Genomic DNA, 58,893 nt, shown 5'->3' with positions numbered 1-58,893 from the left:
TTTATCTTTCCTACTTTTAAAATTTAACCCCAGTGTTTGCTCCCAAACTAAGTAGAACTCTCTAAAATGAAAGTTCTGACACTGGAAAGTTCCACAGCGAACATGAGCACTACAGTGAACAAAGGGGCTCCTATGGTTAAGGGTCATGAACCAACCTTGTGCACAACCACACACAAACACGCATACACTTATTTTCTGTTCATCAAAGGAAAAGTAATCCTGTAACATTTCCCCCACCTTGCTTCCTATTCCAAAATAAACTGCAGATGAAGATTAAAATCTAAACACAAATACTTAATGTAGGAAAAAATGCAGGATAATATTTTTACAATTTCAGTATGCATATGCAGAAGGACTTCTTAATCAGAAAATAAAGATACAGTATAAACAAAAAGAAAGTTAAACAAAGATAAATTATAAGCAACAGGGTTCCTACAAGTGACAATGATGCTGAACATCACCAGTAATCATGAACTTGAAAAAGAAAAGACAAAATAGATCATGCTCCCCTCCCCATCAGATTGGTAAAATTTTAAATGAGTGCTGGGAAAATACATACACATAAGCATTGCTAGTGAGAAGGTAAGTTGGCATTTTAGAAAGTTGATGAGATAGTATCTATAAATTTGAAATGTATATACATAGCAAATTCACAATGGGGACAGATTCATTATACAAAAATACTTCGGCATGCCCCAAAGTATAAATATGTTAGGACAGCCATTGAATTCTATTGTTTGTAGTAAATTGTTTTAGTCCAAACACTAATTCCTCTGTAGCAAACATAGGATCTAATAAAATGGATTATGTGTGGAAATCAGTCCTCTTTAGAAACCTAAAGGACCAAGTGTATCCTGATTAAAAAGATAAAACGCTTTCTTTCTTTCTTTTTGTTTTTGTTTTTTTGTTTGTTTGTTTCGAGACAGAGGCTCGCTCTGTTGCCAGGCTGGAGTGCAGTGGTGTGATCTCAGCTCACTGCAACCTCTGCCTCCCGGGTTTAAGCGATTCTCATGCATCAGTCTCCCGTGCAGCTGGGACTACAGGCGCACGCCACCACACCCAGCTAATTTTTGTAGTTTAAGTAGAGACGGGGTTTCACCATGTTGGCCAGGATGGTCTCAATCTCTTGACCTCATGATCCACCTGCCTCAGTCTCCCAAAGTGCTTTTTGATAATTTTGAGAAATGATGGAAGCATATTAGAATGAAAACAACCTGAGGATGTGCTTTTATCTTTGTATATTCAAATATTTTTTCTCATTAAAAAGCAGAAAGTCCGGGTATGATGGTTCATGCCTGTAACCCTAACACTTTGCGGGGCCGAGATAGGAAGATCCCTTGAGGCCAGGACTTTGAGGCTAGCCTGAGCAACATAGTAGGACCCTGTCTCTATAAAAAGCTTAAGAAAAAAATTAGCGGGGCGTGGTGGAGTGCACCTGTAGTCTTAGCTATTTGGGAGGCTGAGATGGGAGGATCACTTGAGCCTAGGAGTTCAAGGCTGCACTGAGCTATGATCTAACCACTGTACTCCAGCCTGGGCTCTGAAAAAAAATATATACACACACACACACACACACACACACACACACACACGTTAGTGGGATAGCACAATGAGAAAAACTCCGCTCTTTGATCACTGAGTACATCTCTGTAGATATATATTTCCTTCACTGCAGATTTTGCCCAAGATACTTCGTCAAAGACAAAGCCAGTACACCCTCTAATAGGGTGAATATGGTTATGCCACCTACTGAGCTTGTTTTTGATACTAGTTAATATGTAACCAGATGAAACTGTCATTATCGTCACTGTCAGGACTATGGGAAGCTTAAGTGTTCTCTTTTCAAGGACAATGTGTGCTAACTGTACAATTGGTACAATTAAATAAGTTATATTCAGTTCCTGGGAAGCACTATAGCAATACAAGGAGAAAATTTGATTCTATTTATTTTTGTTAAGGCCCACCTACCTCCTAATCCTAATTTCTCTCATTTCCCAAATATTCCTTGTTTGTTCTTACTGTTATGTGTTTTCCTGTATTTTGCTCTTCTACTTTCTTTTCCATGGACTAACTTTTTCCCTTCCTTTTTTTCTGCTCTACCCCGTTACCTCAGCTTTCTAGCAGTATTTGCTAAATACTTCAAAACTGTATAGAACTTGTTCAAATTGTGCGCTCCCTTTTCTGTCAAGAACTTGCTACTCAGGTAACCCAATTGGTGATTTTTCCTGGAAACACTGATGGATGCTGTTCCTATAGCGAAACCCAGAACAGAGATGAAATAGATGTCATCCTCAGCCATTAGCATTCAAACTATAAAGATTAATTTACACTGGTATAGTAAGGATCAGAATGTCAAAGCTGTGTTACACCTAGCATCTTGTATGAAACTACCCCATGAAGGTGAGACCACAGATATTATTGCCCCACTATTGGCATGAAAGCTGAGGCTCAGAGCAGTTAACTGAGTTACCCAGGACCACACAGCTAAGTTAGAAGTAGGGCTCAGGTGTCCTGGCAACTAACTGGTCCAGTTATTTTTTCTCTCAAGCTCGTTTTCCCTCTCCTAAAGGATAGGAGGCTCTGTCGTGGCGAAAGGCGATTTTAGTAATACTTTCCTTTTTATCTGTGATTATAATGAATGTGACATCTCTCCCATTAAGGATCATTCCTCCACCCACATTCTTAATACATCTGCTGCATGCATCCTTCAGAGACCTCCCTCTGGGATCATTCCTTCTCACTCCAAAAAGCTCAACTTCTCCCCTGTCATTTGTACCTCCCACTCAGCATTTTTAGAAGCAATATTTCATTCAAATTTATTCAAGTTTATTTCCACCTAAAGAAATATTCCTTTCACCCTGGCATCTCCATCAGGTACTGCCCTGTTGTTTTTCTCCCCTTCAGACAAACTGCCAAACTGGCTCTAGTTCCTCACATTCCCCATCCCCCTCAGCAAGCTTCTGCCCCACACCGGCACTGAAACAGCTGAATCCCAATGTCCTTGTCCTTAAACCCAGCAGAAAAAAAAAATCAATCAATTATTTGATTTCACAGCGGCACTTGACATGGGTAGCCAGGAATTATCTTATCAATGACAACCTTTACAGATCATCTTTGTAATTTATCATGAGGCATCAAATGAATGCTATTAACATTAATCCCTCCTATTTTAAGTCATTAATCCAAGTAAATGCTCACTTATTTCTAGCGTCTTAGAAACCATTTAAATTATGTTACATTATGAATCAATACATTATAAAATTATACCATCATTTGTAATAATTTTTAAAAATGTGTGCTATTAACATTGATGCCTTGGTATAAAGTCATGATCATTCTGGTCTAGTAGCAATCTTCTATTGACTATTCTCTTACTAAAGCGGTCCCTTCCATGGGACTCAGAGACCTCACACTCTCCTGCCTGTGTTTCTTCCTCTCTAATTGGCCCTTCTTGCTCCACTTGGGTGCTCCTGCCCATTGCCTAGACAAGAGCATTCCCTGTAACTCTGTCTTGGGCTCTTTTTCTCTTTTCATCAACATCTTCTACCTGGGTATTATCATCCATTTCCATGGCATCAGCTTGCCCAATAAACTGATAAATCCATAGTCTCTATAAGTACAGCAGATCTCATCAAACTAGTGGCATTCAGACTGCATTAACTTTAACCAAAAATAAGGGATTTTGTACATGTTCAATAAGCAGTTCCCACTGTAACACTGTAATCACATTTTCACAATTGTGACCTAGGACACTTACAGTAAAGGATACAGATGATTGAGATAGAAATAGTGACAAAGAAAAATAAGGTTAGGATATAGATTTTAATGCTGTAACAGACCTCAAAATACAATGGCTTAACTAAGAGAATGCATTTCTCTGTCACATAAAGGTCCCAACTGGCGTAGACTTTTGATGACTCAAGGGCTCAGGCTGTGCCTGGCTTGTGGTTCTGCCTTCCTTAACACATGGCTTCCATCTGATGAGCTACAGCAGTACCTATCACTACAGTCAGCATGTCCACATTCCAGCCTGGGCAAGGAAGAAAGGGGAAGCGCAGAACTGTACCCTTCCTTTTTTAAGTCATGAACTGCAAGTTGCATGTATCACTTCCACTTGCCCTCCAGTCACCAGAACTTAGTCATATGCCATACCCAGCTTCAAGGGAGTGGGTTGAAAAAATAGAAGTCAACTAGGCAGTCTGCACCCAGCAAAGGATCGGGAGTTCTATTATTAAAGCAGAATTGGAGAAGTGGTAACAGGAAACAACCACCAGCCTCTGCTGCATGTATATGAAACAGATGTTTCCCAAATCACTATTCTCACTTATTCTGTCTGATACACTGTATTTTTTATTATATTCTCTTTCATTTTTTAAAATCCTGGTCATGACTCACAGGACATGATGTTACAACCCACTTAGATGCTAACACCATAATCTGAAAACTATTACCTATATTGTGTCTAATATTGGCCACTTGAAGTATGGCTAGCCTAAATTGATCTATGTTGTAAGTATAAAATTCACACCAGCTTGCGAAAACAAATTATGAAAAAAAAGTCTTTAAGGTATCATTAACAATTTTATATTGGCTAAATGTTGAGATGATCATGTTTTGGATATATTGGATTAAATAAAATACACTATTAAAATTAATTTAATGTTTCTCTTTATGTGGTCACTAGAAAATTTAAAATTTAAAATTACACAGGGCGATCACATTCTATTTCTAGTAGACCACACTGCTGTAAGCTCAAGATTCAAATGTCAAACTCCTGTGAATATTAATACGTGAATATCCCACAAGCACTTACTCCATCTTCCCAACCCTCAGCCCTTCTGTCCTCCTTCTGCTCCCACCAATCCGTGTTTCTTCTGTTTCACTCACCCAGCTAAAGGCAACACAATTCACTCAGTGACGAGCCAGGAAAATGGAAAGACACATTTTCCTTTATTCCTCACATTCATATATTCACTGAGCACTATAATTACCTCTTAAATATGATATAAATCTGCAAGCTCTTTTCAATACCACCACAAATTCCATAGTTCAAAATGCCATCAGCTTTCACCTATATTATTACACCAGCTCCCATCTGGTCTTCCTGCATCCTGGATCACCTCTTTCTAGCTGCCCTTTCAAATTTCAATAAGAGCAAGCTTTCCAGGAAACAAACCTGAAGTCAATCCACTGAGTACTCCTCTGAATACCTTAATATTGTTGACAAATTCCTTTCTGATTTGAAGCATCAGAAAGGAATATTTCCTCCATACCAAATAGTTTTCATTTCATGCATGTGCCGTGATTCTTCTCCCTCCCAGACCTTTGCATCTGTCATTCGTTATGCTTAGAAAGCTCTTTTCATCTCTTTGTTCTTCGAGACAACCACTACTCATACTTCAGAGCTTAATTTACATTTTGCTTTCCCTCAAAATTTTTTTAAAAGGTTCCAGGTCTGGGTTATGTGCCCTCTTATGTGCTCCCAGAGCATCCTGAACTTCTGCAATAATATGTTTGGCTACTGTATTTTATACAGTAGTTTTATATTGTATTTTATATTGTATTTTATACAGTAGTTGTTATATTGTATTTTATACAGTAGTTGTTTTCCTGTCTGTTTTTCTGTCTGTTTTTGCCCCAACAAGAATGTAAAATCTTTAAGTGCCTGTTTTCATACTTATTTGACCACCCTATCTCTAGAATATTGCATGATGTCTAGCCCTAGTAGGATCAAAAAATACTTACAAAGCAACTGAATAGCTACATGAATAGATGGATGAATAAATGCATGGGTGGATGGATGGATTAATGAAATCATTTATATGACTTAAAGTTTGCAGAGGAGTATCACATTTGGAAGGCAGTAAGGAAGTCTGTGTAGTCGATGGTAAAGGCAATTGGGAAGTTTGTTAGGCACAATAGGTCAAAATTTGTTTTTGAAGTCCTGTTACTTCACGTTTCTTTGTTTCACTTTCTTAAAACAGGAAACTCTTTTCTATGATCATTCTTCCAGGGCCTGGCTCTTCATCTGCAATCCAGTAATATCCCTAATGTCAAAAAGCTACTGGTTTAATTCATGCCATTTTCAAAGAAGACTACTGAATTCTGATGTGGCTTCAAACATTTAGGTTAGGCATATCTAATGGAGAACTTGCAGCCACACTGACTTGTAGTGAAATATCTATTTTGAGCCTGCCCAGTGTTGCTTAAATTGTAGTTTTCCTTGCCAGCTATTCATACAAGAGATGTGAGAAGCACCATAAAAGGCGTTGTGAGGAGTTGTGGGGGAGTGAGGGAGAGAAGAGGTTGAAAAGCTTATTAGCTGCTGTACGGTGAAAGTGAGCTCTTACGGGAATGGGAATGTAGTTTTAGCCCTCCAGGGATTCTATTTAGCCCGCCAGGAATTAACCTTGACTATAAATAGGCCATCAATGACCTTTGCAGAGAATGTTCAGAGACCTCAACTTTGTTTAGAGATCTTGTGTGGGTGGAACTTCCTGTTTGCACACAGAGCAGCATAAAGCCCAGTTGCTTTGGGAAGTGTTTGGGACCAGATGGATTGTAGGGAGTAGGGTACAATACAGTCTGGTCTCCTCCAGCTCCTTCTTTCTGCAACATGGGGAAGAACAAACTCCTTCATCCAAGTCTGGTTCTTCTCCTCTTGGTCCTCCTGCCCACAGATGCCTCAGTCTCTGGAAAACCGTGAGTTCCACACAGAGAGCATGAAGCATGAACCTAGAGTCCTTCATTTATTGCAGATTTTTCTTTATATCATTGCTTTTTCTTTCCTATGATACTGTCATCTTCTTATCTCTAAGGTTCCTTCCAGATTTTATAAATCTAGTTTACTCATTACTTGCTTACTTTTAATCATTCTTCCCCAACTCTCTGAAGCTCTAATATGCAAAGCCTTCCTAAGGGGTGTCAGAAATTTTTAGCTTTTTAAAAGAATAAATTTTAGATATTCACATTCATATTGATCTACTTGAGACCACGCTATTTATCTTTTCTTACTTCCTCTTTCTTAAGGGTCCATTTTCTATTTTATAAAAATAAAGACAATTCTCTCCCACAACCAAACATGGAACAGTGCCCTGGAGTATAAAAATCTGTAGAGTGCCAAATAAAGGAACAATTTGAAATACTGGTGTTGATACTGAAAAAGCAAGGGACTCTAATGTCAGAAGAGAAATCTTTTTGCAGATGAGGTGGTGATGAATTCTTTGTTTCAACACAACTGAAGGAGAAACTGAAGGAAATACCAGCTGATGAGTGATGAGAAGGGATTCTTGATAACAGAGTACTAGGTGATTTTTAGCATGTAATGCAGAAGTTGCAAGAAGTGGTAACAATGATGCAATTGTTTTACCTGCCATTTATTTACTTTTATGTGAACCATGCTTCTTAGCACTTATATCTACACAAAACAAAAATAGTAACAGAATTAATGTTAGACCTTGTTTAATTCTTGCAATAAGGACTATTCATCCATGGATACATAAATTCACAGGGGGGAGAAACAGCTCATCATTCTCATTAAAGATGTGTTTCAAACGTATTTTAATTTTATATCTAATATGTATGAATCATACTTTGTAATGTATTTATTTTGTTTTGATCAGTTATATACAAGTATTTTTGAACATAGCTCAATCAAAAGGAAATGTTTAATATTTATAAATTTATGGTCACATTCTATTTAAAAGAGGAGTTAAAGTTAAATTTACCTACCCACATATGTTACATATATATGTATTTATGTATATGTATACATCATATATGTATATATGTGAACATAAGTATACATACGTATATGTATAGATGCTTGGCAATAAAGAAGTAAGACTAATTCACAAAATTTTTTGAAATACAAAAATTTAGGATAAATTTCTATATGGTAATTGGCATGGAAATTCAAATTCAAAAAGGAAAAAAGAAGAGACAGATATTAAATATCAGACCATTAAAAGAATTTTTTAATGTACTTTTAAATAGTGATAGTAGGTATCTTATACTACAGTGTTTATTATTCCATGAGAAAATTGTAAAAGTAATCGAAGTATTAATTTAAAATATCATCAAAAATAATATCTTTTGCTATTACTTAAAATCTTGATAAAAATATGTTTACTTGAAAATACGTAAGGAGTGCACAGAGTCCAAAAATTATTTTAGGAGTTCCATGAGCAAAAATGTATAAAAACTACAGGGTTGATCTTAAATTACATGTCAGGGTACTGAGAAAGTTTCTGTACTGCACATGAGTTACCAAGGTCTAAAGTCCATCACCAGAGGACCATTTTTGGATGGAGCCATTGTCTAATCATGAGCTGAAAGGCAAATATTTAAAATGCAAACATCCAGGGTTAGGTAACACTCTTAAGACCTTATTAACTGCTTACCACAACCGAGACTGCGAAGTAATGGCTCACTTTCTTTGAGGCTCAGATTCCATATCTGTGGAGTGGAAGCGAGTGCTTACCATACAATTTTCATAGGGCTGCTGAATGTGTGTATGTATGTATGTGTGTATATATATTTTAATGAAAATTCTATAATTTGATTAGTTTTTGTAATGTCCGTATGACTGAGAGCTTGCTTACTTTTTACAGCAACTTGAAGGTAAAAATAGATTTTACAACATGAACAAATGTAACTACATATTTTTATTTGAATTCAGATGTTCACAAATTGTTCCTTAAAGTGAAGCATGCCTACAAGTTTTAATCTGTTTAAGACCTACCTCAAGTAAAATGTTCACTGCCATGGCATGTGAGGGAAAAGGGAAATAATTCTTATGCATGGCCTTCAACAGCCAAATTTCATGCTCATCAGTACGTCTTCTCTTGGTGTAGAACTGATGATGATAATTATGATGATGGAAAAAAGTGCTGTTGATAGCAATGCCTCTCTTCCTTCACTTTCCTCTAACTGAACCGTCTCATTCCCAGGCAGTATATGGTTCTGGTCCCCTCCCTGCTCCACACTGAGACCACTGAGAAGGGCTGTGTCCTTCTGAGCTACCTGAATGAGACAGTGACTGTAAGTGCTTCCTTGGAGTCTGTCAGGGGAAACAGGAGCCTCTTCACTGACCTGGAGGCGGAGAATGACGTACTCCACTGTGTCGCCTTCGCTGTGAGTGTGGCTGTTTGACTTAATATACTTGGTTCTTTTACTCAGGGTCATAGGGATCTAGTATTCTGTCAAGATGAGGCTTTGGGAGGTTGGTAAGAACTTCAGGAAGGAATCCAAATGTAGCAAACTAAGTATAGAAATTAAGGAGCAATGCATGACTCTCCAGCCATGGGAGACAAATATTTACAGGCACACTAAAAATCAGCTTAATAATCAAATAGAAACCCTATTAGCCAGAAAGGAAAAAAAAAAAAAGAAAATGTGACTTCTTAAAATTAAGATGGAAAAATATTAATAAAGCAAACTAGACCAAGGCTCAACATGAGCCACCCGTGGTGGACTGACAGGAACACATCACTCCACACTACTTCTAAGAGTAAAAATTGTAGAAATTACCCTGAGCAAAGGTGCAATATCTCTTCAGAGTTGTCCACATGTGAGATGCTTACAGCCTAGTGTCAGTAAAATACGGGGTTTTTTTCCATAGCCTTTAAAACATGCTTCGACCATGCCCTTTTAGCATGTCATAGCAACCTGGTAAAGCTCAGCGTATAATTGAATCAAGACTGTTTTTGTGAGCTGTATGAAGGTGTGAATCTCACTTACAACCTCTCTTACTGATCTATTTTCCTCCACCTTGTGTCCTGTCTCCCCATTTGTAAAATGGCAGAAGTGATTCCTGTCCATGCCAACTTTCCCTGCTGAGAACAAGGGAGTGAAGTTAAGTACGAAGGGCAAGATCTCCAGGGAAGAGTGGAACAGCAAATAGGGGAGGACACCTGTGGGCGCTGAATGGGGTTTCAGGATCTGTCCTGTATTTCAGGTCCCAAAGTCTTCATCCAATGAGGAGGTAATGTTCCTCACTGTCCAAGTGAAAGGACCAACCCAAGAATTTAAGAAGCGGACCACAGTGATGGTTAAGAACGAGGACAGTCTGGTCTTTGTCCAGACAGACAAATCAATCTACAAACCAGGGCAGACAGGTATGAAGAAGCCTACAGACAGGACAACTTCAAAAAGGAAAGATCTTCTTCCCCTGGATGTTCTCCAGGCAAAGTTCCTATAATCTTGGTTCCTTAATAGCTTGTCTTACCAGCCTACAGGCCTACTTTGGGTTTGGGGGCTCATGAAAAATATTTCTGTTTCAGTGAAATTTCGTGTTGTCTCCATGGATGAAAACTTTCACCCCCTGAACGAGTTGGTGAGTTTTCTATTATCTACATAAAATGATTGTCTGTATAAACAGGCTGGGAACCTGTTTTTTGTGCTGAGGGAAGACCAGGGAGAGGAAGAATCTGGTATCATTAACAGTAACTTCTGGCATTACAACAGCACAAGATCCTAATCTAAAACATCATTCCAGGTAAAGAAAGTAGGTAATTCTTTCTGTCTTGGTGCTGGTACTCAGTCAGTTGTCACACAATTAAATTTACTTTTCGGATGGTTCTTAATTAGGACAATTAGAAAGATACATTCAATAGCAGACACAGAAAAATCCTCAAAGAACCTAAGCTCAAAAAACATTTTAAAGATTTAGATTTTTTCTATACACATCTACCAAAATCTTCACTATAAAGGAAAGTCAGGGTAATTAATTTGTTCCTCAAGACTAACTCTTGGTATCTGTGATAAGAAACAGTTCTTTCTATTGTAATGCAGACATCAACCCAAAATCTTCATTTTTCTCTCCCAAATTAACTTCTTCACATTTTCTTATCTCAAAAAGAGGCAACTCTTCTCTTCTAGCTCCAAAGACAAAAGATTATGGCCTAGTTCTTGTTTCTCTTTCTCTCATACCCACATCCACTTCACTGGAAAATCATGTTGGCTTAAAATATATTCAGACTATTTCTTATCATCTGAACTACTGCTGCAAGCTAGTCCTAGTCAATGTCATCTCTAAATAAGATCATTACAATAACCTTCAAAGTGGTCTCCCAGCTTCTACTTTCACTCCTCTGTCTAAAATGAGGCACCACACCCATCACTCTGTCAGCCTAACTTGGCTTTGTTTTTCTATTGGCACTTACCACCATTCTATACGTATTGATTTTTAAAAATCTGCCTATTTCTATTATAACATAAGCTCCATTAAAACATGTTTATTGTTCTTTTGTGCGTGGTTATATTCTCAATACCTAGAATGATACACAGCACATGAGAAGGTACTTAATAAAGATTAGTTTTTAAAAATGAATAAACATTCATAGTAGCTCCTTTATCAATGTTTATTCATTTTTAAAAGTAATATTTATTAAACTAATATTTATTAATGAAATATGTCCATTCCTCCTCATTCTTAGAACTACGTAAGAATTCTATGACCCATCTTAATGATTACATCTGAACATATTTACTTATAGTTACATAAGTGTTTATTTTTCAACCTGTAAAATTGCATAGCAAAGGATTGATCTTCACTAGGATGCTATAAGCACTTAAGACATGTTAATAAATCCATTTTTAGTAAATGGCACTTTACATGTATATTTGTTGCTGAAGGCCTAGTAAGTTCTTAACATTATTTATTAATTGCTTAAAATAGATTAATGAAAAGTTCTATAAAATTTAATCTGGAATAGTTCTGTATTTCACTATAGAGGGAATTATTCTATATGAAACTAATTTAGATTTTTAAAACTTTTTATTGTTTTTAATTTTTGTGGAAACATAGCAGGTATATATATTTATGGGTTACATGAGATATTTTGATACAGGCATGCAGTGCACAATAATGATTATGGATGATAATCATTATCATTATCCATATCATTATCCAATCATGGATAATGATTATTATCATGCATTGCATGCCTGTATCAATAAATGGAGTACCCATCCCCTCAAACATTTATTCTTTGTGTTACGAACAAATCCAATTATACTTTTAGTTATTTTTAAATGTACAATTAAATTATTTTTTACTATACTCACCCTGTTATGCTAGCAAATACTAGCTGCTTTGCTTATAAATGAGATTTAAGAATATTTGAAAATAATTATAAACTTCTTTTTTCTTTTGTCTTTCAGATTCCACTAGTATACATTCAGGTAAGCAACATGAAACATTCCATATTAGAGGGAAAGCAATACATATAGGGAAAATGTTCTTGTTTCAGAGGTTTTTACAATATCTCAGAAACTTGTCATTAAAGGAGAAGCCTTCAAACTCCCATAGAGCTAGATGGCTATAACTCATCTCCTCTCCTCACCCTTTACTACTACCCCATTTGCCCTTTTCGTAGATAACTTAGGGTTTCCATAGATATCTTTTATTAGCTCCAATGCTCCAGGTGCTTTTGTAAGTTATAATTAATTTACTCATATAGGATCCCAAAGGAAATCGCATCGCACAATGGCAGAGTTTCCAGTTAGAGGGTGGCCTCAAGCAATTTTCTTTTCCCCTCTCATCAGAGCCCTTCCAGGGCTCCTACAAGGTGGTGGTACAGAAGAAATCAGGTGGAAGGACAGAGCACCCTTTCACCGTGGAGGAATTTGGTATGGATCATGAAAAGTCATCAAGCATTATTTTTCTTCATATTTAAACTCTTAGGGCCTGGAATTTAAGTTCATTTGGAGTCTTTCCATTTCCCATGGGCGACATTGGGCTTGGAGTAGAATTAATTACACCTAAGTCCAATGAGGACATCAGTGATTTGTGAATAGGACTTCACATAGCTTCGTTATTTTCTGTAGCAATATTTAATACCAACCCCCGAAATTAAAACATTCTTGTTTTAATGGAGTTTTCCATAATTAATTAAGCACACAGTGATCTCTCATAGTCCCTCAACTGAAATCTTCATTTGAGAGGAGGATAGATAAGAATAGATTGGAGAGCAGAGCTACCTTTTCAGAGCCCTAAAATATTATTAGGGAAGTGTTACAGGGAACCTGAAAATAGGAATTCCCCCAAAGTTGAAAACCAATCACCAACCTTCTTTATCACCAATCAACAGTTCTTCCCAAGTTTGAAGTACAAGTAACAGTGCCAAAGATAATCACCATCTTGGAAGAAGAGATGAATGTATCAGTGTGTGGCCTGTGAGTTCATTTTTTAAAAATCTTTTGTGGGGGATTATTTAAAAGAGACTCACCATTTGGGATATTTTAACTACTCTCTCCGGGAGCAGTGGCAACACAAAAATTTTAAGTGCTTTGACAGCATCCTCATCTGTAGAATGTTATTCTCCTGTTGCTTTTCTATTTTTCCTTTTTATTTTCTTTCACGTTCTTATCAGTATTATACTATCATGAGGTAAGAAACTGTTTCTAGAGAGGTTATGCTAATAGGATTGATTCTGAAAGTGACAAAACTGCACACACACACACACACACAAAATGGGAAGGGTGGATAGTGTTGAAGGGTATTGGCTCTGCCTTAACCAAAAATAACCAAATGTATATTAGGGAGATAATTAACACATGGCTATAGGGGAAATTCAATCATCAACAGATCATTTACCTGACCTTGCATGCTTACTGGAAAAATCACTTAGATTCAGAATTTGTAGAGATAGGCATACAACTGAAATCTCATCTAACTCACTAGTCTACCTAAGGCGGGTCTACATACCTGTCTGCACTGACATTTTTACTGAAGAGACTGAACGTGATTTCTCAAGACAGTCTGTTCCAACCTTGAAAACTCTTGTTTCCTGGATCTTATGTTCCCATCCATGGTGGCACACAGTAGCAGTAGCAGGAAGAGCAGGTATAGTCCTGCCCAAAGATCACACATGTAATACACCTACTATTCAGCTAGGCCCCTGCTCCAGTTCTGTCTCACAGTGATGGCCAAGTTCCTGGTTCCTCATAACTGGTGTGATCTTGCAAATAGACATACAGAGGACATTCTCAAATAGGAAAGGAGACAAATGCACTTGGAAACCCAGCAATTGTCTATGACATATTTATGACACAATCCCACTTTTGTAAAAAAGTAAACAGGCCCGGCGTGGTGGCTCACGCCTGTAATCCCAGCACTTTGGGAGGCTGAGGTGGGCAGATCACGAGGTCAGGAGATCAAGACCATCCTGGCTAACATGGTGAAACCTCGTCTCTACTAAAAAATACAAAAAATTAGCCAGGCATGGTGGCCAGCACCTGTAGTCCCAGCTACTTGGGAAGCTGAGGCAGGAGAATGGCATGAACCCAGGAGGTGGAGGTTGCAGTGAGCCAAGATCGCACCACTGCACTCCAGCCTGGGCGACAGAGCGAGACTCCATCTCAAAAATAAAATAAAATAAAATAAAATAAACAAGTGAAACTCGATATAGAGATGGCTGCACATGGGGAGAGGATGATGGAAGAAGAGACACTATCGTACTAATAGTTTGTATTCCTAGGTAGACTTGAGGGTGTTTGGGTTTTTTTTGTTCTGTTTTGTTTTGTTTGTTTCGTCTTGCTGGTATTGTTTCTCTTTTAAGAACGGGTTTAAGTTTTATAATAAGAAAGTTTTTTAAGATAAAACTAAAAATGAGGAAAAAAAGAAATGATAAAAGAAGAATGTAAATTTCAGCATGTTGCAATGGAGATTTCTATAAGAGCCATTAGTGACTCTTGTCTTCAATATTGTGTGAGACCAGCAGAGAGCAGAGGGAAGTACAGACAGGGAATATACTGTAGCTAAAGGGGAAATATAAATAGCTAGAAAATGGGGAGGTTCAGTGTCTGCTCTGATTCCTTTGGGAATGTTCTCATGACAGATACACATATGGGAAGCCTGTCCCTGGACATGTGACTGTGAGCATTTGCAGAAAGTATAGTGACGCTTCCGACTGCCACGGTGAAGATTCACAGGCTTTCTGTGAGAAATTCAGTGGACAGGTAGGTTGAACACTATTTTTTCTAGAGAATAGCAATAAAGGCATTGTTGAAAAGCAGTTGAGTTGCAGCATTTTTCTGACGCAGGAAGAGAACAATCTAGAAGAGAATTCCATGTTGGCTATTGTAATTTTTCAAAAAAAATCATGAACTTAGCACAATGGGAATTATTTATTTCTCGTAATTGCCCATTGTGAGTGTTTCAGAATGACAGACGCTGAGCCATCTAAAGCCTCCATGGGCATTCACTTCTACAAAGGAAGGAAAAAACCATACACCTCTTAATTGCCTTAGCTGGCCAGGCCATCAGTTCTGCTCTCTCTGTGAACAAGAACCTATCACATGGCCCCATCAAGATGCCAGAGAGTTGACAAACACAGTCCCCATATAGAAGGCCGCTTCCCAGCCACAGCTGAATGTTATGGAGGAGGAACCAGACTTTGATGAGGAGTTCTAATGGTCAAGAGCAGATGTACTGTGTATTTCAAAATAGCAAGTGGACAGGACTTGAACTATTTCCAACACATAGAAATGATACATACTTGAGTTGGTAGGCACCCTAAATCCCGCGATGTGATCATTACACATTCTCTGCATGTAACAAAATATCTCGTGTACCCCATAAATATGTATAAATATTATGCATCCTTTGTACAAAAAAAATTACTCCTCAAATTTTAAGACATTTCTATCGCAATATATCTAGGGAATTTCAGATACCAAGGAATACATCTGTCAATTATACATGAGATATTGTTGTGAAATTTAATATTTAGTTGCTAGAGAATATTTATTGTGTCCTCGTCATAGAAAATGCCTACATGATGTTGTCCCCCCACAAAAATCACACCGGTTATCTGACCACTGATCTATTTAGTATAACATGCATTGTATTTTTGTATTTTATTTTCTCCCTTCTTAGCTAAACAGCCATGGCTGCTTCTATCAGCAAGTAAAAACCAAGGTCTTCCAGCTGAAGAGGAAGGAGTATGAAATGAAACTTCACACTGAGGCCCAGATCCAAGAAGAAGGAACAGGTTTGTGTACTACATGGGTATAAGAGAAAACACAACAGGCATTGATTTTCTTAGCCAAATAATGAATTGTAAGTTGGGGGGGGAGGTGATAGAATTTTAGAGACATCATTCTTCCCAAAAATAACAGATTTTTTCTTTTTTTTCAGTGGTGGAATTGACTGGAAGGCAGTCCAGTGAAATCACAAGAACCATAACCAAACTCTCATTTGTGAAAGTGGACTCACACTTTCGACAGGGAATTCCCTTCTTTGGGCAGGTGGAGTATTTTCCAGTTCACTCATCAACCCATGTACTGTTACCTAATTAGCACAATAGTTATGGTTTCTGCTAAAACCATGCCTGGTTAATGTTATCATTTAATATAACCAAAAGTATAAAATATCACCAAGGCTTGATTAGTATAACCAAAGGTATAAAACTACATAAAAATAGATTTATTCTTCTGTAAATTTGTGTATGAAATGTATGTAATTATCCTAAGGCCTTATTAAAATTAGTAGAGTTTTCCCCCCTTCTTTTGAAACAGCATTGTACAAGTCACTCAATCTCCTTCTCATGGTTTACCAGGCAGTCTCAGGTTTTTATGACATTTTCTCACAAGAATCTCAAAATTCATGCTGACCAGTTTCATTACGATGCTAACACTAACTTTGTATGGAAACAGGTGGGTAGGTGGTTTTAATTTTTATTTTGAAGTATTAAAGATTCTACAATAATGTTTATTTCATGGATAGTATATTTACACTATTTTTCTATAACAAGTATATTTCTAAAACAGTGAACATGGGGTAAAACACTGCTATTTAAGGTTCTCAGATTTTTGAATTATGAATTTTCATGTTATCTACCAAAAAAATCTTCTCTTACAATTTTTCTGTTGTCAGCAGATGTGCAAATGGATCTTTATGACTCTAGAAGTCTGAGATCACAGTTACATGTGCTTCAATGTGTATTTACTGTGTATCATTTTCTTAATGTAAATGTTACAGGATTTCAGCTATGAAGGGTGTAAAAGAGGCATAGACTCAACAAAGTGGAGTACATTCTAGAAGGCTTGGTTATGTCATGACACCAAAATGTATTCAACTTCCTAAAATGAAAGTGTAGCTCATTTGTAAATTTCTCAGAAAGATAGTGTACTTTTTAAGTACATTTTATTTCTGTTAAATATCCTATTTGTCATAAGACTCTCTAGCTAGAAGAAAATCAGAATTATGTGCCTATTCTTGTCTTTGTACATGCAGCCAACATTTCATTGGTAAACTTAGATTTTGTAAATCAATTATGAGTACTGATGGGGGTCAGCCTATTGTTCTTCCTGCTACCAACTGTAGCTTATACTGAAAAAGAATTGCCACCTTTACAATCTGAACTGGACTACTCAACTGCCAATACAATATTAGCAGTAAATTAGATTTGGCAACTTATTTAATACTGCGTGCCTCTTTTCAATTTTACATTTTTCACATGGGAAGTGTGTCATAAAATCTGCCTACCTTCCAAAAGGCTGAAGATCTAGGTTGAGAAGCAGAGACCATGTCTAAGACAACTGGGGAAACACACAGGACAATGTATTGGCAATTGTTTACTTGTGCACTTATGAGACTTCAGACACTAATCTATAGGAAGTTAATGGTCCACTCCAAAATAGGTGTTTGGGGCACAAATAAATTTAGTTAATAGATTAATAGATTAAAATATTTCATTATCATATTACTCTAGTGCTCTGTGACTCTCTAAGAGTTATATATAATAATACACAGCACTTCCAAAATATCTAGAAGACATTTTTCAGGTCACTCTTGTTATTATCCCTATCACTCTCTATCCCTTCACACTGCTCTGTTTTTCTTCTTAGGATTGGTTACTACTAAATTAGTGTATGTTATGTATATATTTATTTAGCATCTATCTCTTTCACTAGACAGTAAGCTCTGTGATGGAAGAAACTTCGTTTTTTTTCACTGCTGTGTCCTCAGTGCCTGGAACCATGTTCAACATAGAGGAGGCACTAAAAAATGTGATAAATGAATATGTTTGGTGCCTATTAGTTATTACCAATATAACTAATCCACAGCTTTTAATCTTCAGGTGCGCCTAGTAGATGGGAAAGGCGTCCCTATACCAAATAAAGTCATATTCATCAGAGGAAATGAAGCAAACTATTACTCCAATGCTACCACGGATGAGCATGGCCTTGTACAGTTCTCTATCAACACCACCAACGTTATGGGTACCTCTCTTACTGTTAGGGTAAGTTTGGAAAGAAGTTACCAATGACATGAAGTAGCCTTGGAAACAGGGTTGCAACCTAAGGGTGAGAAAATTTCCAAACTGTGTCTAGTTCTATGGAGAGAAAAAAACTAGCAATTAGAAACCAATTGAAGGTTAACTTTTTTAAAGTTTATGAAAAGAAGGCAGTATATTGTGATTAAAAGTGCGGGTTAGACTTTAGCAGTGTTGCTGGGAACGTAAAATGGCGCAGCCACTATGAAAAACAGTATAGTAGTTCCTGAAAAAATTAAAAAATAGAATTACCAAATGATCCAGTAATCCTACTTCTGGACATATATTCAAAAGAATCGAAAACGGGGTCTCAAAGAGCTATTTGCACACCCATGTTCATAGCCGCACTATTCACAATAGCTGAGAGATCGAGGCTACCCAAATGTCCATCAAGGGATGAACAGGTAAACAAAATGTGGTATATAAATACAACAGAATATTATGCAGCCTGAGAAGGGAAGAAAATCCTGTCACATGCTACAGCATGAATGATCCTTGAGGACGTTATGGTAAGTGAAATAAGCTAATCACAAAAAGACCAATACTATATGATTCATGTACATGGGGTTTCTAAAGTAGTCAAAGTCATAGAAACAGAAAACAGGATGGTGGTTGCCAAGGGCTAGGGAAAGAGAGAAATGGGGAATTGCTCTTATTGGTATTCAGGTTTAGTTTTACAGGATGAAAAGTTCTGGAGATCTGCTGCACAACAGATATACTTAACACTACCAAACTGTACACTAAAGAATAATGAAGATGGTAATTTTATGTTGTATGTGTGTGTGTTTATAATAATTTTTTTGAAAAGTGTGAATTCCAGAACCTGAATCAGATAAAGTGGTTAAAAATACTGGCTCAACCTTATTTTAAGGAATTAACTAAAACCTCTGTGCTTCATTTCCTTATCTGTAAAATGATTGCAATACTAACACCTAACTCTTGGGGTGGTTGTGAAGATTAAGTGAAATAATACATGTTGAAGCACTTAGTAAGCCCCCTTTAACTGTTAGATACTTTTACTATAAAAGCCAATTCTAACATAATTAGCATTTAGTTTTAAATATATATACTCCAAAAATTATTACCTTACTTTATTTTGTCTTGCTATTCTAATTTTCTCCAGATGACCTGTTCATATCAATATAACTTGTTCGGTATAGCATGCAGTCCTCTATTCATCAAGAGAGATGTAGACATGTCTATAGATACACGGATATACAATACATATTTAATATATATTACATAATCATGGTAATGGAAAACGCCTGCCTCTTTAGAGTTCTTATCTTGTTACAGAGAAATAAATAATACATTTTATTTATTTAGCTTTAATAGATGGCATAAAAGCACCTACCTCTAATAAACTCAAATTTGAATGTTTACTCATTTCAAAAAGTGTCTTGAATGCTTTCCACGTGCCAGCACTGTGCTAGTCTTGACAATGAAATTATTATTTCTACATGCTCCCTGTTTGGGGTGATCATATATGTGTTGTCACCAAAATATACATTAAGATATGAACAAAATGTTTTGCTCAAGGATTCACTAGTGCTATTGGGAGCTGGGGATGAAGGTAGAGGAAGCCTGAAAGGAGCTAAGGCATAACTTCTACAGGAAGAAAAGTTGGAAATATAACCCAAATAGGGCCTCTGAGGCATTAGAATCCAGACTGCAGGGAGCATTAAAAATAGTCAGCCTAGGCCAGGCATGGTAGCTCATGCCTGTAATCCCAGCACTTTGGGAGGCTGAGGTGGGTGGATTGCGAGAGGCCAGGAGTTCGAGACCAGCCTAGGCAACGTGGTGAAACCCTGTCTCTACAAAATATACAAAAAATTAGCTGGGTGGGGTGGCATGCACCTGTAGTCCTAGCAACTCAGGAGGCTGACTGGGAGGATCACTTGAGCCCCAGAGGCGGAGATTGCACTGAGCCAAGATCATGCCACTGTACTCCAGCATGGGCGCCAGAGCAAAACCCTGTCTCAAAAAAATAACAGTAATAGCAATCAGCCTAAGATAGCCCAGAAGAGGTAGACTTCAGCTAATTCATCAGCTCAGCTCTTAAACCAATGCTTTCTACCAATGTCTTCTCAGACCCCTAAGGTTACAATATTTTATTTACTCATAATACCCATTCAAAATCCACCCTAAAAGAGGCAGCTGCTTTCTGAAAGCACAGTTCTTCCATTTCTAGAGATTATTTACTCTCCTCAATGAAGTTTCATAGCTCCAGTGTCTCTAACTGCACGGGTAAAGCAGTCAAAGAAATTTCAAGCAAGCTAATCAGAGCAAAGGATGCCTCCTTTTATGCTCTTAAGAAATATAAATCTCAATCCCAGGAGGCTCTGCAGTGTAGTCACAAAGCATGCCTACATTTGAAGCAGAGAAACAAAATAAGGGGTCCTTCTCCCACTTTTCATTGTGGAACAAAAGATTTCTAGCTACTAGTTAAGGTAGGACAGTAAACTTATGTAGTTTTGTGAGAACATTAATCTTTATGACGTATAATCTGAAAATAATATAATTTTTCTAATTCATTAGGTCAATTACAAGGATCGTAGTCCCTGTTACGGCTACCAGTGGGTGTCAGAAGAACACGAAGAGGCACATCACACTGCTTATCTTGTGTTCTCCCCAAGCAAGAGCTTTGTCCACCTTGAGCCCATGTCTCACGAACTACCCTGTGGCCAAACTCAGACAGTCCAGGCACATTATATTCTGAATGGAGGCGCCCTGCAGGGGCTGGAGAAGCTCTCCTTCTATTATCTGGTGAGAAGGGAGGTTACTGCTGTTGACTTCACTGTAGACAAAAGCTCTCTGCGGAGCAAGTAATCATGAAGCTCTTTAGATGTCATTACTTCAACTTCTTATCCATGTTCCTTTTGAAAGTTTGACTTCTCTTGAGGTGAATTATTGCCAGCAGGGACTCAATAAAACAAGTATATTGAAGTGAGACTGAAGCGTGTTCTCTCTTTGGCACATTTAATTTTTTTATTTCCTTTTTTGCAGATAATGGCAAAGGGAGGCATTGTCCGAACTGGGACTCATGGACTGCTTGTGAAGCAGGAAGACAGTGAGTATTTCCATCATCTCTGCATTGCTGCCCCATTCTGACCCATTCAGCCTTACACCACGGAAGTATCAGAATACTTTCCCTTTTTTTCTATAGGTTTTTGGGGGAACAGGTGGTGTTTGGTCACATGAATAAATTCTTTAGTAGTGATTTCTGAGATTTTAGTGCACCCATCACCCGAGCAGTACACATTGTACCCAATTTGCAGTCTTTTATCCCTCACCCCCTTCCACCCTTCCCCCGAATCCACAAAGTCCATTGTATCATTCTTATGCCTTTGCATCCTCATAGCTTAGCTCCCACTTCCTAATAGCTTAGCTGCCACTTCCTAATAGCTTAGCTCCTACTTATGAGTGAGAAGATATGATGTTTGGTTTTCCATTCCTGAGCTGGGAATATCAGGAATACTTTCAAGTAATGAGAGACCATTTCCATCTAATATTAATTAAAAGAAAGTTGAGGGAGGGAAAACAATAATGGTTTTTTTCTCACCCTTTATCAAATATGTGTTGTCTTTTTTTTCAGCCTATTTTCTTTGCATTATTTAAAATATTGGTGTGGGCCAGCTATGATGGCTCACGCCTGTAATCCCAGTACTTTGGGAGAACGAGATGGGAGGATCTCTTGAGGTCAGGAGTTTGAGACCAGCCTGGTCAACATAGTGAGACCCCATCTCTATAAAAGTAAATAAATAAATAAATAAGAAAAAAGGGGGAAAAATAAAATACATAAAATATTGTTGTGTATAATCTATGCTTATTCCAAATTTTTAAACCATAAATATTCTTGAACCTCTTCTCAAAATGAGAATTGTGTTAGAGAATGGGGTGGAGAAAATGTATGATTTCAAGGTATGTTGTATACACCAGGTCTTGTGCTGAGTCATTTATGTCATTTATATTATTATAAATATCTTTTTTCCCTTTCAAGATAGTTATGATTTATGAAGCATTAAATTGGGTACTTCTACCGACTGAAGCGGACTCTTGCCATGAGCAAATATGTCATAATATAAACCTTTGAAGGTTGCTCCTAGTCTAGTAGACTCTAAAAGATAACTTGCTAGAAAAGTATCAGTAATCTACTCTCTCATTAGCTCTTGTAGCAACACAGAAGCACCATAGCAGACTGAAGGAAACTTAATGCAACCTCTAAAGAATCTACATAGGCATCAAAAAATAACTTCTGAAGGAGCACGGTGTTCCTCTTATGGAGAAAGAATCAAATACTGGCTCATAGAAGGTTAAAGAGGATGTAGCATGAATACAATGTGTTGAACTCTTACTCTTACATCTCATAACTTCAGGTTCTATTTCCCTCTTCTAGTATGAGGCCTAGATCAAATGGTAGTGAATTGGATGTCTTCATACCCTTAACTAGCATCAGAACATTAGGTGGGTGAGCTGAAGCTTAAAGCTGGTGAAAAATCAACAGAGTATATGATTTATGAGAGGAGAGAGGGCTTTGATAGGGTTTTTTTCTAAAGCTAGAGTCCTTAGAGGTAATCATCCATTTGTTACATCTACTGTTTATTATGTCTGTTACATCTACTAATGGAAATAGTCATTAACCTATGATGGCTTCCTCTCATTCTCTTTGTGCCCCAGTGAAGGGCCATTTTTCCATCTCAATCCCTGTGAAGTCAGACATTGCTCCTGTTGCTCGGTTGCTCATCTATGCCGTTTTACCTACCGGGGACGTGATTGGGGATTCTGCAAAATATGATGTTGAAAATTGTCTGGCCAACAAGGTGGGTGTTTTAGATCATAAAATCTTCAACATGTAAAACTAGAAGTTACTATTGTTATCATTTGTTTTATACATGTGAACATTAGGGCCAAAAGGGTTAAACAAATTCCCCAGAGACATTCAGCAAGGTAGTGGCAGAGTCACACTAAGAAGCAGAATCACTTGATTCCTTGTACAAAACTCTCGAACTTCTCCTAGCAGTGCCTCTTACCAATTACACAGTTCAGAGTATGTTATTCCCTTCTTCTATGATGAAACGTTGGGAAATAAGTAAGCAAGTTTTTAAGACTACTAAGGAGCCAAAAGAAAAATGCAAGAGCACCCAGACCCATGCATGTTCCACCACAATTAATAAGCACCTTGCCGTGTATCAAAGATAAAAATGGCATTTCATGACTAGTAATTTATAAGAATAATTAGAAATAATTCTACTGGCTCAAGTGATTCTTGAGAATGAAAGAGAAGTGTAGGGAACAAAAAGCTTCAGGATTGACGCAATGCCAACCCTCCACGAAGTCAAGCAGAGTGGTTATACATTGTACATGAGGAACACTCTGCAAATGCGAGTGAATGCATGGGTGAACCTGGAAATTTGCTTTTCTGATCTTTTGTTCCAATTTCACAGGTGGATTTGAGCTTCAGCCCATCACAAAGTCTCCCAGCCTCACACGCCCACCTGCGAGTCTCAGCGGCTCCTCAGTCCGTCTGCGCCCTCCGTGCTGTGGACCAAAGCGTGCTGCTCATGAAGCCTGATGCTGAGCTCTCGGCATCCTCAGTGAGTTCCCGGCAGCCTCAGGAATCAAGAAGGGCCATGCCAGGGGCTCAGAGCAAGGAAAAATGACTGGATAAGTAGGATAAGATCAATTAAAATTATATTTATCTAGGAATTAATTGCTTTGAGCTCTCTTGTGGGCTTTCATTGGTAAGGAATTATATATATATATATATAAAAAACTACTCACTTCTGCAGTTAAAAAAATAAACAAAATACAATATATTGAATCAAATAAAAGAATTTTTAAAAAGACAAAATGTGATGAAAATTAACAACCAAAAAAGGACTCGTTATTCAGACACGTTAAGCTTCTTGCTCAAGAGCACATAGCAATACAAACTCAAATCTTCTGATTGTGTCAGGACATCCGTATATGCAAGGCTGGAGAGAATACAGAGCAGATTGTGAAAAGTGCTATATGAGAAGTGCAGTTATGCAAAATAAAAGAAAGGATTAACTGAGCAACTGGGGAAGCCGTTCGGAAATTATATATTTAAAATGTAAAAAGACCATACAGTACCCAAAGTCCTTAAAATCCCAGAGCTCCATGCAACCAGTAATAGGAGTTGTCAAACTAGTTTCAACATTTCAAAAAGCCTAACAAAAGTGATACATATACCTGCACTGAGGCTATACAGGCTAAATGAAATATCAGATTTCTGTTTTTATAAGAATTATGGCTGGGCCTGGTGGCTCACGCCTGTAATCCCAACACTTTGGGAGGCCAAGGCAGGCAGATCACTTGAGGTCAGGAGTTTGAGACCAGTCTGGCCAATATAATGAAACCCCGTATCTACTAAAAATACAAACATTAGTCAGGCGTGGTGGCGGGCGCCTGTCATCCCAGCTACTCAGGAGGCTGAGGCAGGAGAATCACTTGAACCCCGGAGGCAGAGGTTGAGTGAGCCGAGATCATGCCACTGCACTCCGGCCTGGGCAATAGAGCAAGACTTGGTGTCAAAAAAAAAAAAAAAAAAAAGAATTACATCAGTTGAAATAATTGCTGTCCCAAGCTACACATAATTTCTGAGGGAACATATGTATTATCTCTGAGGAACAAAACTTAGGGAAAATGAACTACTATATAATTGACATTGATGACTGAACTCTTTGAAAATATGGAGCTAATAGAAGAAATACCAAAAGGATATGCTGAATTGGAACAACAAAAACTAGTTAATAGCATGTACTAATAGTAGTTTGCTCACATCTTCAAATTTTTAATATGAGACCAATTGTAATAACCTCGTACTGAAGCTTTTTCTACTACCATAATTTAACAAAGAGAAATTTATAGTTTTATTTTCCTGAAATAGAAACTTATAAAAAAATATTTCTTACTTGTTTGTCCTTCTAATGGGATTTTAACTGAAAATATTGGAATACTTCTAAAGGAAGCATCAAGTACATTTCAACAGTAGGATCTCAAGAGGATATGTGGGAAAATAATATACGTGTTTTATACTTTTATAAGATAATTTTATAATTCTCAAAGAATTTTTCAAATTATAACAACCCTGATGGGTAGATAAGGCAGACAGTCCTATTTATTAATAATAAAGCAGAAGCTTTCAGGGATTTAGTAGTAGACCTGAGTTAAAACACCAACTCTTCTCAACCTTTGATTAGTGTCTTACCAATGAAACACTTTGCTGCTACTAGTGTAGGTCATTCATTCAACACATTTATTTAATGCCCACTGTGTTCTAGGTATTATACTAAGTGCTAGTAGAGATCAAGCAGTGAGCTACTGGAAAGATAAAAATTTATGTCTCATGGAACTTACATTGTCTGTCCCATAGATGAGACAGATAATAATTATGCAATATGCCACAATAAAAGCAGGGAGAGGAAATGAGAAATGTTAAGATACTTTGAGAAAGTGTCTAATTTCATCACACCACTCACTTTGCTCATCTGTTCTTGTCAATCAGTTTTAAACTCCTACGAATATAATGCAATGTAACTATCACAATTTTTATGTCTGTCTTACTTCTCACCTTCAAATGGACTTGAAAGCATCATGCCTAGAATTTTACGGTTAGAGTTGTATGTATTATATGAAGATCTGGAGCATTTTGTTTCCACTAATAATACCTAAGAAAATGCCATCGTGTCCTGTGGAGAGAGGATATTCCTATTTGTGTGCCTGTTTAGAACATGCACCCATTAACTTTGTTATATACTGAGTCAGTTGCTCACCACAAGCACAAAACTATCATTTCCTTCTATCATCTCAAAGCTTTGTGCAGTGTCACAAATACAACAGACCTCGATTTTTCAATTAATAAAGTTTTATTTCATTCCAGTGTTGAGTCTAGTGGTGGCCTCTGAACTGTGTAACGAAGTGGTACTTAGTACTTAGATGAGTACTTAGATGGAGTGTTTGGTTTTTCCGAAAATTGTTAAACATCTTCAAAATGAAAACACTGTGTCAAGAAAATGATCCATACCCTCTATAAATCATCAAAGCAATGAGAGCGCTCAAAGAAAGATGGATGTTCATTATTCCTGTTCTTTTCTCCTTGAACTTAAAAAATGTCACAAATAAGTTTGCCTTTTTGTCTTTCGTATTTGTACAGGTTTACAACCTGCTACCAGAAAAGGACCTCACTGGCTTCCCTGGGCCTTTGAATGACCAGGACGATGAAGACTGCATCAATCGTCATAATGTCTATATTAATGGAATCACATATACTCCAGTATCAAGTACAAATGAAAAGGATATGTACAGCTTCCTAGAGGTAAACTCCTTATGTTGCAGACGGTCTGATCTTAAGGTTCTTAAAATATTACACATGGAAAAGAGTCTGTATTTGAATGCCTTCATGTCCTAGTTGAGGGTAATGGGATATAAAGAGGTAAGTGGCCTCTCTACTAATAGCAGCAGATCTGCGAAAAGCTGCTGAACTAAGCTGGAACTTTTTGGAGTATTATTCAAGTTTTCTTTTTTCACAGGAATTAATTGCTCTGTGATGTTTATTAAAATCACATATACAAAATAATTACTGTTGGAAGAGTTTAATGAAAAGAATAAAATTACATCCTTAAGTTTATAAATATCCCTTCTACAGATGTGAATGTTAAAAGTTTAAGTTAACTGGATTGCTTGTCAAATTCAATGAAAAGAAGTAGCTACCTATGTATATTTTATAATATATATTTACTGATTAGATGATAATTTTCTTTGCAGGACATGGGCTTAAAGGCATTCACCAACTCAAAGATTCGTAAACCCAAAATGTGTCCACAGCTTCAACAGTATGAAATGCATGGACCTGAAGGTCTACGTGTAGGTTTTTATGGTAAACAAAAAATTAATAAATATATATTGCCTAATATATTCGCCAAATTTTAAATTTTTTAAAAGATACAATGTGACAAAAATTAATTTAAAAAAAGGACATGTGAGTCATACATATTAAGGTTATTGCTCAAGGTCATATAGTAATATAAACTCAAATTCTAGTAAATGGAGATACATGTGTTAGGCTGAAAGGAAAGAGAAAGTTTCCAAGCGTAGGATTAGTGTAAACAGAAATAGAAATGTTCACACAACACTACATTCTCCATCAGTCAGGTAAAAAAGCTGTTCAGCAGTAAACTATCGCAAGAACAAAAAACCAAACACCGCATATTCTCACTCATAGGTGGGAATTGAACAAAGAGATCACATGGACACAGGAAGGGGAATATCACACTCTGGGGACTGTTGTGGGGTGGGGGGAGGGGGGAGGGATAGCATTGGGAGATATACCTAATGCTAGATGACGAGTTAGTGGGTGCAGCGCACCAGCACGGCACATGTATACATATGTAACTAACCTGCACAATGTGCACATGTACCCTAAAACTTAAAGTATAATAAAAAAAAAAAAGAAATTAAAAAAAAAAAAAGCTGTTCAGCTTCCCCAAAACATCAGCCAATATTTATGTTGGAGCCACACACATTCATCAATGACATGAGCTACTTCTTTGATGAACTGAATAGTAATCAAGCATTTATTTATAGTCCCATATTGTCAAATCATGATTGAGGATAAGTTGAGTACAAAGAAAAGAGTGTCAAAAATCAAGGAAAGCATTTAGGGAGAATCAGTTGGCTCTATGGAATTCACTATGAAGTCTATGGCATATTTTATTATTTATAAATTATATTGTATAATCCTTTATCAGTAAGATATATAGTAAATTTATGCATATATAGGTACATATGTATATATATGCACAATTTTTTTTCCAGAGAGCTGGTTGTGAAATATTGACCAGCACACCCTTAATAGAAGGTGAATAGAGTGAAGGAAACTAACTGTAATCTTCTGACACGATAGAGAATAAAAAGTCTTTATTATTATTGAACTTTTCCCTCCTGTAAACTGTTTCTCAAAGCCACTGTCATAACATGTGTGTCAGTTTTTCCTTGCTCCTGCAGAGGAGCACACCAATGGAAACTTGGATTCCTGCCCTCTTCACGGCCTTGTGTCATAACACTCTCCACTTAGCACAGCGGCAGCAGCCACATTGGACTCCACAGAGTCCTTGTGCCCCACAGACAATCCAAGCCTCTGTCTGCCAAAGTCTCTATAGCCTCTGCTTATGATCCTCCTCCCCCAGCTCACTCCTAGCTTATTCTTGTTTTTTTGTTGTTTGTTTGTTTGTTTGTTTGAGACGAAGTCTCACTCTGTCGCCCAGGTCGCCCAGGCTGGAGTGCAGTGGCGCCGTCTCGGCTTACTATAAGCTCTGCCTCCCGGGTTCACGCCATTCTCCTGCGTCAGCCTCCCAAGTAGCTGGGACTGCAGGCGCCCGCCACCATGCCCGGCTAATTTTTTTTGTATTTTTAGTAGAGACGGGGTTTCATCGTGTTAGCCAGGATGGTCTTGATCTCCTGACCTCGTGATCCACCCGCCTCGGCCTCTCAAAGTGCTGGGATTACAGGCATGAGCCACCGCGCCCGGCCTCTCCTAGCCTGTTAAGTCATCCAACATATTTCCTCCTCAAAGAAGCTTTCCTTGATGACCCAAGCGCCCTCTCCTCCTTCCTCTCTATTTCATCAGACGATTTGTTTTTTGTTTTTTTTTTGGTGGCAACTATTACATTCTCTCATAAGCTTTATCTGTATGTTTATTGTAATGTCTTCTTCGTCACTCACCATAGAGTCAGATGTAATGGGAAGAGGCCATGCACGCCTGGTGCATGTTGAAGAGCCTCACACGGAGACCGTACGAAAGTACTTCCCTGAGACATGGATCTGGGATTTGGTGGTGGTAAAGTAAGTAACTTCCTGCATATGCAATATGCAACAATAGAGGTCCCTGACTATTTTCAACTCTTTGCTAGTTTTTCTGTTTTTATTGTTTTATATGTTTATGATGTACAACATGATGTTTTGATATATATATATACACATATACATAGTGAAATGATTACTACAGTCAAGCAAATTAACACATCCATTAGCTCACATTGTTACCTATTTTTGTGTGCATGGCAAGCACACCTAAAATCTATCCTCTTAGCCAAGTTTCAGTATCCAACACAGTATTATCAACTACAGTCCTCATGCTATACTTTAGATTTCTAAATTTATTCATCCTACATAACTTCAACTTTGTACCCTTTGACCTGCTTCTTCCCATCCCTGCAACCCCAACCACCGTTCTACTCTCTGTTCCTATGTATTCAACTTCTTTTAGCATCCACATACAAGTAAGATCACGCAGTACTTGTCCTGTGTCTGGCTTATTTCACTTAGCATAATCTCCCCCAGGTTCATCCATGTTGTCACAAATGGCAGGATCTTCTTCCACTTAAGGCTGAATAATATTCCATTATGCATAGCCACAATTTATTTATCCATTCACCCAGACACTTAGGTTGTTTTTATATCTTGGCAACTGTGAATAATGCTGTAATGAACACCAAAACACATATATCTCTACAAGGTGCTTATTTCATTTCCTTTGGGAGTATACCCAGAAGAGGGATTTCTGGGACATATGGTAGTTTCCATTTTAAAATTTTTGAGGTATCTCCATACTGTTTTCCATAATGGCTGTGGCAATGTACATTTGCACCAAGGGGAGTGAACAAACTCCTTCCAGAGAGACACTGGAAACAGAGTTTTATCCCTGAAACAAGCCAGTGGGGCAGGTGGAGAGAAAGAGCCGGAATGGCCATATACTCCCTTTCAGGCTCCTGGAGTCTTGTTTACTTCTCCCTTTCACTCCCAGATGCAGGCTGTTTAGAAGCCCAACCCTTAGGAGACAGCCAGAAATGGGAGATTTTGCCTGTTCTCTCTGTATTGAGCCAAGGGGTGGTGGGGGCGGGTAGCCACTGGCATTGCTCAAAGGCCTATTTAAAACCACCTCTGTGTTCACTGTGGTCTAGGGAGACTCCTGATTGAGAGCTCCATCTACTCCTGGAGCTAGGTGATTTAGGAGCCAGACCCTTAGGTAGGAGCTGTAAACATTGGGGTGCTTGATGCATAGACAAATTATTCCCAGGGTTATGTTCAGACCTGGTTTTATCCGTGGGGCGAGCCAGGGGAAGGAGGCATGGGAAGTGCCCTTACTGCTTTTCAGCCTTCCTGTAAGTCTGTCGTTTCCCTGCCCCTTCTGCTTCCCAGTGCAGGCTAGTTAGAAGCCCAACACTCAGTCAGCAACTGATAAAGTGGGTAGACGAAGCCCTTCCAGGGAGAAACTGGGAGCTGTTAGCTAATTTTTCAGTACTGAAGTACTTCTTTCAAACGCATTGCTAATTTCAGGAGATGTTTAACATAAATACATCAGCTAAGAAGTCTTACTAATCTAATTGCATCAGAGCTAAAAAAATTTTGTGCAAATTTAATTCTAAGATTTTCCAGAAAATGGGCATAATGACCTAATACAACCAAGGACTGCACAGATTGCCTGTAAGAGATCCCTCACTGGTTAGCAATCCTGAGTTAAACACAGATTCAGTCAGGCCCACTATACATAATAGTAGTAGAATTTAAAATTATAAAGCAGCCCTCAGTGAAATAGCATTTTAGAGAAGAGAACTTAAGAACAATCTCAAACTGCATATTAAATTTATAACTATATTGTCTGTAAAAGATTATGCTACAATTCTGATATACTACAATTAAAAACAGTTGGAAGAAAAGGACTTATATTCCCATCTCAATCCTTGATTATACTCTCCATTATTGGTATTTCTATTGAGTGTTTTTAAGTCATGGCAGTAGAATCATTCCTAGGGATTCTCTCCCTAGAAAGGATGTATTTAACTGCTTACTTTCTGTTCTTCACTTGCCCTCCTCCCCAGCTCATCAGGTGTGGCTGAGGTAGGAGTAACAGTCCCTGACACCATCACTGAGTGGAAGGCAGGGGCCTTCTGCCTGTCTGAAGATGCTGGACTTGGTATCTCTTCCACTGCCTCTCTCCGAGCCTTCCAGCCCTTCTTTGTGGAGCTCACAATGCCTTACTCTGTGATTCGTGGAGAGGCCTTCACACTCAAGGCCACAGTCCTAAACTACCTTCCCAAATGCATCTGGGTAAGGATCTCTTTCCTAAATTAAATACAAGGTAGCCATCAAGTAAATTAAAAGTTGCATTCCTAGGAATACTGCAAACTCTTGTATGCAAAATATGCTTACTAGATATTCATGATTATATAAGTTACAGGTTTTGAGATCTCCAAATACCAAATTGCACCATAAAGCAAGTTTCTAGCCCTTATAACCCTTCAAAGTTAGTATTTGTGTGGTATGAAGAATTCTGACAGGGGTGACAAAAGGCAGTACTCTATTCTCATGACAGATTCTACAAGGTTTCAACCTCTACGATCTCATATATTTAACTTTTCGTAGCTCATTCATTATATTAAACCTAATTTTAAAAGTCGTTTGTGAGCATCTTACCTTTGCTGAAACCATAACTGTTTATAAGTCTTGTATCCTCTGCCGGGAGATACCGGGGGAATGGTGAAAGTTCCAGACCAAAGAGGTAGAGCAGCATGCCATCATTACCTTTCCCTTCCTCTGGTCCCATCATGTGAAAGAGCAGGTTGCTTCCAAAATAACTCAGATTTACCTGTGTAAATCTGATACATTAAGATCCACTTAAATATATTTCAGGTACTTGATCTTCATTTATATCATCTTTAATGTGAGGCAACCTGAAATCTAACCAATTCCTCAAGATGCTTTACTTCAAACCCATTCTCCCTCTGTTCTCCTTCCCCCTCTACTCCCTTTCTTATGCGTGGTTTCAGGTCAGTGTGCAGCTGGAAGCCTCTCCTGCCTTCCTAGCTGTCCCAGTGGAGAAGGAACAAGCGCCTCACTGCATCTGTGCAAACGGGCGGCAAACTGTGTCCTGGGCAATAACCCCAAAGTCATTAGGTGAGCAAAAAACTCCCAGAGATAATTCTCTACTCAAAGATTGTATATGGCAGTGGGAACCTTATATTGAGTGCTACTTCCTTCAGGAAAAGACCACTAGATGCTGCGATTTTTTTCCTTTTGTCTTTTATTCTAAGATGCCTACAAGGATATCCTCAACATCTCCACCTTGAATTCTCAGTATCATTCACCTCTCATTTGCATGTTTCCGTTCCTGCTTCTGTGTTTTAATAAAACAAAAGTTTACAGAGCATTGAACATTTCTAAATCTTGAGTTTGGAGGCATGGAGGAAGGGGAAGATGCTATTCATTTCTACTGGCCTTTTTTTTCAGGAAATGTGAATTTCACTGTGAGCGCAGAGGCACTAGAGTCTCAAGAGCTGTGTGGGACTGAGGTGCCTTCAGTTCCTGAACACGGAAAGAAAGACACAGTCATCAAGCCTCTGTTGGTTGAAGTAAGTAAACCTAAATAATATATAGTCCACAATAATATATATGTGGGTAATATAATAATATATGGATATTTTATAATATTATTCTCATCTATCTCTCTGTCCTATCTCTCTCTTGATTTACTTTCTGTTTTGTTGGGGGTTTTTGTTTTTGTTTTTGTTTTTGAGGCAGAGTCTTGCTCTGTCATCCAGGCTGGAGTGCAGTGGCAGGATCTCTGCTCACTGCAACCTCCGCCTCCTGGGTTCAAGCAATTCTCGTGCCTCAGCCTCCTGAGTAGCTGGGATTACAAGTGTGCACCACCACGCCCAGCTAGTTTTTGTATTTTTAATAGAGACAGGATTTCACCACGTTGGCCAGGCTGGTCTCGAACTCCTGGCCTCAAGTGATCTGCCCACCTCAGCTTCCCAAAGTGCTGGGATTATAGGTGTGAGCCACCATGCTCAGCCTCCCTTTGATTTACTTTCTGAATTTTTCCTTCATTTGTTCATGCATCGAACTACCTCCTACATATATTGCTTATATGTACAGAATTTTCTTAGATAATACAGTTCAAATCCTTCTCTTCACTATCCAAATATCTGTGGTCCCTCCATTAACACACATGTTCTGAAGGTCAGTCCATTCTCACTAGCTTTTCTTTCTTTTACCTAAAGCCTGAAGGACTAGAGAAGGAAACAACATTCAACTCCCTACTTTGTCCATCAGGTAAGAGTCAACCATCATAATTTAAAAAACATTAAAGTCTAACATTTAAAGTTCAAAGAACATTTATATATTATTCCTACACTTTCTCTGTGATCTAAGACCTGAAACACCATCAATGCATTTGACAAATGTGGAAAATAGTTCTTAGGAAGGTCAAGTAATTTGATCAGAATATCCCTAGGCCTGCATTCTGAGTCTTGATCTTTTGCAGCACCTGTGCAAACACCAAATGACTTTCTGACCAGTGTATGGTATGGGCATAGGTAGAAAGTGGGTAGAATCAAAATTAATATTACCAAAAGGGATGTTTCCTTAAATAATTAATACTGCAAACTATGGACGGCTGAATTTAGGGCATTCTAACACTGAGTTTTCCATAGCCAACAGTATTTGATAACGGGATTGCTATTTCCCAAAGGAAAAGTTGTCATGGCCTTTACCATTATTGTCATATTAATATCTGATGCCTATCCCGTACCTAATGCCCTATCAATCATTTGAGAAGGAACTGAAGAAACTTACAAGAAAAATTTAATACACTAAGAAATTTATCAGCACAATGCATTCTCACCCCAAACCAACATTGAATCAACATCATACATAGGTTCATTGCCTTTCTCTGACTACCTACAAATTTAGTATGTTTTTCATACTAAATACTTTATCTATTCATCTGTTGCCAAGATGTAACACATAAAATGTACCCTAAAAACATAACTTCCTTGTCATTTAGCCTTATTTCTACATTTAAGTGAACTGAGTACCTATCATTCAATCCTTTTATCATGACTTCTCTGTTTCTGAGTTACTCATTTTGATGTATCTCTTAGGTGTAAGGGCTCATCATCAAATAGTTTTACTAAATTTCATTTTGATTACCAACATAATCAAATGTGCCTACCTAATTTTACAAAAATATATTCTTCTTTAAAAAAACAAAACAGAACATCACATTAAAGGTTAATGTCACCCCCCTGAACATTTTTCAGTACTTTGTCATCCATTTATCTTTAGAAATAATGTGTGTAGATGTATATGTTTGTGGATGTGTGATTTACATATAATAAACTGTATAAGTTTCATTCTATAAATCACTGTTTGTTTTTCACTCAGCATCCTGTCTTGGAGATTTATCTATGTTAAATTGTAGATCTAGGTCTTTCCTTGGAATTGCTTTTAATCCTATAATATAAATACATCACAATTCTGCTTAGTGTTTTAGTCTTCCTATATTGGTTTTTTCAACTATTCACTAGCTTTAAAAAATTAGTTAGTTAATTATAATAAGAGCCTCTTAATGAACATATGCGAGTACAGCTAGGGTAGATCCAAAATGTTAAATTCCTGAGTCAGAGAGCATATGCATAGATATGCATAGTTTTGTTTGGTTGGTTGTTGTTGTTCTTTAATTACATTGTCAACTGACCATTTATAATTGTATATATATACAGCATACAAAATGATGTTATGATTTATGAATAAAATGTGAAATAATTATATCAAGCTAACCTGAAATACTTATGTTTTGTGGTGGGAACATTTGAAATTCTCTAAGCAAGTTTGAAACATACAATACACTATTATTAACTATATTCACCATGCTGTGCAATAGATCCCAAAAAGAAAAAAATGTATTCCTTCTGTCTGAGACTTTGTGTCCCTTGAACACCACCTTCCTTTTACTCCAGCTTCATCCTCCATAACCACCATTCTACTCTCTGCTCCTGTGAATTTGAATGTTTTAGCTTCCACATACAAATGAGAACATGCAATATTTGTTTTCCTATACCTGGCTTATTTCACTTAACATAATCTCCTCCAGATTTAATCATGCTGCTCTAAATAGCAGAATGTTCTTGTTTTTTAAAATGGAATGGAATTCTATGTGTATATACCAAATTTTCTTTATCTGTTCATCTGTTGATGACACTTATGATTCCATAACTAGACATCAGTAATTTGATAGGGATTACATTGAATATGTAGATTGCTTTGGGTAGTGTGGACATTTTAACAGTATTAATTCTTCCAATCCATGAACATTGTATGTTTTTTTCATTTATTTGTGTTCTCTTTGATTTCTTTCATCAGTGTTTTATAATTTTCAGTGTACATTTCACCGCCTTGATTAGATTTATTTCTACATATTGTTTATAGCTATTGTAAATGGGATTGTTTTTATTTCTTTTTCAATCATTCATTGTTAGTGTACAGAAAATACTACTGATTTTTATGTGTTAATTTTGTATCTTGCAACTTTATTGCATTCATTTATAAGTTCTTGCAGCCCTTTGGTGAAGTCTTTTGAGCTTCCAATATATAAGATAATGTCATCACCAACAGTGAAAATTTTACTTCTTCCTTGTCAATTTGGATATTTTTCATTTCTTTTTCATGTTTGATTGCTCTTGCTGCTACTTCCAGTGCTACTTTGAAAATAAATGGTGACAGTGGGTATCCTTATCTTGTTCCAGATCTTAAAGGAAAGTCTTTCAATTTTCCACTGTTAAATATGTAAGCTATAGGTTTATCATACATGCCCTTTATTGTGTTGAGGAACATTGCTTGTATATCTAATTTGGTGAGCGTTTTATCATAAAAGAGCATTGAATTTTGTCAAATACTTTTTCTCCATCTAACAAGATGATGGTATGGTTTTTACCTTTCATTCTGTAAATGTGATGTATCACATTTATTGATATGCATATGTTGAACAATTTTTGCATCTCAGGGATAAATCCCACTTGACTAGGTAGATGATCCTTTTAATGTATTGTTGGATTTAGTCTGCTAGTTTATTTCATGTGGTTGGTTGGTTGGTTTAGTTTTTTAAGTGATGAGCTTTTGCTGTGTTCCCCAGGCTGGACTTGAACTCCTGAGTTCAAGCAATCCTACCAACTCAGCCACCCACAGGTGTATGCCACCATGCTTAGCTGCTATGCTAGTATTTTATTGAGGATTTTTGCATCTATATTCATCAAGAATATGGCCTGTAATTCTTTTTTGTAATGTCTTTTTATGACATTGGTATCAGGGTAATGCTTGCCTCATAAAATGAGCTTGAAAGTATTCCTTCCTCTTCCAGCTTTTGGCAGAGTTTGAGAAGGATTGGTATTCATTCTTTTTAAATGGTAAGTAGAACCTAGCAGTGAAGCCAACAGTTATTAGGCTTTTCTTTAATGGAAAACTTTTTATTACTGATTCAATCTCCTTACTCATTATTTGTCAGTTCAGATTTTCTATTTCTTCATGATTCAGTCTTGGTAGTACATATATGTCTAGGAATGCATTCATTTCTTCTAGATCATCCAATTTATTGGTGTATACTTATGCATAATAGTCTCTTATGATCCTTTGTATTTCTGTGGTATCAGCCATAATTTCTCTTTCATTTCTGATTTTATATATTTAAGGCCTCCCTCTTTTTTCTTAGCTAACCTAGCTAAAAGTTTTTGTCTGTCTTTTTAAAAAAACAATTCAGTTTCATTGATCTTTTGTATTCTTTTTCTAGTCTCTATTTGATTTATTTCTGCTCTAATCTTTATTATTTTCCTTTCTTCTGCCAATTTTGAGCTTAGTTTGTTCTTCTTTTCCTATTTCTCTGAGGAATATCATTAGTATCTTTATTGGAAAATTTTCTTCTTTTTTGGTGTTTATTGTTATAAGCTTTCCTCTTAGAATTGCTTTTACTTTATGCTATGTTTTGTTATGCTCCATTTCCATGTTCATTTGTCTTAAGATATTTTTGAATTTCCTTTTAAATTTCTTTATTGACCCATTGGCTGTTCAGGAGCATGTCATTTAATTTTCATATATTTGTGAATATTTTCTAATTCCTCCTGTTACTCATTTCTAGTTTTCATAGTATTGTGGTCAGAAAAGATACTTGATATGATGAAACGATTTCAGTCTTCTTAAATTTGCTAAGACTTATTTTGTGGGCTAAGATATGATCTATCTTGGAGAATGTTTCTTGTGTGCTTGAGATGAAATGTTCTGTATGTATCCATTAGGTCTATTTGATCTAAAGTGTTGGTCAAGTTCAACGTTTTCTTACTAATTTTCTTTCTGGATAATCTATCCATTTTTTAAAGTGAGATGTTGAAATTCCCTGATATTACTGCATTGCAACATATCTCTCCCTTCAACCTTTAATATTTGTTTTATATATTTAGGTGCTCCAATGTTGGATATGTATAGATTTACAATTGTTATATCCTTTTGATGAATTGACCCTTTTATCATTATATAATGTTCTCCTTTGTCTCTTTGTACAGTTTTTGACTTTAAGTCTGTTTTGTTGAATATAAGTATAGCTACCCCTGCTCTCTTTTAGTCCCAATTTACCTAGAACATCTTTTTCCTTCTCTTCACTTTCAGTCTATGTGTGTCCTTAAAAATTAGGTGAGTCTCTTGTAATTAGCATATGTTTCGGTCCTGTTTTTTTAAATCCATTTAGTCACTTTATGTCTTTTAAATGGGGAATTTAGTCCATTCGCATTCAAGGTAATTATTAATTTAAAAATGACTTGGTACTACCATTTTGTTGTTTTCTGGTTGTTTTGCTTCTTTGTTCCTCTTTTGCTGTCTTCCTTTGTGGTCTGATGTTCTGTAGTGGTATGATTTGAATCTTTTAAAATTTTTGTTCTGTACTTCTATTAAAGATTTTTGTCTTGCTGTTACTATGAGGTTTACAGTCAATTTCAAGCTGATAACAACTTAACTTTGCATTCTTTCACTCCCCCACACACATTTTATGTCGTTGATGTCAGAATTTACATATTTTGTAACGTGTATTTATTGACAATTTATTTTTAGCTATGCTTGTTATTAATATTTTGTCTTTTAACCCTTGTACTAGAGATAAAATTGCTTTAAATACCATCATTACAGTCATAGAGTATTTTGAATATGGCTCTATATTACTTATACCATTAAATTTTGTGCTTTTGTGTTTTTGTATTATTAATTAGGGGCCTTTTGTTTCAGCTTAAAGAACTCCCTTCAGTAATTCCTGAAGGCAGGCCTAATGTTGATGACTCCCTTAACTTTTAGTTTGTCTAGGAATGTTTTATTTCTCTCTCATTTCTGAAAGACAGCTTTGCTGGATGAAGAATTCTTGATTCCACGTTGTTTTTATTTTTGTTTTCCTTCAGTACTTTGAATATATTATTCCACTCTCCCTCAGCCTGCAGGGTTCCTGCTAAAAATCCATGGATAGTTGTATTGGAATTCCGTTGTATGTGATATGTTTCTTTATCACCTTCTGCTTTCAGAATTTTTTCTTTGTCTTTGATTTTTGATAGTTTAATTATTGTGCCTTAGTGAGCAGTTCTTTCATTTGAATTTCACTGGAGACCTCTGTGCCTCCTGTGCTTGGATGCTAGCATCTATCCTCTAATTAGGGAAGTTTTCAGCCATTATTGCTTTTTTTTTTTTTTCTGATTCTATACTCTTTTTTCATTATTGCTTTAAATGTGCTTTTTATAGTCTCTTTCTTCTTCTTCTGGACTTTCTTTAATGCAAAGGTTTGATTTCATGATGATGTCCCATAATTTTCATAGGCTTTCTTCATTCTTTTGTCTTTCTGCTCTTCTGCCTGGATAATTCCGAATACTCTATCTTTGAGCTCACTGATTCCTCTGCTTGATCAAGTCTGCTGTTGAGCTTACTTTGAATTTTTAATTTTAGTCATTGTATTCTTTATTTCCAGGATTTCTATTTGGTTTCTTTTTGATTGTTTCTATTTATTTTTTATTTTACAATATTAGCTAAGTTGCAGATAATTGTTTCTATTTCTTTTTTTTTTATACTTTAAGTTCTAGGGTACATGTGCACAACGTGCAGGTTTATTATATATGTATACATGTGCCATGTTGGTGTGCTGCACCCATTAATTCATCATTTACATTAGGTATATCTCCTAATGCTATCCCTCCCCCCCTCCCGTCACCCCACAATAGGCCCCGGTGTGTGATGTTCCCCTTCCTGTGTCCAAGTGTTCTCATTGTTCAATTCCCACCTATGAGTGAGAACATGCGGTGTTTGTTTTTTTGTCCTTGCGATAGTTTGCTGAGAATGATGGTTTCCAGCTTCATCCATGTCCCAGGAAACAACAGGTGCTGGAGAGGATGTGGAGAAATAGGAACACTTTTACACTGTTGGTGGGACTGTAAACTAGTTCAACCACTGTGGAAGTCAATGTGGCGATTCCTCAGGGATCTAGAACTAGAAATACCATTTGACCCAGCCATCCCATTACTGGGTATATACCCAAAGGATTATAAATCATGCTGCTATAAAGACACATGCACACATATGTTTATTGTGGCACTATTCACAATTGTTTCTATTTCTATGTCAAACTTCTCACTTTGTTGGTGTATTGTTTTGCAAATTTCATTTAATTTTGTATTTATATATTCTTGTAGTTCACTGAATTTCTTCAAGAGGATTATTCTGAATTCTTTGTCAGTGATTTCATAGATCTTTATTTCTATGAGGTCAATTTTTTGAGCTTGGTCAGTTTCTTTTGGAGGTGTCATCATTCCTTGATTCTTCGTAATCCTGTGTCCTTGCATTGTTTGTGCATTTGAGGAGAAAGCCACTTCTTCTGGTTTATATATGTATTCTTTGGCAGGGATAAAGGTTTGCTATTTAGTCTAGCCTATAATTCTGGAAAGATCAGTTGGTGACAACCTTGAGCAGGCAGAGCTTTTCATGGGTTCCCTAGTTGGCTGGGCCACTGCCTTTGCTCTTATGTTTGGTAGGGCCACTGGTTGGGCCTTGCTCTCTGGCAAGATCACTGTTTTGTCTCTGCTATCTGGTGGAACTGCTGGCTGGGTACTGCAATGGCCTCTAGTCAGGCCAGTCACAAGATGTGTTGCCTGGCTGGATGATTCTGCTATTTGGGACCTGAAGTTAGGCAAGGTCACAATCTGGGCTGTGAGTTTAGGTAGAGTTGTTGCTTGGGATGGGCAGAAATAAATACTATACTTCTTAGATGTGCATAATAGAGGATTGCTACCCCACCCTTGTGAATGGAGCCATGGAGTGAGGTTTTGGCTGAGTTGAGCTACCCTTTAGACTCCCAGGTCAAGCATATTTAACCCCTACACTTCTATGAAATACACAGAGGTGGTGTCTGCTACCTGGGTGGGGTCACTGGCATAACCTCTGAAGCTGGGCTTACAGACTGGCCATCTGGAAACTCAAGCTAGGTTGAACTTCCCAACATGCTTCTGAAAGTGACCAGCTCAGTTTTGCAGATGGGCTGTGCAGTTGGCTGGTATCTCTGAATGGGTGCCATAGATGGCAGAAACACAGAAGCACTACCAAAATCCACATGCTGGTCACTGTGAGCTCTGTCCTTCTTTGTTTCTACCTGACCTCATTACTTCCTGTGTTCCTGGTGAAATGAGACCAGAGTGGGCTTCCTGAGAAGTGTCTTTGAATACTTGAGAATCTTGATGTCTACCCCTGGTTCTCTTCCCCCCTGTAGAAACTGTGACCCCAGGGAACTCCTCTCTATCTGGCATTGTGCTAACCTAAAGGAGTGGGAACAATGACATGGTCAAAGTGAGACCATTCTTCCTACCCTTCTAATTTGTCTTCACTCAGTTCTGTGAACAATGTAGGTGTCCTAGACTTGTTTCCAAGTATTTGGGTTTTCAAAATAGATTTTCTGATCTGTGGATAGCAGCTAGTTGGACTTTCTGTGGAGGGAGGAAGATCCTGAGACTTTCTAGTCCATCATCTTGCTTTATTCTGAATTTTAATAGAACTACAAAAAGAAAATCCTCCTCTTTATTACCTAAATGCATTTATACTTCCACCAGAATACATTTCCATAGTGTTATATTTGCCATCATCTGTTACCATCAAAGTTTTTAATTTTAATTTTTGCCAAAAATTTAGAAAAAAAAATTTTGCTGTTGTTTTAATTTATATTTTCTTAATTACAAGGATGACCTTTTTTTTGCATGTTTATTAATTGCCTTTATAATCTTTGGCCATTTGTCTTTTGAGTAGTTTTTTTTCTGACTCAGTTGTATGACACTAATTCTTTATCTGTTGAATATGTTGCAGATATTTTCTTTCACTTGGTCATTTTTTTAACTTTGTTTATGGCATCTGTTTTTTTACAAAAGTTTTAACGTTAATTTTATGAGAAAGGGAAGATAACTGCTACATTTTTCATTTGTATATAATTCACCAATATTAAAATTGTAGTAAATGTATGTTCATCAGTAGCAGTTATTTTATTTTCAGTGAGTCAAGCATTTTATTTTGCTTAGCCATTTGTCCTTTAACTATGCTTATGGCTTTTTTTTTAAGAAACATTTTAATATGAATTTTATGAGGAAGGGATTCAGTATGAAAATAAATACTATACTTCTCTCATTTTCATTTCATATAATTTACCAAGATTAAAATGGAAGTAAATGTATGTTCATGAGTAGTAATTATTTTATTTTCAATGCATCAAATACTGTTCATCTTCACTTCCTTACCCTCAATTTTCTAGGTTTCCCATAAAAATACTATCTTTATATCTGAAATTTGAAGAAAGAACATAGCATTATTATAGAATTCAGGACCTTTTGTGGGTAATTTTACTTATGTATACTTATAGGGCTTTGTTGTTGGTGTTTTCTCCATACAACTGTTGAGTAAGGAAGTTGGCGGTGGGAACTAAATAGATCACCTTGTGATAACCGTCTTGTGTCAGCCATCAGATGACAGCAACTGAATCACAACATCACCAGGCTCTTACAATTTGTTGTCTTATTTGGCATGCAATTCTACATAAATTACTGAAAAGATCATTGAAGAAGAAATTCTGAAAATCACAGGAAACCAGTAGCCCATTTTTAAGATATTTATATATTACTGTTGTATTAAAGGCGGACAACTTTTCAGGAGGAGTTTAGGTATAAGGCATAGTCCTAGCTTCTGGGTCATAGAGCTGTTTAGAAAGATATAATGCAGAAATAATTTTCATATGTCTGATTTCCTTATTTCTCTAGGTGGTGAGGTTTCTGAAGAATTATCCCTGAAACTGCCACCAAATGTGGTAGAAGAATCTGCCCGAGCTTCTCTCTCAGTTTTGGGTGAGTCTCCAGCCCCTAGTGGATCCGGGCATTAACAGCTTCTATTATACTATTTTTATTTCCCATAAATATTTACTAAAAATAATACTATAATTTTAACTTCTTTCTTCTCTTCTTCTTTGGGCTTGTTTATTGCTTTCAATCATACTTCTATCCCTGGAAGAATCATCCTTCCTAAAAATTCTCAATTTCTAAGCTCAACTAATTATTTCTGCTTAATGACTTTGATAGATGATAATCTCCAAGCTTTATGACTTCCCATCTCTCCCATTCTCTAGGAGACATATTAGGCTCTGCCATGCAAAACACACAAAATCTTCTCCAGATGCCCTATGGCTGTGGAGAGCAGAATATGGTCCTCTTTGCTCCTAACATCTATGTACTGGATTATCTAAATGAAACACAGCAGCTTACTCCAGAGATCAAGTCCAAGGCCATTGGCTATCTCAACACTGGTGAGTGATTACTTGAGTAAGGGAAAACTTGAATGTTATTTCAACTGGATTTCCCAGTAGGTTTCAGTTACTTATGAATATTATGATACGTTAGCTTAGCTCACTATGATAGCTGCTATGATAGTTAATTTCAAGGAAACTATCCACTTTCCAACCTCCAATAAAATATTTAAGGCTCAGAAACTCCTAATCTATGACAACAAAATTTAAGAAATGTCACAAGAGAAGCCAAGGTACTTTAGTAATTTCTCCACCCTCAGCATGCACATTAATCCATTGTGCTGTTTCATTAATCTTCCTTCCCAGGTTACCAGAGACAGTTGAACTACAAACACTACGATGGCTCCTACAGCACCTTTGGGGAGCGATATGGCAGGAACCAGGGCAACACCTGGTAAGGAAAGAACAATTTTTTGAGCTTCTTTTTGTGTGCCAGCTCTTTTACATGTATTACCTCAATTATATTCACAGCAACACTATCAGATATGTATTATCAGACTGATGGTTTGTTATACTAGATAAATCCACTAAGATTAGCAAGGTAACCAGAAGAAAACCTGATATCCAAATACATGTTATGTTAGGCTTGTTTCCAAAATTGATCCTATTAATAATGTACCAAGGTTTTCTTTCTGAAATGGCTATTCTTTCTAAAGTAGCTGCCATAACCATGAGTTTTAAAATGATATTGCCAGTGAACATATACAACTTCCAGATAAACCATGTTAACTTCAGCTTATATTGTCACATTCTAAGTCATTCAGCTTGACTTGGAATGAATTCATTAATAAGAGGAAATAATTGAGAAGGAAACAGTAATATAAAACATTTTTTAAATCCCTAAAGTAAAGCAATATTAAAATTTACTGCATGTAAGAGCTGCATGTGAGAAGATTCTGTCATCTGCAGAAGGAAATCTCTAAAGATAAGAGAGATTTAAAGCCTTACTCAAGTAACTAACAAAAATAAGTACATTCAAATTACTTGAATGTAAATTTGTTCAACCATTGTGGAAGACAGTATGGCGATTCTTCAAGGATCTAGAACCAGAAATACCATTTGACCTAGTAATCCCATTACTGGGTATATACCCAAAGGAATATAAATCATTCTACTATAATGACACATGCACACGTATGTTTATCGTGGCACTATTTACAATAACAAAGTCATGGAACTAACCCAAATGCTCATCACTGACAGACTGGATAAAGCAAATGTGGTACATATACACCATGGAATACTATGCAGCAATAAAAAGAAATGAGATCATGTCCTTTGCAGGGACATGGATGAAGCTGGAAGCCATCAGCCTCAGCAAACTAACACAGGGACAGAAAACCAAACACCACATGTTCTCACTCATAAGTGGGAGTTAAGCAATGAGAACACATGGACACAGGGACAGGAACAACACACACCAGGGCCTGTTGGGAAGTGTGGGGTGACGGGAGGGAACTAAGTGGATGGGTCAATAGGTGCAAGAAACCACCATGGCACACGTATACTTATGTAACAAACCTGCACATTCTTTACATGTATCTCGGAACTAAAATAAAATTAAATATACTTAGACTCCCTGTGGCAAAGAGAGAGTTAGCAAGGAAATACTACATCTAGCAGATTAATCAGGCAGACTAAAGATTAATCAAGGAGATAAGATCTCTAAGTACACAAGAATTTTGTTAGCTAACTCACATCATATGAAGCCTGTTGCTGTGAAGTGGTTATAAAACCATTCTGACAACATAAACATCATGATTGCTTCCTCCCTGGTCAGGCTCACAGCCTTTGTTCTGAAGACTTTTGCCCAAGCTCGAGCCTACATCTTCATCGATGAAGCACACATTACCCAAGCCCTCATATGGCTCTCCCAGAGGCAGAAGGACAATGGCTGTTTCAGGAGCTCTGGGTCACTGCTCAACAATGCCATAAAGGTGAATCATTCTGGAGCTAGTTTTGATTTGTCCATTATGATATCTGCAAGGATGAGGATAGGAAGTGATAATGTGAAAAATTCTAAGGGAAAGCCTCAGAGGAAAATAAAACCTGGATGGCACCAAAAAAGAGGGGATAGAACAAAAGTTGATTGTGATACTTTGCCCTATAGGGATGGATATGGGTAAGGATGAATTCCATGACACAGCAGAACAGAAAGAACTAATCAATAGCATTCTCAGAAGTTGAATTATTCAAATCTCTCTCTCGTATTCACAGGGAGGAGTAGAAGATGAAGTGACCCTCTCCGCCTATATCACCATCGCCCTTCTGGAGATTCCTCTCACAGTCACTGTAGGTACCACCCCATTCCTCTGCTGAAGGAGAGTTCTGGATGCAACGAAACTGCTGACCTGCTGTCTGAAATACTATCCTATTAAAAGCAAAGCATCAGCTTTCTTTCTATGCAATGCCAGTGCTTCCCAGATCTACAGAGAATTTGGTCAGCCCATTAAGAAAGGTTTAAATTTTCCCAGTAATTCCCCTAGGCTATTTACCACCACCACTCAAAAAAGAATCTTAAAGATATATCTTTTGAATGTGAGAATAACAGATAAAAATACTATTATATCTATCGATAAAAATGAGGAATCGTTGGAAAAATGCGTTTGCAAAACTTCTGTGCTGTGATCCATGTATTTGCCTGGGAATGCTAATATGCCTGTTTACATAGCTTAGTTCCCTTCTTGTTCTGCCTTCACAGCACCCTGTTGTCCGCAATGCCCTGTTTTGCCTGGAGTCAGCCTGGAAGACAGCACAAGAAGGGGACCATGGCAGCCATGTATATACCAAAGCACTGCTGGCCTATGCTTTTGCCCTGGCAGGTAACCAGGACAAGAGAAAGGAAGTACTCAAGTCACTTAATGAGGAAGCTGTGAAGAAAGGTGAGAGCACACCTGAGATCCTTCTCCTGGCCCATCCTCTGTATCAAGAACTGCATGGCAAAAATCCCTCACTCCTACCTCCTGTGATCCCTGTCTCCTCTCTTCTTTTCTATATATCATATATATTTTGTCCATATTGCATCTTATAAAAGCTAGGATTTCTTAATCAAATCAGAAATCAAAAGACAAGAGGCCGTGCAGATGCTTCTCAAGTTACGATGGGGTTATATCCTGACAAACTCATTGTAAAGTCTAAAAAATCTTAAGTGGGACCATTGTAAGTCAGGGACCATCTCTATAGTATGCTGGTAAGAAAAGCATTCTCTGGAGACTAGCTCCAAAATGTGCTACCTATGTGACCTTGGGAAAGTCATTAACTTCCTTGTGTTTCAGTTCCTTCATCAGTAAAATGGGGATAATAATAGTATTTACCTCACAGAGCTGTTGTAATAAATGAATTGGTACACGTAAAACACTTAGTAGAGTACATGTCACATAGCAAATCCTATAAAAGTACTAGTTATAACAACTAACATATCAGTTCTCAATATATGCCCAACCCTTACCTGGTACATTATATAACCTTAAACATAAGAAAATAATCATGGAAGTAACTCCTTGAATGAATTCTGGTATTTTAAGCCCATTTCATAAGACCAATAATGTTGACCAATCTACTCATATTCACACAATACTTCTACATATACCATGGTCTATATGAGGGGTTGAAGAAATAGAAAATAAAATGCAAATCACAAGATGTCCATTAAAATAGTCTACCTTTTTCCTTTGACAGCCATTAATTCTTCTTAAAATGTATTGAGAAATATTTTATAATAGATATACAAAAGGGCATAAGCTATAACTAGAAAACACTGTACAACTCTCTCATAGATTAAGAAATAGAAAATTACCGATGTGGGAAAAATAAATCCCTTGTGTATCACTACCACCTCCAGAGGCAATCATTATCCTGAATTTGTCGTTACAATTCCACGGATTTCTTTATATTTTTGCTGCATATGTATCCCTAACTAATATTTAGAATCTTCACATGTGTTTCATCTTTAGAGAAACAAGATTTTTATTTCTCTCTTGTTCAAGAAACAAGAGAAACATTTTTGAATATTTCAGCAGCTTAGTTTTTTGTTTGTCTGCTTTTTATTTTCTAAGTTCAACACTATGTTGATGAAGACCCCTATACAAGTACATGCAGAGTCAGCTCATTAATTTTCACTGCTGCATAATATATTACAGTCTATAAATTAGTCATAATTTACACATCGAGTTTCTCCTCATGGATTTTTTTATGTTTTGCTACTAAAAACAATGCTGCAATGAATACTCATGTGCCTGTTTTCTTGTGCATCTGTGTTTCTCCAAATTATGCTTTGAGAAGCATAATGACTGATTAGTGGGCTAAGCACATCTTCTCCATTGCTAAATATTGCCAAAGAGCAGTTGGCTTCCCACAGCAGTGTATATTGGTTCCCATCGTTTCACATCCATGTCAGCCTTTGGTATTTCAAGGATTACTGTATTTTTTTTTCAATCTAATGAGTACAAACTCTACTATTTCATGTGATCTGTGATCCTCACAAGAAACCGATAAAGACACACTTTATAGGAAATGTAACAAACTCCAGCTATAGTCTAATATAACATCATAAATCGGAAATAGCCAGACCCAATGAGACAACTGCTGTGCCATTTCTTTCTCCCACCAACCCAACTATAGCAACTATTTGAAAACATAGATAGGCATAGGCTTCTGACTCCAGCATCAATATCTGCCTTAGCTGGGCTGAAACACACCAAATTCAGATTTACATGAAGGGAAAAGCATCTACATACAGTACAGGGGATTATAATGGGCATGCAATTCTCATTTCAGCACTGGCTTGGGTACTTTCACCTTGAATTAAATATAAATATGTAGGCACTTATAAATATATTTTTCTCACCTTTAAGACAACTCAGTCCATTGGGAGCGCCCTCAGAAACCCAAGGCACCAGTGGGGCATTTTTACGAACCCCAGGCTCCCTCTGCTGAGGTGGAGATGACATCCTATGTGCTCCTCGCTTATCTCACGGCCCAGCCAGCCCCAACCTCGGAGGACCTGACCTCTGCAACCAACATCGTGAAGTGGATCACGAAGCAGCAGAACGCCCAGGGCGGTTTCTCCTCTACCCAGGTTGGTGATTTGCCAAAACCTTTTATTTCACCTTCAGGTAGCAAAAGATTTGAATGAAAAAGAAACAAACACATCCAAGAAGAAAAAAATACAGATGACAATAACTTGAAATGAGGAAAAGTTTTCCGTATCCAAGGATAACGGAAATAAAAGCAAATCAAAGTCAAAGAGGGCCAAAAGGAAATGCTCAGAATTCCGGCACCCCATGGCTGTGTTTATCCATCTCCTATTTCCCATAACAACACTGCCTTCCTCAAGCAGCAGTGGAGCACCAGCAGAATGAAGGAGATGTCCCCTGCCATTCTCCTGAAAGCTCTAGGGTCTCTTTCAAACTGTTCAAAGGAACTCTACTCAAAATCCAACAACCTCTCCTCGCAAATCTCTCCATTCTTAGGTCCCCTTTAATAGGCTTTTCTCAAAACTACATATTTTGTGCTTCCCCTATTCATTTTTTTTTTTTAAGACAGAGTCTTGCTGTGTCACCTAGGCTGGAATGCAGTGGTGCAATCTCGGCTCACTGCAACCTCCATCTCCCAGGTTCAAGCGATTCTAGTGCCTCAGCCTCCCGAGTAGCTAGGATTACAGTCATGTGCAATCATGCCTGGCTAATTTTTGTATTTTTAGTAGAGACGAGGTTTTGCCATGTTGCCCAGGCTGATCTCGAAGTCCTGAGCTCAGGCAATCCACCCGCCTTGGCCTCACAAAGTGCTAGGATTATAGGTGTGAGCCACTGCGTCCAGCCCCCTATTCACCTCTTAATACACAAACATTTATTCATCAGGAGCATAAAGAACTGTCTTTATTCATCCAACCTCCTAAATCTAGCTATATAACCATGTATCTGAACAATTCATCGATATGTACACAGCAGGAAGTTTTATCTTCAGAGAATTCGGATGTTTGCTTATATACCCTAAAACGGAAAAAATGTGACAAAATGGCATTCCATCCTATTTCCATTGTATTAATCTTTTATCATATGAATGAAAAAAACTAAGTAATTTTGTTAAAGGTTATCATTCATTTATTAGAAACATATTATTTGAAGGAGGCCAAGCAGGTTTAATGTTGTTGAGGATACATACCAGCAGACATTCACTGGGAACAGGAAATCATCCAATAAAAAGGGAAAGCCAAATAAAAATGTCATTAAATCCAGAAGATAATTATAATACTCATCTTTTATTTCTTTTGGAGAAACTGAAGCATGACTCTGCTCATGGCTGCAAAGAACCTTGGGTTCTCTCCAGGACACTGACCTCAGCAACTGAGCAAAGTTTAATATGGGAGAGAGCCAGACTGAACTTTGCTTGGGTGGTGGCAGATATGAGCACAGTTGTCAAGAAAGACATGTTAGCAAATAGCTGATGCCAATAACTGATTACCATTCACATATGTTTTCCACATTCCATGTCCCACATATACTTACAGAGAGAAAAGGATCAATTTTCTGATAAATAAAATAAACATGTAGGGCATACAGTCCAAGGTAGATATGTGAATGTTATGGTTCTTCAACTATCTAAAGATTATAATCAATCTTGAAATTAGAGCTCCAGTATTTAAGTAGTGAGGGAAGTAGGAAATCAAGGTCCCTCACATGGGTCTTTGAAAAATATCGCAGCCCTCCAAGCCTTATAATGCCCAATGGGTTCTCTCACTCATCTATCTCTTCCAGGACACAGTGGTGGCTCTCCATGCTCTGTCCAAATATGGAGCAGCCACATTTACCAAGACTGGGAAGGCTGCACAGGTGACTATCCAGTCTTCAGGGACATTTTCCAGCAAATTCCAAGTGGACAACAACAACCGCCTGTTACTGCAGCAGGTCTCATTGCCAGAGCTGCCTGGGGAATACAGCATGAAAGTGACAGGAGAAGGATGTGTCTACCTCCAGGTGAGACTCTTGGGCAGGTGAGGACAGAGGACAGATGAGGACAGCAGCTTTTCTCACTGAGAAGTCCTAACCCAGAAAACAACAGGACAAATCAGAGAAAGGGTTAGGGAAGTGGACAGGAATTCTGGGAAAGGGCAAAAAACTGATTTTGTCTTTGATGTTCTATAGACATCCTTGAAATACAATATTCTCCCAGAAAAGGAAGAGTTCCCATTTGCTTTAGGGGTGCAGACTCTGCCTCAAACTTGTGATGAACCCAAAGCCCACACCAGCTTCCAAATCTCCCTAAGTGTCAGGTAAGACCTTCTGACTCTATCACCTAATCCTAAGAATAACCACCAGTCTTCTTACTGAAACTCCTCTTTAAGTAAAGCAGTGCAACAGTAGATATTTGCACTATTCACAAAAAATGCAATGTATTCTCTTAAGTTGATATAATATAATTTCTCAATGATGGGGTTTACATTGTCCATCCAGGATCTATTATTGTGCAACCTCATTGTTTAAAGGGTAATAATTTCCCTCAATAACAACTAAGTAAATATTACCCATTGCCTCTGACCTGAATTCCTTGTTATGTAATGAAATCCTATATTATTCTTGCTTTATTGAAGACAGAGATGAAGAATTATTGAAAAGTTTGAATAGAAGGAAATAGTGACTCCTTAGTTAGAATTCCTACTGGCAATAATAAATCTCAGGTTATATATGATATAATTAATTTGGGGGGAAGATACACTTATATGCGTCAGTATTTAAATAGCTGCAGATCTGATAAAAAGCTCTCTCTCCACAAACATATTATTACTTGGTTGGAGATACTATTCAGGAAAAAAGTTAGGACAAAATACATGTAACAAATAACCGGCATACATCAAAAGGAATGAGATCATGACCTTTGCAGGAACATGGATGGAGATGGAGGTCATTATTCTTAGCAAACTAGCACAGGAATGGAAAACCAAACACTGCATGTTCTCATTTGTAAGTGGGAGCTAAATGATGAGAACATATGGACACAAAAAGGAGAACAACAGACACCAGAGTCTACGTGAGGGTTAAGGATGGGAGGAGGGAGAAGATCAGAAAAAAACAACAATTGAGTGCAAAATTTAGTACCCAAGTGATAAAGTAATCTGTACACCAGACCCCCATGACACGAGTTTACCTATATAACAAACCTGCATGTGTACGCCTGAACCTAAAAGTTAAGTATATATATATTTTTTTCATTTAATTTGGCACATATATATGCCAAAAAATAAATTAAGCAGTCCAAATTTCGGATGCAAACTCTCGGGGACAAGACGCTAGCTGTTTCTAAGTGTTTTGTTGAAAGCCAGTGTTTAAGTAAACATTATAAATTATTGTTGTTTTTGTAAATAATGTAGACTGAAATGTATTATTCATAATATAAATCATTTTGTCAGCTGAAAGAAAATAAAAGTAAACAAATAAATAAAATAACTGGCATAGATTAGAGGTCACAAACAGCCTGTGCATCACTTGCAGAGCTTTCTTAAAATGCAGATCCTCAGCTGGTCGTGGTGGCTCACGCCTGTAATCTCAGCACTTTGGGAGGCCAAGGCGGGCAGATCACCTTAGGTTGGGAGTTCGAGACCAGCCTGACCAACATGGAGAAACCCCGTCTGTACTAAAAATACAAAATTAGTCGGACGTGGTGGTGCATGCCTGTAATCCCAGCTACTCGGGAGGCTGAGGCAGGAGAATCACTTGAACCCAGGAGGTGGAGGTTGCGGTGAGCCGAAATCATGCCATTGCACTCCAGCCTGGGCAAGAAGAGTGAAAAACTCTATCAAAAAAAAAAAAAAATGCAGACCCTCAGCCCCCATACACTAGACATTCTGATTCATCAGGTCTAGAGTAGGGCCTGGTCTCTGCGGCTTTAACAGGCTTCCTAAAAATTCTATACACACCACTTTTACAAACCACTGGGATAAGATATTTGGGAAGACTTATGTGTACCTTTTAGAGCTGTGGAATGCTTAACATGGACATAGAAGAAGAAAATATTTAAAAACACAGAAAACCCTAATCCTTTCCTCCCCTGGATCCTCAGTTACACAGGGAGCCGCTCTGCCTCCAACATGGCGATCGTTGATGTGAAGATGGTCTCTGGCTTCATTCCCCTGAAGCCAACAGTGAAAATGGTAGGTTTATCATAACCCCAGAATGCCCTATTTTATTTAATGTTGTATGTATCCCCAGCATAAGACAATACTAATATCAAAATACTATTAAAATCAATCTCTATCAAAGCCTTATCCTTTTTCCAGCTCAGAAATATAATCACATGTGTTTGTATGAATGCTGACCATGTGCAGAGCACTGCGCTAGGACCCATGACTACAAGAAAAAGATTGTCAGCAGGTTCCTGCTTTTCAATTTCTTCTTAGCTTAGAATTTTGCTAAGAAGATAAAAGATATGAACACGAACCAGTGAAAAATATGAAAATGACTGATTGGCATAAACTATAAGTATTACAGAAGTTAAAAGAAAAATAGAGCAAGCAAAACAGGAAAAAAAACTCCTTATGAAGAAATAGAAACTGAATTGAACTTTGAAATATGAGTAACTACCAAGTTTAGGATACTTAGCTGTCTTTTCTTCAGATAAATAACTTTACACATTAGTCGTGTATCATACTAATATTAAACCCTTTATGCCTTTCATTTTTAATTGTATTACATTATATATTTCCTTACAAAAAGCATTTGAAGAATTCTACCCTCAGGGTTATTTTGGCAATACAAAGATTTTTTTCTCTGGATCCCCCAGGGGTTTCATCTATTTATTAACATTTGTGGTATTTCAATTTTCTTCAGCTTGAAAGATCTAACCATGTGAGCCGGACAGAAGTCAGCAGCAACCATGTCTTGATTTACCTGGATAAGGTAAGAGAACTTCCAGTCTATTTGCAAAAAAACGTAGATAATAATCCTCTAAGGGAACATCTGGGAAGGTAAATGCATTTTAGAAACATCACTTCCATGCTAGAAATTTGAGAATTCTAATGTTAACTCTAAAAGAATGTTCTCCTCTCCTTTATTTATATTTCACCGGGGATTACAGGTAGAAATGGCTTATTATGATCTTGGGATATGAATATTCCTAAAATCCCATAAGCAAGAAATCTTCACAAAATGTGTTTATTATGTTGACAAGTTTTTTGGATACCCAGTAATATAAGGAAGTAGCCCTTGTGATTAGTCAATTATTAGTTAATTATCAACATACTCAACAACAATATGAAAGGGAAAAAAACTGTCAGTCTCCACAAGGACTTGAACCATAAAATAATAAGACCAGTTCACCAGTAAACCAATCTGATTTTATAGATATGTGTGGTAGGAGAGTTTGTTCATGCATATGTTGATGGGAATTATAGTTTACAAATTTTATGAAACTTAAGCCTGGGAAGATCAACCTTTTAGATGCCTCGAGTCTACGCAAGTATTCCTGCAAGACAGAGAAGTCAAACTATACCAAATCTCTGGATATTAAAAAATGAACACAGTTAGTCATCCAATAAAAAGTATATATCATTTACCCCCATGAACAGAGCTATGTATTGGCATTGACAGAGGTATATGTGTTATGTTAGTTATTTAAGAAATAATCTGGAGAATTTATCATCCCCTCTGAGAGATTTCTGCACAATTTAATTAAGGACCCTATAGTGTGCTGTAGGATAATAAAGCTTTTCCCCCAAAAAACAGGTGAATACTTAAACTAATTCAAAGAGAGAAGAAAGCTTCCTGAAAGGTCATTTAATTGACTTTTGCTTTCCAGGTGTCAAATCAGACACTGAGCTTGTTCTTCACGGTTCTGCAAGATGTCCCAGTAAGAGATCTGAAACCAGCCATAGTGAAAGTCTATGATTACTATGAGACGGGTGAGTGAGAGTGATTTTCATATAGAAATATTTAATTCCTGATCACAGAAATTCAGGTTTAGGAGATGTGTTGGGGTTATTTATTACATTAAGTAATTACATTATCACTTCATTTTGTCTCCATCAAGTCTGATGCTCCTCTTTTTGTCTCTTATACATACATTATAGAAACAACCTACATTATAAATTTATCAACTACTAATACAAAACACTTGTGGGATATTTAGTTCCCTTTTCATCAGATAAATGGACTGTATGACAATATGAGATTTAAGTAAGTAGAACATCTGAAGAGTCCTTCAGGAGTTTGGGATAAAAGAAAATATAAAACACTATATTTGAAAGGAGAATATAAGGTAGCAAGCAACGCATCAGATGAACGATGCTTATGTTTCTGGTACAATACTGTTCTTCCCACAACAAACTCCTTCCTTGGCCTGTATCCCACAGATGTTTGCTTTCTTTCTCACTTCATGTAATGATTTCTGGTTTTTTGTTGTTTTTTTTTTTTCAGATGAGTTTGCAATTGCTGAGTACAATGCTCCTTGCAGCAAAGGTAAGCCACTCACATTCCTCCAAAAGGCAGTCAGAGCTCCTTCAGCTTGTCCCCCAAACCTTCTCCTTCATAAAGCGCTGGGTAAATATTTGTCAAAAACATCAAATTACTCACACTGCACATTATTATAGAAAAACACATTTATTGGAGAGGGCTGCTGACTCTGTCAAACCTCAGAGAGTCCATAGGATTGCTTATGGGTAATGATTTGGAATAGATTTGGTTTCCCACTGTACTGATTAGGTTTCCTTGGGCACTATGCTACCCAGAACTAAGGGAAAGAATACTCTCTGCTCATGGAGACCCAAATCTGTCTTAATTTTTTTCTTTCCAATGTCACAGATCTTGGAAATGCTTGAAGACCACAAGGCTGAAAAGTGCTTTGCTGGAGTCCTGTTCTCAGAGTTCCACAGAAGACACGTGTTTTTGTATCTTTAAAGACTTGATGAATAAACACTTTTTCTGGTCAATGTCTTTCCCTGTTTCCTGTTCATTCAATAAATATCATTGTACATTTCCATATGATTCCCAATAGAATACCAAGATTAAACTTAAAGGAATCAAGTGCTGAAGGACTTCAGAATACAAAAAAATGATACAGTGATGTCAGTCTGAGTAGGCTTCATGTAAGGACTGTGGGGAAAGAAGAAAGTATTGGGTTATGTACTAGGAAAGTGTAAAGTGTGTTTGGTTGTGGGAATACCCTATGAAAAACCCAAAGGGTGAATTTTTATGAGAAAATAAAAGACTGACTTCACCAGAAAAGACTTTTTACATTAAAATGAAGTAGAATGAAATACAACATTGAACAGGTCATATTGAGAGGCAAGATAATTGGGACTTGACATGAATTGGGAGTGATGTGTCCTATGTTACACCAAAATCTGCCACTGATGAGAGTGATCAGTCAGTTAACCTGGGGTCTCAGATTCAATAATAGATGAGCTGAAAATAATGAAGGGAGGATTCATGCAGAAGCACGTTTTCTCAGAAGAAGGAATGTGTATGACTCAAAGTCCAAATAGGAGTATTATATTGGATCATCTTTCTTCTGGAACTTTGAGCCAGGATTAAAGGACAGCTGTAAAGTCAAGGAGATATTCTGATGCAGAAATCAGTTCTCACGACATCTGATTGATGTCTGATGATGTCTGATGTCTCACAACATCTCTTTAATCTATTTTTAAAATATATAATTTTCTTTGCAGTAAGTATTGCAACATATATTTCCATTCTATAGAAGGAGAAGCAAAACTTCAGGAGTTTTTGAAGTAGGAAAGGTTAAAGCAGGAGGATTGAGCCAAGAGAGTCTGAGGACAATCGTAGGAGTCCTACTCTTCATTTGGCACAAAAATGACAATGTTTAGTTAGGCAGAAGGTGAGTATGGATTGTATAAACTAAGAACTGGAGAAGACTTTGCAGTTCAAGGAATCCTTAGCTCTGTCTCCAGGCTAGACAAAATAAGAAATAAAAGCTATCACTTCTGTGTGGTGCTTATAGAATAGAATTAACATATCAGCATTATGGGATCTTTGGGGTGTCGCTTTCCTGGCCAGTCTAGTGGCACCTTTGCCTGAGTTTTGCTCTGGGCCCACTGGGCTGCTTCTGCCCACTCGCACTTGCTACCAACCTGGATCCCGGATCCAAGGGAGATTGAGACGGGTGGAGCAGAGAGGGGTGTGCTAGGGGTGTGTGAGCAAGCGTGGCCACTGTGCAGTCACACACACAAGCTGCTGCCCAGGTTGGGCAGCTCCAGGTGCCAGCACAGGCTCTCCATGAGGTGGCTGGAGCAGGCACACAACAAACAGCTTCCCCCTGGACCAGGCGCATCACAAGCAGCTTCCAACAGTGGCACTGGCGAATGCAGTGACGCCAACCAGGGCCCCAAAGAGGGAGTCACAGCCCGGGCTCAAGGAGCTCCCAGGTCTGGGCTTCTCCGAGGGCCAGAGCTCTTCTCTCCCTGTGGGGAGCAAGGGGCATGTTGCAGCCCTGTTTGTGTTATAGCTCTTTTAACCTTGCTGTGCAGCTCCTCAGCTCCTGCATCAAGCAGACAAGTGGAGAATGAGACAGATGAAGAGGAGCATTACTGAGCAATGGAACAGAAGGATAAGGAAGATGAAGAGGAAGGAGACCTGCAGTTAGTAGCTCATTTCCACTGTAAGGATGTCCTTTCCACAGCAAGGGTGTCCCAACAAGTGTTCAGCTTCTAGCAGAAAGGAGACCCTGGAGTGGCTGGCTCCTCTCTGCAAACAGGTCTTCCCATTGAGTGTTCAGCTTTCAGCAGAGAGGAGGTTCTGGAATGGGTAGTTTCTCTCCACAGGTAGGTCATCCATTGTCTTCCCATCCTCTCTTCCAATCTAGCTGAGTCCGGGGGATTTTATGAGCCTCAGAGGGAGGAAATGCATGCTGATTGGTCCATGGGCAGCCATGAGTGGGCCCAGGGAACAGCACCACAAGTTACCTCTCTGGTCTGCAGGCTTCAAGCCCTCACCCGCTTGAGGGTGGGACTTCACTGGGGACCCATCCCCTTCCACCCAGGAACCTGTCTGCCTCCTGCTCCCAGGCTGTTCATGCCAAGGGGCGCCTGCAAGTCAGTGTCCAGCTGTCTTCAGACCCCTCTCAGCCTCCCTCCCACGCTTGTTGGTGCCCAAGTTCCAAAGGGGGCCGAGACGGCAGGGGGCTGGCGTGTCAGCACTGTCCTGAGCGTGTGCACACTCGGCCAGGCTGTGACAGTACCCAGGCTCGGCCCGACCTTGCTCTGAAATCAGAGTGGGTGCTAACAGTGGAGAGAAGCCAGGCAGCCAGAGTAGGCACCCTGGAGCCCGCAGTGGGCAGGGGGCTTTGTTGGGCCTCTGAGAGCACAGAAAATGTCCACAGCGCGGCAAGGTGGCTGCAGCTGCACCCTGGGAGCTCCTGCTCCACCAGTTCGGAAGGGGCGGGGCTCCTGCTTGTCCCTGGCTCACCTGCTCCTGAGTGTGCAGGTCCGGTGGCGCCTCCTTGCAGGCTGGGCTGATGGGCGGGGGCGCGGGGGGGGGGGTAGGAAGGGAATGTTCCAGGTCCTCCCTGGGCCCGGGACTGTGTCCGGGGCAGGGATGACGTCGCTGCAAGTTCTTCCCGTGGCCCCGGGGCTCAGGGGCAGCCCAGGACTCTCCCTCGCCCGGCTCACGGCCCTGCCTGGGGGGCGCCTCCGGGAGCAGATCACGATCCCTGGGGCTCAGCCCTCAGGCGCGTCTAGCTCGGCGGTCACCCCAGTGCAGGGAGGACCCTGGAGACGCGCCCCGGGCGGCCCTATTCAGAGCCTCCTCCCAAGGCCCAGGAATGCGGCGCTGTCGGAGGTGTGCGCGGTGGCCACACCGCTGGCCGGGTCCCCAAAGCGGGCCCCGCTCCCACTTCCCGCCTTGGCCCCGAACCCTGGGTCCAGCCCCAGCGCTTTGTGTGCGAACACCGCTCCGCCCCGGACCCAGCTCCGCCTTGGGGCCCCTCTCTGCCTGCCCCTCCGTGCCCGACTACACTGCTTCCCCTCCGGCGGGCGACTCAGCCCGGTCCATCGCGGCGGCTTCCAGGGCGGCAGGCTCCGGGAGTACTCCCGGGGCCGGCTCCAAGGACTGTTCCCCTCCTCCCCACTCCCACTCCGCGGCGGCGGCGGGCGAGAGCGGCGACATAGGGCCAGGGTCCGGAGCGGTGGAGGCTCCTGGCCGGGGAGCACGTCGCCCCACCCGGCAACGCGAGGATGGTGGCGGCGCAGTCGGCTGCTTTGGGGTCTCAAGGCACAGGGGACGCGAGGCACAGATGTCCCACAGCAGCCACTGCGGCTCCTGCAGCTGCTCCGCCGCCGCTGCCCGCCCCTCCCTGCTGCAGCTGGCGTGATGGCAGCGGCAGCTCTGGACGCCCCATTGCTGCCACCATCAGCCTTGTGAAATAGGTACTACCTTAACAAATGAAATTGAAGCAGAGACATGTAATTTGCCCAAAGTTACTAAGTTAGTAAGTGACAAAGCTAGAATTCAAGACCAAGAAGTCTAGCTTCCATGCTCTTAACTTCCAACCATGGTGACACCTCAAACAACTTCAGACAAAAAGGCCAGGAGAAAGTATATTTCAGAGCTTAATAAACATTATAATTAGCTGTCAAATTAAGTATCAAGCCAGGGCACAGAACATAAAAGAAATCAGAGTATGGCTATGGGAACAAGACAACAGGATTATAATTTTACCTCTTAGTTCTAGTTTTTTTCTTTGTTCATATGGAAATCGTTACTGAAAAGGTACTTTAAGGATATGCTTGTTGCAAATCATTAGCTGTATCACTGACCAAGAGTGTTTATTCCTGAAATACTGATTGCCTACTATCTGCCAGGCACAATATCCCATGCTATAATACAAAATTAAACAAAATAGGATTCCTCCCTTAGAAAAACTCACCGCAGAGTAAAAGAAAAAGATACACATCTGGGTCATTAT

At 38.4% G+C, this 58,893-nt stretch overlaps 2 protein-coding genes across 2 annotated transcripts; both read left to right on the top strand.

Annotated features, from left to right (window-relative positions):
• The first annotated feature begins 6,278 nt into the window (after positions 1-6,278).
• Positions 6,279-54,905, top strand: LOC100979269 (alpha-2-macroglobulin). Its single transcript, XM_003804533.5, has 36 exons — positions 6,279-6,702; positions 8,952-9,135; positions 9,959-10,118; positions 10,284-10,336; positions 12,166-12,186; positions 12,465-12,633; positions 13,095-13,179; positions 14,844-14,964; positions 15,884-15,998; positions 16,145-16,254; positions 18,090-18,251; positions 20,823-21,050; positions 21,291-21,354; positions 22,962-23,104; positions 23,729-23,878; positions 26,461-26,622; positions 27,072-27,183; positions 29,033-29,147; positions 31,184-31,412; positions 32,132-32,258; positions 32,592-32,713; positions 33,365-33,416; positions 42,446-42,529; positions 42,808-42,984; positions 43,291-43,378; positions 44,765-44,921; positions 45,202-45,276; positions 45,686-45,866; positions 47,838-48,061; positions 49,740-49,958; positions 50,127-50,254; positions 52,039-52,129; positions 52,806-52,874; positions 53,773-53,875; positions 54,390-54,431; positions 54,774-54,905. The coding sequence occupies exons 1-36, from the start codon at positions 6,617-6,619 to the stop codon at positions 54,788-54,790; spliced, it is 4,425 nt and encodes a 1,474-aa protein (XP_003804581.3). The 5' UTR covers positions 6,279-6,616; the 3' UTR covers positions 54,791-54,905.
• A 135-nt stretch (positions 54,906-55,040) lies between these two features.
• Positions 55,041-58,316, top strand: LOC117975369 (putative uncharacterized protein encoded by LINC00612). The gene has a single exon (XM_034935321.3). The coding sequence runs from the start codon at positions 57,751-57,753 to the stop codon at positions 58,297-58,299; it is 549 nt and encodes a 182-aa protein (XP_034791212.2). The 5' UTR covers positions 55,041-57,750; the 3' UTR covers positions 58,300-58,316.
• The last annotated feature ends 577 nt before the right edge of the window (positions 58,317-58,893 follow it).

Source organism: Pan paniscus, chromosome 10 (genome assembly GCF_029289425.2).
Source record: "Pan paniscus chromosome 10, NHGRI_mPanPan1-v2.0_pri, whole genome shotgun sequence".
NCBI lineage: Eukaryota > Metazoa > Chordata > Mammalia > Primates > Hominidae > Pan > Pan paniscus.
The sequence above is the reverse complement of the archived record's forward strand: the minus strand, read 5'-3'. Positions and strand labels throughout refer to the sequence as shown.

What these genes read in the sequence shown, in the direction of transcription:
- LOC100979269 (XM_003804533.5), top strand. Translation starts at nt 6,617, where the DNA reads ATGGGGAAGAACAAACTCCTTCATCCAAGTCTGGTTCTTCTCCTCTTG. An exon ending in GCCTCAGTCTCTGGAAAACC is followed by an intron (nt 6,703 to 8,951) that starts GTGAGTTCCACA and finishes TCTCATTCCCAG; the next exon opens with GCAGTATATGGTTCTGGTCC. An exon ending in CATTGGCTATCTCAACACTG is followed by an intron (nt 42,985 to 43,290) that starts GTGAGTGATTAC and finishes CTTCCTTCCCAG; the next exon opens with GTTACCAGAGACAGTTGAAC.
- LOC117975369 (XM_034935321.3), top strand. Translation starts at nt 57,751, where the DNA reads ATGCGGCGCTGTCGGAGGTGTGCGCGGTGGCCACACCGCTGGCCGGGT.